Below are 72,089 nucleotides of genomic sequence, written 5' to 3' on the forward strand. Positions count from 1 at the left end.
TCGGGCCGGCGGCGATGGCATTTGTGGATGTCCTTCACCTCCTTGGAGATGTCGTCGAGGCATGTTTGTCATGTCCCTCGCTTGCTTGGAGTTGTGGCTGTCTTCGGGCGAAAGCCATGATTCAGTTGGATCAACACAATGGCGGTGTCCTCGACGTCATTCCTCTGTTGGAAGCATTGTGTTTGGAGACATGCTGGCTGCTCGTTGCTCCCCTCTGGTGTTCGTCGTTATCCTCCTTGATCCTCAATGACACTATGTACGCCCGTCGTCGGTGTGTCCAAGACGACGTCCTTCTCGGTCCGAATCGAGTCGTGCCACCCACTTGCCCCTTGCTCTTAGGAGCTGAGAATGGTTGGTGCGTTGACTAGTGAGAGGGGCTTTGCGAAAGTCCGGACAACAACCACATAGAACTCTAACACCCTCGGCCCACCCAAAATCTCGTCCACACCCACACCTCCATTCTCCCATCCTTCTCTTCATTCATTTTATATCTTGTCTCCGCTGCTCCTCCACCACCCCATACGCCCCACCACACCCTTGATAGAAGTTGAGGACTCCTTATCCTCCAATGCTACACCTAGACTCCACATCTATTATCCTCCACGGTCGGTCTTCACCTCTCCTTCGTCGGTCGCACATGTAACATCCGCTCCTACTGTACTCACCATGCCCAGCAAGAGTTCGGTGAAATGCGTCTGCTACTTTTTTGTTGTCCTTTCTTCTTTGAAACAATGGATTCACATATGCAGTACATATACAAGCACTATGTTGAGTCATTTGATGGCTCATCCGACAAGGAAGACTGCATAAATGACACTACGATGATGAGGGTGGTCCTTGTAGACACAAAGCATGCGGAAGGGCATGTTCTCGATTTCAAGGGGTCAATCAACATTCATAGAGTGCTTAAGTGCAACAGGGCGCACGGGCATTTGACGCGCATGGATGACTACTTTGCCCCTGATGCTCTATCCGATGACAATTTTTTGGCACTTTCAGATGCGAAAAAATGTGTTCGGTAGTCTGTACCATGGCGTCCGGTCCTTTGATGACTTCTTCATCTTGAACAATAATGCCATGGAAAGGATTGAGTTCTCCGATATCAGAAGTGCATGACTGCACTACAGATGCTTGCATATGTCACGACCGTTGATTCGTGGGACGTGTACTTACAAATGTCTAAGAGCACATGCAGAGATGCCATGGTAAGATCTCTCACCGTCGTGGTCTCGATGTTTGAACCTCGATACCTGAGGGAATAAACTCACGTAGACACCGAGAGTGTCTTGTAAATGTTTGAAACTAGAGTGGCTATGTTTGTTTGCATCTATTGATTGCATGTAGTGAAAATGGAAGAACTTCCAAAAGCTCTACAAGGACAATATCAGGATCATGTTAAGAAGCCCGTCAACATTCTTGAACTGTTGCATCACATCATATTTGGATTTGACACGGGTTTTGTTGCATGCCTGAGTTTCACATTGACATCAATGTGTTGTAGCGATCACCATTGTTTGCTAGGATGATGATACATCTCCAACGTATCTATAATTTTTGAATGTTCCATGCTATTATATTATCTGTTTTGGATGTTCTATATGCATTTATATGTTGTTTTATATTATTTTTGGGACTAACCTATTAATCTAGAGCCTAGTGCCAGTTTCTGTTTTCCCATGTTTTTGAGTATTGCAGATAAGGAATATTAAACGGAGTCCAAACGGAACAAAATATTTGGAAAGATTTTTCTTGGACCAGAAGACACCTAGCAGACTTGGAGTAGGGGGTAGGGCATCTGCCGAAAGGCCACAAGCCTGCAGGGCGCGCCCTAGGGGGGTGGTCGCGCCCCTGGCTTGTGCCCCCCCCTGCAGGTCTCCTAACCCTATTCTTTGGCCTATAAATTCCCAAATATTCCCGTATCGAGAGAGGGAGCCACGAAAATACTTTTACGTTGTCGGGAGCCTCTGTTCCCGATAGATCCAATCTGGGAGCCTTTTCTGGTAATCTACCGGAGAGGGAATTGATCATGGAGGACATCTACATCAACTCCATTGGCCCTCCGATGGTGTGTGAGTAGTTCACCACAGGCCTACGGGTCCATAACTAGTAGATAGATGGCTTCTTCTTTCTCTTTGATCTTCAATACCATGTTCTTCATGATCTTCATGGAGATCTATCCGATGTAATACTCTTTTGCGGTGTGTTTGTAGAGATCCGATGAATTGTGAGTTTATGTTCAGATTATCTATGAATATTATTTGAGTCTCTTCTGAATTCTTATATGCATGATTTCATATCTTTCCAAGTCTCTTCTAATTATTGGTTTGGTTTGGCCAACTAGATTGGTAATTCTTGCAATGGGAGAAGTGCTTAGTTTTGGGTTCAATCTTGCGGTGTCCTCACCCAGTGGCATAGTAGGGGCAGCAAGACACGTATTGTATTATTGCCATCGAGGATAAAAAGATGTGATTTTCATCATATTGCTTGAGTTTATCCCTCTACATCATGTCGTCCTACTTAATGTGTTACTCTGTTCTCCATGAACTTAATACTCTAGATGCACGCAGGAGTCGGTCGATGTGTGGAGTAATAGTAGTAGATGCAGAATCGTTTCGGTCTACTTGACACGGACGTGATGCCTACTTGTCTGAGATATCTTCATAATTATTCGCTTTTCTATCAATTGCTCGACAGTAATTTGTTCACCCACCGTATTATTTTCCTTTATGAGAGAAGCCTCCAATGAAACCTATGGCCCCTGGGTCTATTTTCCATATTATATTTTCAGATATATAAACTAAAAATACCAAAAATACTTTGCTACAATTTATTTACTTTTCTTTCCGCAATCTTTTATATCTATCTCTATCAGATCTCATCCTTGCAAATAACTCTGAAGGTATTGACAACCCATTTATAGTGTTGGGTGCAAGTGTTTGATTGTTTGTGTAGGTACTACTATCGGGTCCTTGCTTGTTCCTCCTACTGGATTGATACCTTGGTTCTCAACAAACCGAGGGAAATACTTATCTACTTTGTTGCATCACCCTTTCCTCTTCAAGGGAAAACCAACGCAAGCTCAAGAGGTAGCGAGAAGGATTTCTAGCGCCGTTATAGGGGAGGATACATAGCAAGATCACGCCTACCAAGTACCAATCACAAACTCATCTCTTGCATTTACTTTATTTGCTATTTGCCTCTCGTTTTCCTCTCCCCCACTTCTAAAACGATTTTCAGAAAATACAAAAAAGATTTGCCTTTTTATTCGCCCTTTTTCCGTTCGTCTTTTTATTTGCTTGCATGTGTACTAGATTGCTTGCTTTGTCACGATGGCTCAAGAGAGTATCAAGTCATGTGTTTTTCCACTACTAATAACAATGCTTTTATTAGTACTCCGATTGCTCCCGCCACTAGTGTGGAATATTGTGAAATTAATGCCGCTTTGCTCAATCTTGTTATGAAAGAACAATTTTCTCGCCTTCCTAGTGAAGATACCGCATCCCATCTAAATACTTTTCTTGAGTTGTGTTATATGCAAAATAAGAAAGATGTGGATAATGAAATTGTTAAATTAAATCTATTTCCTTTCTCACTACGAGATCGTGCCAAAAGTTGGTTTTCATCTTTACCTAAAAATAGTATTGATTCATGTAATAAGTGTAAAGATGCTTTTATTTCCAAATACTTTCCGCCCGATAAGATTATCTCCCTTAGGAACGATAATGAATTTTAAGCAACTTGATCATGAGCATATTGCACAATCTTGGGAGAGGATGAAACTAATGATTAGGAATTGCCCCACGCATGGTTTGAGTTTATGGATGATTATACAAAAAATATATGCGGGATTGAATTTTCCTTCTAGAAATCTTTTGGATTCTGACGCGGGTGGTACCTTTATGGAAAACAAAATAGGAGAATCTACTAAACACCTAGATAATATGGAAAATTACTCTCAATGGCATACCGAAAGATCTCCTACTAGTAAAAAAGTGCACACTATTGAAGAAATAAACACTTTGAGTGGAAAGATGGATGAATTAATGAAATTGTTTGCTAGTAAGAGTAATCCTATTGATCCCAATGATATGCCTTTTTATTCTTTGATTGGAAATAATAATGAATCTATGGATGTGAATTTTGTTGGTAGGAACAATTTTGGCAATAACGTTTATAGAGGTAATTTCAATCCAAGGTCGTTTCCTAGTAATTCCTACAATAATTATGGTAATTCCTACAACAATTCTTATGGAAATTATAATAATATTCCCTCTGATCTTGAGAATTATATTAAATAATTCATTAGCTCTCAAAAAGGTTTCAATGCTATAATTGAAAAAAATTTGCTCAAGATTGATGATTTGGCTAGGAACATTGATAGAATTTATCTTGAGATTGATTCCTCGAAAATTATACCTATTCCACCCAACCATGATATTAATGAGTCTTCAAAATATATGATAATTTCTATTGATGAGTGTAAGGAAGCAACCGCTAGAATACGTGCTAAGCGTGAATGGCTTGAAAAAGTGTTTTCTCGTGATAAAATTGATGAAGATCTTAAAGTGATTTGTGTGACACCTATTGAATCTTTATTTTCTAGTATAAATCTTGAAAAAGATGGTACTGGAGATGAGTCAACTTTAGTTAAGAGGCGTCCCAATGATTCGGAGTTCATAGATCTTAGTGATAAGATCGATAAAAGTGGGATGTAAGAGGTCAAAACTTTAAATAGCAATGAGCCCACTCTTTTGGGTTTCAAGGATTTTAATTATGATAGTTGCTATTTAATTGATTGTGTTTCCTTGTTGCAATCCATTTTGAATTCTTCGCATGCTTATAGTCAAAATAAAGCTTTTACTAAACATATTGTGGATGCCATGATGAAATCTTTTGAAGAAAAACTTGAGTTAGAAGTTTGTATACCTAGAAGGCTTTATGATGAGTGGGAACATACTATTAAGATTAAAATAAAAAAATTATGAGTGTCATGCTTTATGTGATTTGGGTGCTAGCGTTTCCACGATTCCAAAAACTTTATGTGATGTGTTAGGATTTTGTGAAATGTATGATTGTTCTTTAAATTTGCATCTAGCGGCTTCTACAATTAAGAAACCCACAGGAAGGATTAATGATGTTCTTATTGTTTCAAATAGGAATTATGTGCCCATAGATTTCATTGTTCTTGATATAGATTGCAATCCTACATGTCCTATTATTCTTGGTAGACCCTTCCTTAGAACGATTGGTGCAATTATTGATATGAAAGAAGGTAATATTAGGTTCCAATTTCCATTAAGGAAAGCCATGGAGCACTTTCCTAGAAAGAAAATAAGATTACCTTATGAATCTATTATGAGAGCTATCTATGGATTGCATACCAAAGATGATAATACCTGGATCTATCGCATTATGCCTAGCTAGGGGCGTTAAACAATATCGCTTGTTGGGAGGCAACCCAATTTTATTTGTTTTGATTTTGTTTTTGCTTCCGTTTTTGAGTGCTGAAAACATTATTACCTCTGTAATAATTGTGTTTTCCTATTTAATTAGTGTTTGATCCAAGTAAGGCCTTTGGGATGGTCTACGATGTTTGCAAGTTGATTTTGCTGAAAAACAGAAACTTTCGCTCTAAGTCCAGGAATTTTATAAATTCACTCGAACGTGATTTTGATATGAATTTTCTACACAAGATTTCTTTACAAATTTACGAGATTGTTCTAACTGTTCAGAAGTTTTGGAGTTATAGAAGTATTCGAAGTAAACAGATTGCTACAGGTTGTTCTGTTTTTGACAGGTTTTGTTTTCTTTGTGTTGTTTGCTTATTTTGATGAATCTATGGGTTGTATCGGGGGTATGAACCATGGATAAGTTGGAATACAGTAAATATTACATCAATATAAATAAATAATGAGTTCACAACAATATCCAAAGTGGTGATTTATTTTTCTTATACTAACGAATCTCATGAGTTTTGTGCTGAGTTTTGTGTTGTGAAGTTTTCAAGTTTTGGGTAAGATTTGATGGACTATGGAATAAGGAGTGGAAAGATCCTAAGATTGGGGATGCCCAAGGCACCCAAGTCATATTGAAGGACACCAAAGAGCCTAATCTTGGGGATGCCCTAGAGGGCATCCCCTCTTTCGTCTTCAATCCATCGGTAAATTTACTTGAGGCTATATTTTGATTCACCACATGATATGTGTTTTGCTTGGAGCGTCTTGTATGATATGAGTCTTTACTTTTAAGTTTGCCACAACCATCCTTGATGCACACATCTTTTGAGAGAAGACAAGCTAAATCATAAATTTATTAGAATACTCTTTCTGCTTCACTTATATCTTTTGAGCTAGGCAATGTTGCTCTAGTACTTCACTTATATCTTTTAGAGCACGGCGTTGTTGTGTTTTATAGAAATTATTAAACTCTCATACCTCACTTATATTATTTCGAGAGTTCTTTAAACAACATGGTAATTGGTTTAGGTTATGAATTTAGTCCTAAAATAATAGGCATCCAAGAGGGATATATAAAAACTTTCATATTAAGTGCAATGAATATGATGAGAAGTTTGATTCTCAGCATATAGTTTTGAGATATGAAGATGGTAATATAGGTCATGATAGTAAGTAATTGTGAATTATGAAAAACACTTGTGTTAAAGTTTGTGATTCCCGTAGCATGCATGTATGGTGAACCGTTATGTGATGAAGTCGGAGCATGATTTGCTTAATGATTGTCAATCTTTATGTGGAGGTCGGGATCGCGCAATGGTTAACTCCTACAAACCCTTCCCCTAGGAGCATGTGTCTAATACTTTGCTTCGGTAACTAATAGGCTTTTGCAATAAGTATGTGAGTTCTTTATGAGTAATGTTGAGTTCATGGATTATACGCACTCTCACGCTTCCACCTTTAATAGCCTCTCTAGTACCGCGCAACTTCCGCCGGTACATTAAACCCACCTTCCTCAAAAGAGCCACCATATATTTTCCTCAAAACTGCCACCATACCTACCTATTATGGCATTTTCATAGCCATTCAAGGGGGGAGGAGTGCCCTCCAAGCAAAGTGGAGGGCCCTCCCCCTTATGGTTTCCCTTCCCCTAGGTGTACGGGCCTTATAGGGCTGGTGTACCTAGCCCAATAAGGCCAGGGAACCCCCTACAACCCATGCACGTCCTAGGTGTTGGAAGGACCCTTTCGGACTCATACGGAACCCTCTAAAACCTTCCGGAACCTTCTTGAACCTTCTGGAAGCTTCACAGTACCATACCGGCAAAACCCCAAACTTTCCTGGTAGCTAAAATATGATTTCCATGTATAAATATTTACCTACAAACTATTTCAAAGCTCCTCATCGCATCTGGGATATCATCCGGGACTTCGAGCAACATTGAGTCTCCAATATACATATCTCAGTAATACTAGATCGTCTTGGAACGTTAAGCGTGCACACCCTACACATTCGAAGAATCATGTAGACATGACCGAGACACCTCTCCGATAAATAACCAATAGCGGGACCATGATTCTCATACTGGTTCATACATATTCCATGAAGATCTTTGTCGGTTGAATCACGATGTCAAGGATTTAGTCAATCCCGTATGCAATTCCCTTTGTCCATCGGTATGTTACTTGCCCGAGATTCGATCGTTGGTATTTCCATACCCAGTTCAATCTCGTTATTGGCAAGTCTTTTTACTCGTTCCGTTATACAAGATCATGTGACTAACTCCTTAGTCAAATTGTTTGCAAGCTTCTTGTGATGTTATATTACCGAGAGGGCCCAGAGATACATCTCCATCATACGAAGTGACAATTCCAGTCTCGATCCATGCCAACCCAACACACACGCTATAAGATACATGTAGGGTACCTTTATAATCACCCAGTTACGAAGTGGCATTTGATACACACAAGGCATTCGTCCGGTGTCAGCGGGTTGCATGATCTCCTCGCCTTTGGAACAGATACTTGACATGAAGAAAGCAGTAGCAATAAACTAAGTGATACTGTCAAATGCTATGCTTATGGTTGGGTCTTGTCCATCACATCATTCTCCTAGTGATGTCCCTGTTATCAAATGGCAACTCATGTCTATGGTTAAGAATCCTTAACCATCTTTGATCAACGAGCTAGTCTAGTAGATGCTCACTAGGGACGCGGTGTTGTTTATATATCCAAACATGTATTTAAGTTTTTGGTCAATACAATTCTAGCATGAATAATAAACGATTATGATGAACACGGAGATATGATAATAACCAATTTATTATTGCCTCTAGGGCATATTTCCAAAATATCCCTACAATCTTTGTGACAGTGGAGCGAATTGAGGTAGCCGAAGCAGAGGCCCTTGAAGCGGCTTAACAAGCAAACCCAGCCGGGGTCGGGCAGGGGGGGGAGCCATCGGTGTGAAGCAAGTCGCCGATGGTGATGGATAATATGTGGCGAATTGGAACGAGGTCGTTGGTTTTTCCATGAGGTGACCTCCGTCCAGCCATCGCCCATTCCAGGAGTGGAATGAGGGAGGGGGAGGGCCCACCAAAATGGATTTTTTACTTGGGCCTCCCAGAAGGGGGCTACTCCTTCAGATCGAGTGTCCCTTCCACATCTAGCCCACGCGAGCATTCACCATGGAGCATGATTCACGACAGGGGTAGCGGATCTGGCTTTGACGCGGGTGGAGGAGACAACTGAGTCTGTGGGACCTGCGATGGACCGCTGGATGGAAGAGTCATCGTCATCGCAGTTGGTGCCCCATGTCCCACTATCGCAGGAGCTACGCTTGGAGCTAGAGCGGGAGGAGTGGGATTCAGCGCGACCCATGGATGGGGGCCGAGGGAGGGCCCCCCTCATCCCTGCCTATGGGAAGCGAGGGGAGTGGCCGCTGTCGGGGATTGGTTTTCTGCCTACAGGGAAACCTCTCAGGAACCCGGTTTGAACACTCGTGAGCTAGGTGCACCTACGACCTCGCTCCTCTCCTACGATGAATACATGCATGCGTAGCATGATAATCCCCAAGTGCAAGGAATCATCGTAGCACTTTCTAAAGATGGAAGTGATAAGTATGGAGCGTCGAACCCGCAAGGAGCTAAAGGTAAGATCAATATTCTCACGAGTCCTATCTGCCACCGAGACAACTCTACATACATCGAACATTTGCTTCTATCTAGTAATGAGAAATAAAATTGTGTTGTGGGTATAAAAAGGATAGCTTTGCATGATATTAGAGAACAAAAATATGAAATATTCTTTGCCTAAATAAAGTTAGAGTATACTACAAATAGGGAGTGTGGAATAATTATGGTATGGTGTGCAGAATTGTCCTAGGCAATCGATAACAACATTGGTAATCATTATTGTAATTTTATGTGAGGAAGAGACATGAGCTAACATAATTTCCGTACTTGGATCATATGAACTTATGATTGGAACTCTAGCAAGGATCCACAACTACTAGAAATCATTCATGTAAACCCAACCATAGCATTAAACATCAAGTCCCCTTTACTCCCATACACAACAATCCCTTTACTCGGGTGTAAGCTTATGCTAGTCTATCCACCCACTATAAGCAAATCATGAACATATTGCAACACCCTACAACGAGAATCCCTCACGTGCGCGTGGCATGGAGGGCACCATACGACAACACCAAGATAAAACATACTACTCAAATCAATCAAGATCATCAATCAACCCAAAGGTTAACATAAATCTACTAAAAACATCATAGGATGGCAACACATCATCGAATAAAAATATGTGGCATGAAACATCATGTTCAAGTAGGGGATTACAGTGGGGTGTGGGGGAGTGGACAGCTGAAAAGACACGAGGAAGGCAATGAAGACGATCACTGCGGCAATGGTTCCCCCGACGACACTCGGACGCCACCCGGAGAGAGGGGGAGAGAGTCTCCCCTAGGCTTCCCCCTATGGTCCTTGGCCTCCATGGTTCCCGGAGGGGCGAGAGAACCTCCGAGATTGGATCTCTCTCTTTGTTTTCTTCTGTGTTTTCTCTCTAGTTTGGTTTTTCTTCGATATGTAGAGTTGCGGTAGCGAGTTGGAGAGTCTCTCCAAATTTATGATGGTTTCTCTATTTATAGGATGTTTTGGCATTGGAGTCATTCAAAATGGAGTTTTGAGGGACCCACAAGCTAACATGCCCCTTTGATAGCCCCTGGGCGCGCCCCTTTAGGTTGTGAGAGCCTGGTAGCCCCCCTCAGGTGGTTCTACGCTCCAATGTTGCTCATATATTACATAAAAAAACACCAAAAAGTTTTGGACGATTCAGAGAACTTTCATTTTCTCCACAAAAAACGACTCCACGGTAATTCTGCTCAAAACAATGTTAATTCGGGTTAGTTCTAATTAAATCATAAAAAGTGAATGAGATCCATATAAAAGTATTGTAAACATATGTGAATATTATATGAATACTTCATAAATTATTGATACGTTGGAAATGTATGAGCATCCCCAAGCTTAATTTCTTCTCGTCCTCGAGTAGGTAAATGATAAAAGAAATAATTTATGAAGTGTGAATGCTAGCATAGTATATATATTTGATCAACAAAAATTTCAGCTATTTTTCTAGCATCATAACCAACAAGTATTTCTCATAAAACTTCTCATGATCAAGTACCAAGCTATTCACGTGTTAAAGTATAGACCATAAACTTTCTTGGAAGCCTACAAACTATGTTTTCAGTCATCAAATAATTACAATTCATCTTATATTTAGGAAGGGTCTTTGTAAGAGATTAGATTTACCATATTCCACATACTCAACTATCATTTAGTCTTCCATGATTGGTGACACTCGAAGCGTATTTTAGAACAAGCAGTTTCAATCAAACACATAGTAAGATAGGGGCTTAATGCTTCACTTCCCGACTTATTTATCCCATGGACAATGTCAAAAATAATAAATAATGACTCATGATCACCTATATCCAACTGGACATATGTGCATGGATCTTTACCCGCCACATGATGCTTGCCAACTAAAGATTTAATAGATTGTAATAGGGATGAATATGATTGACTCATGCATAAAAGTAAATATAGAAAATTAAATACATAAAAGTAAAACATAGGCACTTCGCAGAGGGAAGCACACGTTGTTATTGTGCTTTTTATTTTTGGATGTGCAATCTCTTAATGAAAAGGAACACCACTATATATTGCTCCTTGTGATGGCAAACTTTATTATGCAGTCTGTCACTTTTATTTCTTCACCATCACAAGTTCATACAAAGCTTATTTTTCCTTCCAATAAAATATCATACATATTTAGGAACAATTTCTATTGCTTTTTTGCACCGATGACAACTTACTTGAAGGATCTTATTCAATCCATATGTAGATAAGGTGGACTCTCATGGCAAGAAATTGGGTTTATGATTTTTTGGATGCACATGTAGTACCTCTACTTAGTTTGAATTTTTGACTAGCAAAAGATCCTAAGAAAGCCCCACATGTTAGAGGATCCATGATAATATAACTTCTATGTGAATATAAGCAAACATAACAATTACGTTGTCTCCCTTGTCCAACGTCAACTACTTGATCAAGTTTGAAAATAATTATGGGGTCTCGCAATCATAGAAGATGTCCAAGATAGTATATTTATATGTGAAATCTCTCTTCCTTCAATATTATTTCATGAATTTTTCAAGTGACCAATGCTATGTTTGCTAACCTCGAACAATTTTTATTGCTTATACTCTTAGTATGTGAAGTCGCTATTCCCCATGGGACAAGCATATGAATCATATATAATTTCACATTTTATGATATTCAATTCATTCAACATTTTCTCTTAGGATATAAATGAAGCACAAGATTTATCATCAAAATACTCTCATCGAGATATGAGTGAAGTTCATAGAGAATTATACAATGAATATAGGGAGACCAATTTCCAAGCTCAAAATATATAAGTGAAGCACACAAAGCATTCTATAAAGTCATACTCAAAATATTTAAGTGAAGCGCACGAGGCATTCTATAAATAAGCCAATGATTATCTCATACCATCATGGTGCATAAAATAAAATGTAATAATAAACACAAAAAAAATCCAAGAATGGCACATGTGAACGAATGAAAACTTAGGATTAACATTAGCTAACCCATGGTTGTTGACGAAGAGAGCTGGGATGCGTAACATCCACATGCTTAGATGCTTTTTATTAAAGAACAAGATTATAAAGGCAATTCTTGGAACTTTTTATTAAAGAAAAAAAAATCAAGCAAAGTTTAACAAAATAAAATGACGCTCCTCATATCGGTATCTCACCCAAAACTTGAAAACTTTAATCACATAAAACTTAACATAAACCTCGTGAGATCCGTTAGTATAATAGGCAAATCATAAAGTTTAGGTACTATTATAAATTGATTTATATTTAATTATTGCATAAGGTACTGTATTCTAACTTTTCTGTGACTTATACCCCGTGTTACAATCTATAGCATCATCAAAACAAGCAGCCTATGCAAGAAAAAATAGAATCTGTCTAAAACAAAACAGTTTATAATGATGAGCACAAACACCATACTTCTGTAACTCCAAGAATTCCAAAAAATTAGAAAAACATGAGTAACTTTTATACCAATACTGTGTAAAACATTCAGATCAAAAAGGCATTCCACTAAAATCAGAGAAATTCTGCACTTGACGCAAAAGTTTCTGTTTTTGCACGGGATCAAATCTACTATCATCCAAATCATCCCAAAGGCTTTACTTGGCACATTATTGAAATAAAAGACACAAAAATTTATTAATATAGTAGATTAATCATGCGAACAAACAAAAACAAAAATGATAAGTATTGGGTTGCCTCCCAACTAGCACTTTTCTTTAAAGACATTTAGCTAGGCATGATGATTACAATGATGCTCACATAAGAATAGTGGATGAAACATGCAAAAGAGCATCATGAATATTATCACAAGCACATTATTTTTATGGAACAATGGTATATGTAACGGAATAAATATTTTTATGAGAAACTTCCATGAAAAATTCTACATTGTTTCCGTGAGCATGAACACAAGTGTTTAAGGTCTACCCTTACTTCTTCAATGCATAACTTTCCAATCGCTTCTCTTTTAAAAGGAAAGTGAATTTTTTGTGTTTTTAGTTTTCCAATTTTTTTGTTTGGTTCACCCACAACTGAATAAAGAAATAAAAAACAGAAACAAAAGGAAAACAAAATCTACTTAGTTATAGAAAGCAAACAAGCATACATGAAAATATTAACCCCACGCTATTGCTCCCCAGCAACGGCGCTAGAAAAGAGCTTGATAATCCCCAAGTGCAAGGAATCATCATAGCACTTTACAAAGATTAAAGTGATTAGTATGGAGTGTCGAACCCACCAGGAGCTAAATGTAAGATCACTATTCTCTCAAGTCCTATCTGCCATTGGTACGACTCTACATACACTGAACGTTTGCTTCTATCTAGTAACGAGAAAAATGTGTTGTGGGTGTAAATAGGTTAGCTTTGCATGATATCGGAGAACAAAAATATGAAAATAGTTGTTGTCTAAATAAAGTTAGAATATGTTACAATATATTACAAATAACGAGTGTGGAATAATGATGGTATGGTGAGCGGAATTGTCCTAGGCAATTGATAACAAGATCGATAATCGTTATTGTTATTTTATATGAGGTAGAGGCATGAGCTAACATCCTTTCCGTACTTGAATCATATGAACTTATGATTGGACCTCTATCAAGCATTCACAACTACTAGAAATCCTTAAGGTAAACCAACCATAGCATTAAACATCAAGTCCCCTTTACTCCCATACTCAACAAACCCCTTACTCGGGGGTAAGATTATGTCACTCTAGCCACCCACTATAAGCGAATCATGAACGTATAGCAACACCCTACAATGAAAATCCCTCACGTGTGTGTGGCACAGGGGGCACATAGGATAGCACCAAAATAAAACAAACATCTTAAACCAATCAAGATCATCAATTAACCGAAAGGGTAACATAAATCTACTCAAACATCATAGGATGGTAACACATCATCGAATAATAATATGTGTCATGAAATACCATGTTCAAGTAGGGGAATACAACGGGGTGCGGGAGAGTGGACCGTTGAAGAGACATTAGGAAGACGATCACCGCGACGATGGTTCCCCCGACGGCACTCCGGCGCCACCTGGAGAGAGGGGAGATAGTCTCCCCCCTTAGGCTTCCTCCAGGGCCTCCCCCTAGATGGGGAGAGGTTCTCCCCTGTGGTCCTTGGCCTCCATGGCTCCTGGAGGGGCGAGAGCCCCTCTGAGATTAGATCTCTCTCTCTCTGTTTTCCTCTCTATTTTCTCTCCAGATTGGTTTTTATTCGACGGAGAGAGTTGTGGTGGCGAGGCGAAGAGTCTCTCCAAATTTCTGATGGATTATCAATTGATACGATTTTTTTGGTGTTGGAATCATGCGAAAAGGAGTTGTGAGGGGCCCACAAGCTACATGGCCCTTTGACCCCCCTGGGCGCGCCCCTTTGGATCATGAGAGCCTGGTGGCCCCCTCCGACGGTTCTTCATTACAACGTTGCTCATTTGTTCCAGAAAAAATCACCAAAAAGTTTCGGGCGATTCCGAGAACTTTCATTTTCTGCACAAAAAAGAACACCACGGTAATTCTGGTGAAAATACCGTCAGTTTGGGTTAGTTCTAATTAAATAATAACAAGTGCATCAAAGCCATATAAAAGTATTATAAACATAGGTGAATATGGCATGAATACTTCATAAATTATCGATATGTTGAAGAAGTATCACAACACAAGAAGAACACCCAAGTTTACCCAGGTTCGGACCACCTTGCGGTGTAAAACCCTACTCATGTCTTATGTGTTTTCTCTTTGTTGGGTTGCACGAGCGTTACATGCTCCGAGGAAGAAGTCTTCTTGTGAGGACAAATGAGGACTCAATTACCCGTCCCCTCCTACGGTGGCCGTGTGCCCCTCTTATCCTTGCCATGGGCCTCTCTTCTCAAAACATTGACGGGAAAAGGGCGACCACTGGCCGACAATTCAAAGGGGGACAAACGTACAGTCTTTCCTGACAAAGGTGGTCTTCATCCTGCCAAAGGCGCTGTACATGATGCACTCGTGGGCTCACCGGTGACGTCCGTCTTGGCGACGAGTCTCACCTTAGTCTCCTTGTACAAATATGGTAAGTCTTGGGACTCGTCTTCCGGATGGACATCTATGTGCTCTCCTTTTATCACAAACGGGAAAGCTTCTTCTACAACGCCCGCTGACGTCGTCCATGCCTCCTTTGCTGGCTCTGCACGTCACCCACGTGGCGGGTGGACCATTATGTGGCCATCATTGAACGACTCCTCCAAAGCGGAGGGCCTCACAGGAGGCAGCCTCACGGGGGAGACCTTGTGAGGCCTCCTGTTGCTCGGGGACGAGCGTCCGATGGGTCCTTCTTAGAGAGAAGTGGATCCTCACGAAGCCGGAGGCTCACAGGATGGTCTCGAGAGTCTTTAAACGGGCTAAGTGCCGCACTCGGCCTTCTTCACATGGGCAACTCAGCCGGGAGTAGATGGGTTGATGTATCCTGGTTTCACATGACCGACAGCCGCCGCAGCCGAAGTGGCGCACAACGCCGGGAGAGGAAGCCTAGGAGCGCATTGTCTATGTGAAAGAGAAAGATACTAAAAGGTTATGAAGGTGAGCTCTCATGCAAAAATCTAACTATATGTGTGTGCTCCTCGCTGAGCTTTATGATTTTCATTGTCATTCTTCCCTCTCCTCTCTGATTGCTTTTCATCGTCTCTTTGCGTTTACCCTATTTTTGTGACTCTCCTCTCTTTCTTCTCCCCGTATCATTATTTTGATCGAGCCACGCACCACTCCGTTCGACCTATCAGCTCCCAAAGATTGTGAAGCGGGCTGGTTACGGCTCAACTCCGTGCTTCTAGGTAGATACAAGAAATATGAATGAAAATATGAGAAAAAAATACTATTTTTATGATCAACTTTATAGTTAAACTTATTATATGAGGAATAGAAGTGATGTCTACATATGACATGATATGATAATATCATACAGTGAGCAATTGGCTTACTATTAACCATGGTCTAACTACATGCCATCATGAGAGTGATATCTTGTGTGTCATTAACCAAGATGTGCACTACCTTTCGTGTGCGATTAAACTGAATTTTACGGTGCCAAGGATGCGTCCGAGAAACCAGTACGGGAAATCCGCATTACGTTCAGATCGTCCCCAAGGTTTATTAGCGTGCACGTGTTGTCCGATCCTATCCTATCCTATCCTATCTAATCCAGAATTCCAGACGTACGCAAGTATCGAACGCAAGCGCCGTGGGCAAGCATACGCGCGCGAGCAGGAAGGGTGGCGCACTGGAACGCCGGTGCACATGCCGTCCACCATACGTCCATACGGCGACCGGCAAGCGGGCGGGGCGACATCCATGGCCGCGAGCGCGACCCGTCTCTCTCATCCGATCCGCGCGGCGCAGAGCGGCGGCACCGAGCACGAGAGCCCCGCACTGTACGTAGTGGTGGGGAACGGGAAACCGGAACGGGTGGGGGTGCGGTGCGGTCCGGTGGGAGAGAGCGACGTCTCCGCGGCGCTGTCGGAGGGCGAGGCTCCCCGGCAGCTCTCGTGTCTGCAGCCACGCTACGCGCGCTGCGCCCCGGCACCACAACCGCTCTCTCTGCCTTGCGCACTAAATTCCCCCCGTCCACACGTGAAGCCAGATTAAGCTGAACTTGCGGGTGAATTCTGGCCCAACAAGTCAGAAGATAACAAACTTACCATGAGCATAGAAGGCTTCAAATAATGCGATCTATAAAAACTTACAAAAAATTACTTAACCTTTCAAACTAATTCTCTCTCCCCCTCTTGATTTTTAATGGGGGTGGGGCCCTTATCCCCCTATTATCAATTACAATCATACAGATCAGGTTGTATATAAAATCTTTAAGTAAGCCTTTATGGATGTAGCATTACTCGAGGTTTTGAACGTGTCAACGGGATCATACGCACGTCTCAACATGTCTTAGCAATTTTTCCAATTAAAAGAACTTAAAACATCTATAACCGGATTTAACAAATTTAATTCCTTAAACGATCGTAGAGGGTCGTGTCCACGGACACGGACAGTGACGGATCGTACCATAAATAATTCATCCTACAATCGTATAACTTAAATTAAAAGCCTTAAATCCATACTACTCCCTCCGTTCCTAAATATAATACCTTCTAGAGATTACACTATAGACTACATACGAAGCAAAACGAGTGAATCTATACTCTAAAATATGTCTATATACATCCGTATATAGTCTATAGCGTAATCTCTAAAAGGTCTTATATTTAGGAACGGAGGGAGTATTACATAGTACTCCCTCCGTCCCAAAATAACTGTCTTAAGCTTAATACAATTTTATACTAGAGCTGGTATAAAGTTGAGACAGTTATTTTGGGACGGAGGGAGTACAATGTAAACATAATATAAAGCGAAGCTCTCGTTCAACTCCGACATGTCCATGTGTGACATCCAGCTGTGTTTTTTAGAGTGCTGGTCCGATTGCCGGTGAGGTAGAGTGGGACATGTGACACGAGTTGGCTCACGGGAGTCGAGTCCCCGTCGTCTCATGTACCATACTCTTTCTCATCGGAGCCCGCAACCTTGACAGTGCCGGTGAATGTTAGATTGATGATAGATCTGTTCTAGGACGCGCCGACGACATCCACCACAACGCCCTTGCGGCGTCCGGACTGATGCACCAAACGGGGCGCGGGTGAATGTAACTCCGCCTCACCGACGTCCACCGTCACGAGGGCTGCCGCCGCATCCCGCGCCCGCTACCTCACACAACGGACATGGCGCGCCATGTTTGTGTCGGACGATGCCCACGATGCATCCTTCAGCTCGACGTGCCTAGTGGGTTTGCGCGTCCGCCGCGGCGTTCATGAACGCCAGACGAACCCATCGCCTCCGACGAGGCAAAGATGGCACCACCACCGACGGATCCATGCGCCATTTATGCGAACACAATGGATTCACGAGAGGAGTGTGAGCGCTGCAGTCAGTCAGCCTCTTCCCAGTGGTGATGAAGCGCAAAACGGACGATCATGTCCTCCTTGAGGCCGCATGAGATGAGCTCATGGTTGATGGATGTGCTGCCTGTCATGTCGAAGAAGTTTGGAAATCACTAAACGGGAGCCTGGGTGGTTAAGTGCAATGAAGGGAAGGAGAGTGGAGTTGGCTAGAGTTTGGTCCGAGAAGGACATCGAGACGAATATATGTGGGATTGGTGGGTTAGGGGTCCGATGTGACAGACATGTTCTGACCTTTTCATATCTGCCTTATATTTGAGCTAGATATGAGGAACGACGGTCAGCCGAGACGTTTGAGGATGGTTTGAGACATTTGTATGGATCAGACATTTTAGACGGTTTTAGGATGTGATGCTCTTATGCGAGAACTTAACATCGGCTGGTTGTCACCTGCAAGCATCTGCCGTAGATAGTTTCATTTGCTTTGGCTTGAGCCTCGTGAGTCAAATTCTGAACCCCATGATGATTTAGCTAAAGATTCTTCGACGTGTGTGACCGGGCGTCATTTGGGCTAGGGGTACAGCCTGATACTATTTGTATACCAGACATTTTGATCATTGAATAAAATCCCTAATTACCCTAAAAAAGAACACTTATGGCGAGCATAGAAGGCTTCGAGAGTGTTAAAAAGATCAAACGCATGTCTCAACACGTCTCAGGAGAGAAGAACGTAACATCACGTTTATGTTTTCCTGGCTGGTTGCCACCTGCAAGCATTTGCTATACAGTTTCCTCTGCCGGGGAAGCTGTCACCTCACCTCCAAGCTGGAGCATTAGGAGACAAGTCTCTTGTACTAACACCTAGCCGAATGGAGCTATCTCCTCCTTGCATGTGATTAGTCGATGCTGATGCAGTTAACAAGCAGCGCCATCCAATGCCAGCCCTTTACAATAACCAAGAGCATTACTATACTTAAATCACAGCAGCCCTCGCTTTGACTTGTTGTTCTCAATTCTCATCGAGTGTCAACAATGGTGGAACTGTGCTCGTCGCAGCAGAGAACAGTTGTGGTAGCGCCAGCCCAGCAGACAAGAGGACAAGCGGACAACGGCCACGAATAAAGAAGCCCCCGAGCAAAATAAATCCTCCCGGTCGGCCACTTTTATTAGCAAGTCGTCTCCCACTACCCCCACTCGCCTCCAAACCATAGAGAAGAGAAGAGAACCTCACCTCCCCTTCCTCCTCCTGCGCTCCACCACCCCACGTCCCCACCCCACCCTCTCCAATGTCGCCGCCCCTCGAGCCGCACGACTACATCGGCCTCTCAGCCGCCGCGCCGGCCCCAACCTCATCCTCCTCCTCCTCCTCGACGGAGGGGCCCCGCCTCACGCTCCGTCTCGGCCTCCCGGGATCGGAGTCCCCCGACCGCGACCGCGACCGCGACGGCTCCGCGGAGGACGTCGCCCCGGCGCTCACCCTCGGCCCCGTCCCCATCCCCCACAAGGCCGCCTCCAAGCGCGCGTTCCCCGACGCCTCCCCCCGCCGCGGGTGCTCCGCTGCCGCCAAGGCCGAGGAGAAGCCGCCCTCCGCGGCTCCGCCGGCCGCCAAGTAAGATTCGATTCGCCTCGCCTCGCCTCGCCTCTGAAACTGGATGCGTCGTTGGCCGCCGCTGATCGACGGGGCCTTCTTCTCTTGCCAGGGCGCAGGTTGTGGGATGGCCGCCCGTGCGCAACTACCGGAAGAACACGCTGGCGGCGAGCGCCTCCAAGACCAAGGGGGGAGACGACGCTGCGCCTCACTATGTCAAGGTGAGCATGGATGGCGCCCCCTACCTCAGGAAGGTCGACCTCAAGACGTATTCCAGCTACGAGGATCTCTCCATGGCACTTCAGAAGATGTTCAGCTGCTTCATCACTGGTTAGTGCTAAAGCCTTTTGAACGGATCCAGTGTAGCATTACCTAGCATTTGTTTCTAGATTTACAGTTACTTGCTAAAGCCTGGACCTTGGAAGGGTAAAATTATTGGCGAGTAATAGCATCCATCTCTGATTTTAAAGGTCAAAGCGCGCTGCGCAAACCATCAACCAAGGACAGGCTTACTAGTCGTTCCAATGCTGATTCCCTCCAAGATCAAGAGTACGTCCTCACATACGAAGATAAGGACGCTGACTGGATGCTTGTCGGTGATCTTCCATGGGAGTAAGTTCTTTTAATTGTTATACGAGTATTTGGTGATGTGGGCGCCAGTTCAAGCAGTAATCCCAGAATATCTTTTGAGTGTCTTAAATATAAATCTCGTGGAGCTTTAATCTGTAATCGCAGATGGAACTACTTAGGTTCATCTGTTGTTAGGTTGGTCTGAGTCTCAGTATGGAACTACATTGGTTCATTTGTTGTTAGGTTGGTCTGAGGCTCATTATGGGACTACATAGGTTCATTTGTTGTTAGTTGGTCTGAGGCTCATTATGGAAATACTATGATCACGATTGATTTACTATCTGGCAGATATACGACATATGTTGCCTCATAATCGTTGGTTCCACTAGTAGTCACATTCAAGAAGGGATTCATTTTATGGGTTTTGCACCAGTGCTCCCTGTAATGAAAATTGTATCCATCCTTTATGGAAAGACGTGTATAATCGTACTTATACCTATTTGTTAGAGTAGATCCTCAATCGAGTACAGGGCTCATGGTTTGCCAAATAGCAATCTGGATTATGTAGCCATTTGCAACCATTTGAGGCAATCTCACATGGATCTTCACTTGCCTACAAGCACTGGATATCAAGCTTAGATTTACTAATATGCTGCTAATATTTTCTTTGATTGATTTAGGATTAATAAACTTTTATTCTCATCTTTGAAAAGATAGCTTCGAGATACAAATTTATATGCGCAGACCCCTTTACCTTCTTTTTATTGTAAAATCATGCATCTGGCCTTGATGTTAAATTGGCTACCGGAATCTAGTCTTAAGTGTTGTTGGTGAGGTTGGTCTGAGGCTCATTATGGGACTACATAGGTTCATTTGTTGTTAGGTTGGTCTGAGGCTCATTATGGGACTACATAGGTTCATTTGTTGTTAGGTTGGTCTGAGGCTCATTATGGAAATACTATGATCACGATTGATTTACTATCTGGCAGATATACGACATATGTTGCCTCATAATCGTTGGTTCCACTAGTAGTCACATTCAAGAAGGGATTCATTTTATGGGTTTTGCACCATTTTATGGGTAGTCTTAAGTGTTGTTGGTGAATTTTCGAAATTGATCACCATATCATATTGCTTTAACTTTCATACATGTATAGGCTGTGACAGTCAAAGTTCTAAAAGGTCCAATAATCCCTGACCTTAAATTCTTCCTTGCAGTTTGTTTACCACAATATGCAGGAAACTGAAAATCATGAGAGGATCTGATGCAGCTGGAATAGGTCAGTTTTTACCATATAGAACAGTACTTGCATTAGCTATAAATCATATGTCCCGTGCACATAGAAATTCAAATGTTTAGTGATGGATGAAAGTGGAACATAAATTAAAATATTATAGCTTGTAAAACACTTGTATGCAAAAATAGTTTCTCTTGGCTACCATAACTCCATAAGTGACAGAAACCTTGGCTGATATAATAATAAACTGTTGGCTGACAGAAACCTATAGCTGGGATCTGTTGGGACCTGAAACTTCATCAACTTATAATGTACTTTCACCATCAGCTACCAACACATTGACTGTTTAACCTGTATACCTGAACATTAGGTTTGTGTAGGTCATATCATTAGGTGTAACTTTGGATTACAAACATGCTCTGAACTAGATGTGTCCATCTGCCTGCAGCTCCAAGATCCCTAGAGCAGACAGGTCAGAACAAATAAGATTGACCTTGTTCCAGAGTAAAGAGAATGAACCGAGCTAAGTTGCGATGATGTTGATGGCCGAAATTATTCATGCCAAGTACCTCAAATATCCCAAATGTTAGTGTAGTTACACGTGTTTCTTAGACCTGTGTGTCAAATGTCTGTAATGTGATCTGTTGAGATATCACAATTATGAGGAAGCTCTGCACTTCCTGAATGCGAGCTCTCCACCAGTATTATTTCGTATGTATATTCAGGTGTTGCACTAAGTGTTATGCTCTCTTGCAATTATCCAAATGCCAAGAACTTTATGTTGGGTACTGTCAATGCTCTGCTCCGATCATTCAGCTTAATGAGAAAACTGCTACATTGCTGTACAATTTATTTGCCAAGCTATTGCGAATTTTTTATGAAGTTAGTGTACAATTTCTTTGTACACCAAGAAGTACAACAATTTGACAAACCGAAGATGGCTATATCTATTTAATCCGATGTGCATAACTAGAACGAATAGTAAATTGCTGGTGGTGGATACAAAGCAGAATCATGGATTTTTTTTTTCCTCCTTGACCTATCCCCCTCCTCCTGGCGGTGGACACAAAATTCGCTGGGAAGGCATGTTTCAGGGGAAAACTGGGGATCATCTTAGCTAGTGTCAAGCCTTGAACTGGTGTGACCCAACCAAGAGCGCCGGGCTAGACGAATTGGTAGAACGTTCTGGCACCGCCTGAAGATTCACCTGCTTCGTTTCCATGGATGGCGGCGGACTCGCCGGTCATAGAGTCGTCCTCGACAAGATCCGTCTCCGATCCGTCTTCCTCCTCGGCCGTTCCGCTGTGCGACTCCGCTGGCTCCACCCCACAGCGAACGCATAGATCCTTCTTCTTGCGCCCAGGCGTCGCCGGCCTCGTCAACTTCAGAACACCGCGCGCGGGCCTCAGCACGGGGCCGGGGTTCCTGCTGTCGGTCTTCCTCTTCTTGCGCCCAGAGGAAGATGTCGCCGTCGCCGTCGCCGTCGCCGTCGCCGTAGAATTCCTGGTCCCGAGCGCGTGCCCCAGGGTCAGCACGGGCGTCCCTGCGCCAGAAGTGTCCAGCCGCCGCTTTGAGTTCCGCTTGCGTCCAGCCGCCGCTTTGGGTTCCACCACCGGGCCGGCGCGCGGGCTGCGGTACACCTTGCACAGGACGGGCTCGTCCGAGGGGCCCTCTTGTTGGCCATGGTCGAGGCCGATCTCAACCATGATCCATCCCGTCCGGATGCTCCGGACCCGCTGGCCTTCCTCCTTGCTCATGAAGGAGAAGAACTGCCGCCATCCTATCGGGTGGTCGCCGTCGAGAACAGGCTTGACGCCGGCCTCCGAGTGCCAACACCCCTCCCCGGTGCCCACCGTGCGCGGCCGCCTCTGGCCGTGGGCGCTCTTGGCCGGCAGGACGGTGAAGAAGTACCAGGCCTTCTCGCCGTCGCTTGCCATCGCCGGGGAGTACGTCCTGGTGAGGGCGCCGGGGCTGGCGGTGTAGACGTCGGCGTCGTGGGTGAAGTGGCAAGGGTGCTCGCCGGAGGCGACGCGCGGAGTGAGGTACGACTTGATGAGCACTTGGTCGGAAGGGTGAGCAGAGAAGTCCGGGCGCTGCGCCGACTCGTCCGAGGGAACCGTCGGGATTCGGGGAATCCGGGGCGGGGTGGCGGACGGAGACGTGCCGCCTAGGCTGGTGGAATCCTGCTCTGAGTCGGAGTCGGACTCCACCATGGACAGCGTGCCGGAAGTGGAAGCCGAGGCTCGAGCGGGCTGGGCCGAATAGCGGCCGGGCCCAGCCCTCGGCGTCCCCTCTTCAGACGACGTAGAGTCCTCGCTCGCCTTTCCCCTTGCAATCCTCTGGGGTCCGACTCCGGTAGCCGCCGCCGCCGCCGCCGCCGCCGTAGATCTCTGGTCGGTCTTGACGCGCGGGCTCCGATAGACCTTGCAGAGGACGACCTCGTCCGGGGAGGAGGCGTCGGGGTTGAGGCCGATCTCGGCCATGAGCCAGCCCGAGCGGACCAGGCGGCCGTCCTCCTTGGTGGCGAAGGAGAAGGCCTGGCGGTACCCGATCTGGCGGCTGTGGCCGATGCCGGCGAAGAGGGGCTTGGCGGCGCGCTCCGAGTGCCAGCAGCCGTGGTCCCCGGATCCGACGGTGCGGGACTTGCGCTGGCCGCGGCGGCTCTTGGTCCGCAGGATCGTGAAGAAGTACCAGCTCTCTTGGCCGTCGCTGGCCGTGGCTGGGGCGTAGGCGCGGGCGAGGTCCTGCGGCCTGGCGGCGTAGACATCGGCCTCGTGGATGAACTTCCAAGGGCGCTCGCGGTTGCGGGACCAGGGGGTGAGGTACGTGGTGATGAGCTCGAGGTCAGAGGGGTGGGAGGCGAAGTCCGGTCGCTGCGCGGCGCGTCGGATTGGAGCCATGGCGATTTGTTTTTGTTGTGGGGGGGAGAGAATTATAGAGGGAGGGAGGAAAGAATGGTTGTGGATTTCGGAGGAAAATCAAGCCTATATATTAGCAGCAGCGGCGATGACGCGTTTAAGCCTGAGTCCGAACCGCGCTCGGCATCCAGGACGTACGAACTACGCCAACCCCGCCTGGATTACTACTGTTGATTGATCTCCTCGAATCCGACTTCGACCTGGAGACGTACGAGTTTGGCAACCGGAGCCGCAGGGGTTGGTGGACGCGAATTCGACCCGGAGTCGGTTTCGTTCACTCCCATGGGCTGGGCCTAGAAAGGTGTCCAGGCCCAGTCAAACGGTCCGCATTAATAACCCGCATTACGACCGCGCCACGGATAAAGGGATGATCACTTCTCATCAGCAAATTAAAAATAAATTTAAAGGGATGAGCAAGTCTTTTTCAAAAGAGAAGAGATAAGGATGATCAAGATTTAAAATAATTAAATAAATAGGGATCAATTAAAAAAGGGTGATCATGGTGCGGAACTTACTCGCAGATCCGCAAAAGATGAAAACTGAGAGAAGGCATAGAAACCGAAAAGATTTTTGCGGAACGGAAACGGAAATAGAACGTATGGTCCCCTCCCTGCATGGAACATGTGCAGAAATGGAAATTTTTTGATTACACTTTACCTATAATGCAGCCAATTTTGAAACGCCAAAACCCATATACTTCTAGCCTGGCCCAAGCCCAACCCAAATCTTTACACACCTAACCCTAATCTTTCAATCACTCTTCCCTATTCATTGCCTCAGGTCATGCACTGCCACTACTGTTCAAATACTCATACACCCAAGCAAGTAGTGATATGTCTCGGCTTACAACCACCACAATGTCAAGTGCTTTATCAGAATTTGCATGGAGATAGGGAAGTGTTGAACCTCCCCAAAGAGGCCCATTGAGTCTATTGATATAGATGGGAAAAACCCTCATCGTGGAATTCCAAGGAAGGTTAAGTACGATGCATTAACCAAAGAAGGATCATTTACAAACTCCTCTACTTGCGCTAGTTTGCATGCATGTGTTGGATGTTACAGGAGACCTCTAGAGTCTAGGAGAGATTCTATAAGAATCTAACAACCCCCTTAATCACAACTTTATGAAGTTGAAAATAAATCTGGATGATTCCAACTCCCTTGTTGGTAGAACCTATGTGAAACCATCTGCAACTTGACTTGAAGTGGACAAATTGAATTTATTTTTTTGCTCTCTTTTTCTCTAAAATAATGATATCTATATTTATGGGTTTTGTTCGGCCATGGAAGACATGATTTGCTTACAAATATGTGACACCCAAATTACCACACCAAGACATGGAGTTTGATTTTGTGTTACTGCAAGTTCCTTGAGCATAGATTGAACCCAAATAGTTTTTACGGTTGCATTTGCAAGATCTTTTTTTCTGCTTTAGTATGCAAACAATCTTTTGGCTAAAAATTGAACGATCTTGGGTCATAACTGGCCCTTCTTTAATTTTCTGCTTTAGTTTGCATTAATAACCCGCATTATGACCGCACCGCGGATAGAGGGATGAACACTTCTCATCAACAAATAAAAAAATGAGGGATGTGTAAGTGTTTGACAAAAGGGAAGAGATATGGATGATCATGATTTAAAATAAATAAATAAATAAATAAATAGGGATCAATTAAAAAAGGGTGATCATGGTGCGAAACTTACTCGTAGATCCGTAAAAGATGGAAATCGAGAGAAGGCATAAAAACCAATAGGATTTTTGCGGAACGGAAACAAAAATAGAACGTATGGTCCTCTCCCCACGTGGAACATGTGCAGAAATGGGAATTTTTTTATTACACTTTACCTATAACGCAGCCAATTTAAAAACGCCGAAACCCATATACCTCTAGCTTGTCCCAAGCCCAACCCAAATCTTTACACACCTAACCCTAATCTTTCAATTACTTCCCTAGCCATTGCCTCAGTAGTTTGTGCATTGCCAGTGTTCAAAAACTCATACACCCAAGCAAGTAGCGATATGCCTCGGCTTACAATCACCACAATGTCAAGTGCTTATCAGAATTTGCATGGAGATAGGGAAGTGTTGAACTTCCCGAAGGAGGCCGCATGAGTCTATTAATATTGATGGGAAAAGCCCTCATCATGGAATTACAAGGAAGGTGAAGCAGGATGCATTAATCAAAGAAGGATCATTTACAAACTCTCTACTTACGCCAGTTTGCATGCTTGTGTTGGATGTTAGAGGAGACCACTAGAGTCTAGGAGAGATTCTATAAGAATCTAACAACCCCCTTAATCACAATTTTATTAAGTTGAAAATAAATCTCGATAATTCCAACTCCCTTGTTGGTAGAACCGTTGTGAAACCATCTGCAACTTGACTTGGAGTGGACAAACTGAATATCTTCTTTTGCTCCTTTTTCTCTCACAAAATGATATCTATATTTATGGGTTTTGTTTTGGATGGAAGACATGATTTCCTTACAAATATGTGACACCCAAATTATCACACCGAAGACATGGAGTTTGATTTTGTGTTAGTGCAAGTCCCTTGAGCATAGACTGAACCCAAATAGTTTTTACAGTTGCACTTGCAAGATCGTTTTTTCCTACTTTAGTATTTGACCTTGATAGAGTTGCTTCTTTTAGCACACCAAGAAATTGAGTTTAGTCCAAAGGAAATAGCAAACCGACCAGTTTACCTTCTATCATCAACAAATCCGGACCAATCTCCATGTGGAAAAGCACTCACCAAGGTGGATGATGATTTATTCAATGTCAATCAAGATTCAAAGTGTTCTCGATGTACCTTAAGATGCGTTTTAAAATTTAGTATAGTCGATGCGTACAAATACTGACACACTTTGTTAACTAAAAAAGAAATTCCAGGTCTCATAAGTATAAAGTATAGAAGATCATCAACTATGCTTCCATGTTTTATAATTTCTTCTTGTTCCAAAAGTTCAACATGAAAAGATGATAATTTCTCAGTGCTGGAAAAAGGTGTAGTTGAAGGCTTGCAACCTTGAATTACACTTTTAGCCAAAAGATCGTTTGCATGTTTTTCTTTGGTCATAACTAGCCCTTCTTTAATTTTTCTAACTTGAGTTCCTAAGATAAAGTGCAAATCTCCTAGGTTTTTAGAGAAAACACTAACCTTGATCCTTTAGCTTTGCTCTCATGCTCTCCTAAGAACTTGTGCCAATAATGTTTTCTGCCTCGAAGTGTTGCCTAATGCTCGCATATCTTGAATAGTGTGCAACAGCAACGCATGTAGACGGCAAAACTCCTTTCCGTAGGCATCATACCAGTTCACACGAGGCTTCCACAATGTCAACAATTCTTCTACCAGTAGTTGAAAGTAAATGTCGATATCATTTCCAGGTTGCTTCGGGCCTTGGATAATCATCGACATCATGATGTATTTTTTCTTCATACACAACCAAGGACGAAGGTTATATATGCATAGAAGCACCGGCCAAGTGCTGTGTTGGGTGCTCATATCGCCAAATGGATTAAATCTGTTAGTACACTTCCCTAGCTTAGGATCCTGTGCAAAATCTTTAAACCTCTCCGTGATATGTTCTCACCGAGCCCCATCTTTCGGGTGCCTCATATATTTATCCCAAGTTCGCTCATCATGATGCCACCGCAACCTCTTCGCCTCTCTAGGATTTGCAAACAAATGCTTCAACCTTGGAATTATAGGCAAGTGCCAAACAACCTTGAACAAGATTCATGTCTTGATCTCTCCATCAATTTTGTACTTGTCGTTCGCTCTCGTGTGCTTGTATCGTGCATGCTTGCATAGGGACATGAACGCAAATCGTTGTAGGCACCACGGTACAATATACAATCATTCACGCAAGTGTGTATCTTCTGGACCTCAAGTTCCAATGGACAAACAACTTTCTTCGCATCATTCGTGCTTTTGGGAAGGACATTATCTTCAAGAAGAGTGTCTTTGAAAAGACTCAACAACTATCTGAATACCTTATTTGATAGACCACTTTCTGCTTTAAATGTGAGAAGCGCCAGTGTGACACTCAACTTGGATTTTTTTGCAACCTGTATACAAATCTTTCTTGGAGGCCGCATCAATGGTTGGTAGCTTCTTGTACTCGGCTATATATGCTTCTAAGCCCTCAAAATCTGCAATCATAGCAGCAGAATCTGACATATCATCAAGGTTGGTATCGTGTTCTTCAAACTCTTGGTTTTTCTTTGGGGTTTTTGACATTCCACTCTTCTGTCTATAGCTTGACGTCTGAGCCCCGAGGTTAAATTCAACACCCATGCGACTCTGATTGGGGTTTGGCACCTCCCCGACATGCATGTTATTACCTTCATCCATAACTGGCTCTTCACCATGTCTAGTCCATCGTGTGCATCCACCCTTGAATCCCCTCTTATATAAGTGTAACTTGACCACATCAATTGGAAGTGACACCGTATTGGTACAATCCTTGCATGGACAGAGGACGTAATCTTCTTTGTCAATTCTCTTCTTTGTTTGTTCAGCGAAAGCCATGAACTCCTACATGCGATCCACATACCTTGAGCTTGTCCGACCCCCTTCCATTCAAATTGTTCTATCTGCACACGTGATGGGTAGTTCAAAAAAACATTAATATATGGATTATGGATGCACAAAGATGCGTGAATAAATCATAAGATTTTATTTTCAAAATTTATAGATGGCGCTAGATAATGTTATCCAATCGTGCGATGACACTAATCATCAGCCAATTTACATGTATCATCGGTAGTACCCTTATATGCATTTAATACCTTAATTATGCCACTCAACAAAAAGAATACCTTAATTAACACCAACATGACGAGACAACATGGTCAAGGAGTAGAGCTTAGCGGGGCACATGCGTGAAGTTCAGGCTCCACTATCCTGCCTACGACCGCGATGGACGTGCTCGAGCAACGCTGATGCCGACCACGAGGATTGAGCTCTTGCTGTATCTCCCATCGCCGACCGAGGATTGACCTCCTATAATGCCACCACTGCCGACCGACCGAGGATGGACTTCCTGTAACGACGACACCGCCGATCGATCGGGGATTGACCTCCTATCCGGTAGCCGCTACCTCGGTCTCCATCAACATAATGTTTTTTGGTTTTCGGAGAGCGGATGTTTACTGCCCTATATATATCGGGTAGCACATCACAAACGGTCATGTTCCATCTCACACGATTTGGTTTAGGAAACCGTGTGCCTTATACAACAAAGTGCGATAAATAGTTCCCTCGACCGTTATGAGTTCCCCATAGTTTCCCCGTCTTCCCCAAATTGCTAAATAGCCTCCAAATATGTAGCCCCTAAATACCCTAGTGTGGCGATGATATTGGGGGAATGCGAACGAGTGGTGCTGATGGTTTTAGTGCAGCTGCTCCGGCTCGTACATTCGCTCTTGGCAGCGCCATTGGCGTCGCTACCACGACGGCGGTCACCGATGAGCACTTGCCAAAGGTCATCCGGAGGCTGGTGTACTACGGATCCGAATCATCTTGTCAAGTCCCAATCATTCGTCATCTTTTTAGCATGTCCAAATGCAAGTAGCTCACTCAATCCGTCCTAAATTGGACCCTCATATCTCTTAGGAAAGTGATCAATTGCCGGATCCACATGATGACTCCAGCAGATTCCTGCGACATGAGTTTGATTCCGAGTTTTGCGCCATCGAGAAGTACCAAAAGATGAGCTGAGTACATGGACACATTCCCGCTCGACGTGAATGCATGGAGGTATTCAACATTGACAGCCGATTTCTCAATTGTCCCTTAGAGGTTAGTGATAAGTTCACCCCTTAAGTTTAGTTAATGCCCCCACTCATCCTAATTATTTGACATTCACACGGATATGAGGCTTGTGCCTTTGTTAACTGGTTGGATGATGAATGACATGGTAGGGCTCGGAGTGTTACCACCGAGCTTGCAGAAGATAATGTAAAGCTGAAGAAGAAACTGATTGACCTGGAGTGTACAATAACTACGATGAAGCAAGAAAGAATCAATCACACGCAACAGATGAAAGCAAGAGACATGAAGGAAATAGCGTGTGTGGTTGTAGTTGCCGCATTAGCCATCTTCTATGTGTTGTTTGCAATGATCATTAGGGGTTCTGTTTGATTATTAATAGCTACATCAATAAGCAGAGCTTATCTATTGCTTACCAATGTCCTATGTTAAATGCTTGTTTCACACCCGTTATATTTCATATAAGCGAGCGGGTAATTAAACAATGCATCTAGCAAACTATGTGAACTGCTAAAATGTACACATGTGAAACAATTGGCATATTGCACAAATTTGTACGCTCCAGCCCTTGTGCGTAATTATCACATTAAGAACTGCACAACAGTGGGAATTTAGAGTGACACGTTGGGTACACACAATTGCGGTTGATTATATCGGAATTCTAACCGCCTGCCAAGGCGCTAATATAATCCGTGAATCCCCCGCTTCAATTGACATTCCTCTTGTCTTCACACCGCGCTTCAGTTGCCACCATCTTCATCGTCTCGGCCGACCACTCTCCACTTCCACACACTCTGCAATCTCGATTTCGCGCTAGTTGTTTAATTACGTAGCACAACAATGTTGAGTGGCAAGGACGACCGTTCTGCCTGTCTCGCTCCCAATCTAGGGTCAGCCTCAGAATCATCACACTCGTCTTCCATGAGTCCAGCGTTGAGCCGTGACCTTCATTTCATCCGGTTCGTGGAAGGGCTGCCACCGCCGCCGGAGTCATCGGACAACGACCAAACAGAGAAGGATCCGCCCAAGGACGAAGATTACGACAACGACAAGAATGATGAGGAATGGTCGAACAAGGAGGATGACGACGAGGAGCCGTCGAAGGACGAAAAATACGATGACGATGATGATGAGGAGGAATGGTCAAACAAGGATGACGACAGTGAGGATGCGTCGAAGGACGAAGAAGATGACGACGACGAGAAGGAGGAGGAATGGTCGAACAAGGAGGACGATGATGAGGACATCAACAACGATGGTGATGATGATGGCGATGAAAAGCCAACGGTCAGTGGCAAGAAGCGTCCACGTCAAGATGATGGAGCGGGGCCATCCAACAACAGCAACAACAAGAAGTAAAACAAAATTTACTCCTTAACTCTATTGTCGTTTGCTCATATTTATACCTTAACTCTATTTACCGTCTCGATCTCATCACAAATGGTTAAGAATATAGATTCATCAGTGATCACTCACAATATCGCACACAGTTGGTTTCTTGAATTGTGTGCCCTATTGAGCACACATTTCAGAACAACAAATCGTATGTGTTGTTAATCTCACCACAAAGAGTTCATCAGAGGGAACTGTATGCCTTCTACAACAAACAAATCTAGATCAGCGTAACTGTTTGCGTTATATTGTGTCTTCGCAAACAGTTCTACTCTTTGAACTGTATGTCGTACGTCGCACACATCTATGTTTGATGAACCGCTTGTGCATCTCACCTCATCACAAATAGTTCGTAAAAGTCAACTGTCTACCGTATATCGCACACACAACTATTTTCTGAATCATATTTGATGGGTCCACCATCGCAAATAGTTTGTGTCATTGGCGATGGAACTTTAACTATACCATTTTTGATTCATGCATCACACACGGTTTCATCGAAGGGTCTCTGATTGATGTGTCATCTTTGAACCATCCTATAGTAGTGATAGCTTCCATCGGGATGATGTAATGGACAACGAAGATGATTTCCCCCTCTCGTAGGGTACTGGAAATGCTCAAGATGGGTTTTTCTTTGATACAGTGAGTTGGGGCAGCGGAGCGGAAGTTCTCTCCTAATTTCTCAGGGTTTTGGGATTTATAGGATTTTTCAGTGTTGGAACCACGCCAGCCGGAGCCATGTGGGCTGCACCACACATGAGGGCGCACCCTGTTGGCTTGTGGCCCATAGGTGCCCCCCTCCGATGGTTCTTCGCTCCGCTATTTCTTTTTATCCAGAAAAAATCATAAAAAAGTTTTGGGTGATTCCGAGCACTTCTATTTTGTGCACAAAAACAACATCACGGTAATTCTACTGAAAATAGAGTCGGTCCGGGTGAGTTCTACATAAATCATAGAAAGTGCATCAAAACCATATAAAAGTATTGTAAACATAGGCAAATATGGCATGAATACTTCATAAATTATCGATATGTTGGAGATGTATCACACATATTTGTATTGTTGCCATTAAGGATAAAACAACAGGATCTGCACATATTGCTTGTCTTACTTTGTCTATATCATGCCATCTTGCTCCAAGCATTACTCTGTTTCATACTTAATACTCTAGATGCATGTTGGATAGCGGTCGATGAGTGGAGTAATAGTAGTAGATGTAAACAGGAGTTGAACTACTTGTTTATGGACTTGATGCCTATATACATGATCATTCCCGTGAACAAGATGTCAGAACGATGCGTTATTCTGTCAATTTCCCACAAATAATTTGTTTACCCACTGTATGCTATGTTCAAGAGAGAAGCCTCTGGCGAAAACTATGGCTCCCCGAGTCTACTTAAATATATTTAGTAAAACCTGATTTACTTTGTGTAATTGATTTACTTTTTATTTCCTTTTATATTTGTATTATCTATGTGTCAGTATTAAATCCTTGCAGATAACCAGTTCAAGGGACTTGACAACCCTCTTGCCCGCGTTGGATGCAAGTGTTTGGTTCCGTGTGCGTAGGTGGTGTTGAAGGAGGTTTGCGTGATTCTCCTATTGGTTCTATAACCTTGGTTCTCATTGAGGGTGAAAGTGCATGCTATGCCCCTAATCGACTTTTGGTGTTAATGACAACACATACATAGGAAACTAATCCTATTTGTTGAGTGTATCTCAGGATGACAAGTACTTTAGTAGATTGAGAATTATGTGCCAAAGGTGGTCTGAGAAGATCGGGATTTATATTTCAAGAAGGCTCGGGATTGAGAAAAGATGATGTAGACTATCCTTTTGAGTTTACTATTATTGAGTATAGGGATCCCGCACTATTAAGAGGGGATCACAGGTTTTGCGATGAACTTGCTCATACCACATCTTCACTATCCTACCCAATACCACATATTCTCTACTCTGTTCCTATCTCAAAACAGGTCTATTGCCTCGGTCTTCCGGCTCCCTCCGGACGTCCGAGGGCCGGACGACCGGTAGGCTTCGGAAATCCAGAGCCCTCCACCAGAAGAAATTGAGTCATATAACTCGGATTTCCAGCTCCCTCAGGACATCCGAGGGCCGGACGTCCGACCAGCTTCGGAAATTCGGAGCCCTGCACCAGCAGAACATGAGCTCTATAACTCGGATTTCCGGCTCCCTCCGGACGTCCGAGGCCCGGACGTCCGTCCCCTTTCGGAAATCCGGAACCTCCCACCAGTTGAAGTTGAGTCGAATAACTCGGATTTCCGGTCTTCTCCGGACGTCTGGTCGCTGTTCAATTCAGAGGGGTTCCAGTCATGCTACAACCCTCGAACGACCGACCCCTGTCGGACGTCCGACCCCTTGCGGACGCCCGGACTTCCAGAAACTGTCGGACGTCCGGACCCTGTGTGACTTAAAGTGTCCCCAACGGCTGTTTTACACTCCCCACTATATATACCCCTCTCCCACTTCGTGAGAGGGTGTCCAACACAGCTAGAACACATCCAAGAACACCCTTCTTCTCACTCACTCTTGACTACACCAAATCTTAGATCCCAAGAGCATTTGTGAGTCCCTTTGAGTGTTGTTCCAATCAAAAGATAGATCGTCTCCCTCTCCTCCTTCCCACCAAAGTGATTTGTGATTTGAGCAAGTTTTGAGAAATCCCCGTGATCTTGTTACTCTTGGAGGTTGGAGACTCCTAGGCGGTAGGAGTCTTCGGAGAGGAATCAAACCATTGTGATTTCCCCCGGAAAGTTTGTGAAGGTTTGGAAGCCACCTCAAGGCTTACCACTAGTGGTTGAGAAACGGCTTCGTGGAGTTATCTCAATCGGAGAATAGGGTGAGCCTTCGTGGCGTTGGTGTGCCTTCGTGGTAACATCCGCCCCTCTAACGGTGACGTAGCTTCCCTCCAAGGAAGTGAACATCGGGATACATCCTTGTCTCTCTTGGAGTTTCGGTTATTCCTAACCCTAACTCTCTACTTGTGTTAATCCTTATTACATACTTGTATTTGATTATTGTTTACCGCTTGCCTTACTTCACTCTAAATAGCTTACTCCTTGTCATAGCAATTATTAGGCATACACTCATCTTCCGCACTTTTTCCTAAAATTGCTAAGTAATTATTAAAATTTGGAACTGTACCTATTCACCCCCCTCTAGGTCCATCTCGATCCTTTTCAATTGGTATCAGAGCCTCGTGCTCTATTCTTGTGGCTTAACCGCCCTAGAGCGAGATGGACGGGGTTCCAGCTATGGTAGCTCCAGTGCAGAGGGACGGGACTTCCATGGAAGTCAAGTCTTTCACCTCTGAGGACCTGGAACGGGCCCTTGCCAAGCAAAAAGAGGAGCATGATGCTTCTCTTGAGGCCATGGTCCAAATGAGACTGGCATCACTAACCACGGGGACAACCACGTCCCCGAGGACCTCAGGGCCACATGTGCACGGTTCTTCAATTGGCCAACAACCTCCGGAAAGGAACCAAACCAGTGTTCCATGGCTTTATGCTAGATCTCAAATTGAGAAACCTAAGTACAATCCTGGAGGAAAACCTCCCTTGCTTGATGACAATTCCGATTTTGCTTTGTGGAGAGTTGGTATGCAGGATCATCTTAGGTACGCCAATGATGAGATGTTGGACATCCTTGAGCATGGGTACAATCCTGTAGATCCAAGGTGCCTCACTCCCAGAGAAACTTATGACAAGCATCTCAATGACACTGCGATCATGTGCATAAGAAAAGGAATGAATGACAAGCAACGAAGACCTTACATTCACATCACAAGTGCCAAGGAACTGTGGGATAGCATTATAAGGACCAAGACCGGTACCTCCACTCTTCGGCTTGCTCAATATGAAATTGCCAAGGGGCAATTATAGAATTTCTGTATGGAAAAGGGTGAATCTCCCAAGCAACTACTAGAACGGCTCATGACTCTCGCCGCAAACATTGAGTCACGTGACTGTGACAAGACGCAAGATGGTTTCAATCTGACCAAGAGATTTCTCGTGGACAAGTTACTTCATGCTCTTGCTCCGTATCACCATCAAATGGTATGGGACATGAGGCAGCACCATGGGTTCAAAGAAATGACTCCAGATGACATCATATCCACTTTCCTATTATTTGAAGAGTCAAAGGCAAATTCAACAAAGCACCTTGCCATGCATGTCACTTCAACATCAAAGATCAATCTTGCTTTGAAAGCGAAGCATGAATGTGACGAAGAAGAAAGTGAAGAAGAAGAGGGTGATGATGACTGCGAAGATGGTGATGATGTTGACTCTGATGAAAGCCCATCTTATGACATTGCTCTCTTTGTAAAGAAGTTCAGTGCAGGAAAATTCAAGGGAAGATTCCCAAAGAAGAAGGTAAGGAAATGCTACAACTGTGAGGAAACCAACCACTTCTCCAATGACTGCCCTTATGAGAAGAGAGAAGACAAACCAAGGTTTCCAAAGACCTTTGTAAAGAAGAAGTTGCCAAACCATATGAACTCCAAGCTCAAGAGGACAGATGGAAGAGCAATGGTTGCACAAGAAGAATCAGATCCAGAAGATGTTGGTGGGGTTGCCGGAGTATCTCAGGATACACAAAACACCTTGAGGCTAGTCAACAAAAGTGGTGATGTTGTTCACTAAAACTATATGAAGGACTACAAGGGCAATGCTCACAAGTGTTTGATGGCAAAGACTGCCATGGGAGATGAGGAAGACCAAAGCTCTCATGATAAGGTTAAGGTAACTCCACGGATAAACTCCTTCAGTCTAGCTTCTACCCCATCTGATGAGTATCTTGATGCGGAAGATCACTATGAGGATAATGACTTAGATCATCCCATGTTTGCTAAAATAAACAAATTTATGTGCTCCCTTAAAGGAAAGAAGCTCACTATGTTTCGCATACTTATGGAAATGGTGAGTAAGCACACCAATACTATCAAGGAACTCGAAACCCTCGTCACTGAGGAGAAGGAAAGAAATGAAATCCTTGAGCAGAAAGTCATGTATGAGGAAGCACAAAATGATGCATTATGCTCAAAAGTAGGTGAAAACCTTGATAAACATGCTAATGATCTTGCCTCCTTGAAAAAGGCTGAATCTGTGTGCAAAGAGTTACTAAATGATAAAAACCGACTAGTGAACTCTCATGCTTCCCTTTCTAAGGACTGTGAGCGTCTATCCTTGTCTCTCAAAGACAAGGAAGAGAAACTCATTGTTCTTACAAAGAGCTTTGAGGCACTCAAGGTTACTTATCTTGACACTTTAGCTAAGGCCTACTCCTCACCTATTATTAATGTTGATACCTGCACTACTAACTCTAGTAGTGAACTGACATCTATCCTTGAGGAAAACTGTTCGCTAAAGGCACATCTAGACAGAGGTCTCATGACATGTGCACAAGGACAAAAGACTCTCAATGAGATCTTAAGTCGACACAATGGAGGCCTTGCCAAGGAAGGGCTTGGGTTCAACCCAAGCACCACCAAGAAAAGTGCATCTCCTCTCAAGTGTACCACTCCGCTTAAAGAAATATTTGTACGAGAGGGACACAAGGAGAAAGGTAAGGTTGTGAGTGGGTCGGCCACTAGGGGTTCGCCTACTCACAACAAGACAACCGAATTCATGCCTCCATCCTATGTACTACGCAAATCAAAGGAAGGAGAGGTTTATGCTAAATTCGTTGGTCCCCGTAATGCATTTCGATTCTATGCTATTTGGGTCCCTAAGACTCTTGTAACTAATGTGAAAGGCCCCATGATGAAAGGGTACCTCAAACCAAGTCTTAATTCGTTACAGGCTGTTTTCTCTGGAGGAGCCAAATGGGTGATCGACAGTGGATGCACCAATCATATGACCGGAGATAGTAACTTGCTCTATGACTTCATGCAAGCCATTCGACCATACATGAGCATTGTATTTGGTGGAGGGTCGAAAGGACATGTAATTGGGTTGGGCAAGGTGGCAATCACTAATGACATGTCTATTGCAAATGTCATGCTTGTCCAATCTCCTCAATATCATTTAGTTTCAGTTCGCCAATTGGCTTCCGTCGGTTATGACACATTATTTGGACTAACGGATGTGAAAGTATTTAAGAGAGACACTCTCGAAGTGGCCTTTGTTGGAGAGTTGGATGGCAACCTTTACACGGTTGATTTCTCGAAAGAGAGCACCTTCCATACAACTTGTCTAATGGCCAAGGCCGACATGGGATGGTTGTAGCATCGCCGGCTCGCCCATGTCGGCATGAGAAATCTTCAAAATATATTAAACGACAATCACATCCTTGGACTAACAAATGTATCTTTTAAGAAAGATCGTGTGTGCAGTGCATGCATAGCTGGGAGACAACATCAATCAAAACATCCACCCAAGAACATTGTATCCACTTCGAGGCCGTTAGAGCTCCTTCATGTGGATCTGTTTGGGCCTCCTTCATGGGCAAGTCTTGGAGGGAAAAAGTATGGCCTAGTCATTGTTGATGATTACTCAAGATATACATGGGTGTTCTTTCTCAAGTCCAAGGACGAGATGAAGATCACCTTCATTGATTTCGCCAAACAAGCCCAGCGGAAGTTTGACAAGGACACCAAGGCAGTAAGAAGTGATAATGGCTGTGAGTTCAAGAACTACACCCTAGAAGAATTTCTTAGTGATGAGGGAATTGAACATCAGTACTCCGCACTTTACACCCCTCAGCAAAATGGTTTGGCAGAGAGGAAGAACCAGACACTTGTGGAAATGGCAAGGTCCATGTTAGACGAATACAAGTCACCACATAGTTTTTGGGCTGAGGCCGTCAACACAACATGTCATGCATCAAATCGGCTCTTCCTTCGATCAATATTGGAGAAGACTCCATATGAGCTCCTAACTGGGAACAAGCCCAATGTTAAGTACTTTCGTGTGTTTGGATGCAAGTGTTTCATCCTCAACAAACGGGAACGGTTAGGAAAATTTCAATCCAAAACAACTGAAGGGATTTTTGTTGGCTATGGATCTAACTCTCACGCCTACAGGGTCTACAACAAATCCACTGGATGTGTTATAGAAACCTGTGACGTGACGTTTGATGAATTTAACCGCTCCCATGGGGAGCAAGTTGATCTAAATGATGCAGGTGAAGAAGACTCCTCACAAGATATCTTGAACATGGGTGTAGGTGCACTTCTTCCCATGGAACAAAGACCCCATGATGATGATGAAGATGATGAGAGTACTTCTCATCCTCAAGATAGTTCACTGCCCGTACCTCCACAGGATACTAGCACACACATCATGCCAGTTGTTGAGGATCAAGTGGGAGAACATGTCTCTCACTCTGATCACACTCAAGAACAAGTTGATCTTCAAGAGCTAGACCAAAGTATGGGTATGTTTGATGATGAACCTCAACAGGTGCAACGCGAAGAGGAATATCTTCCTCCGCACATAAATGATCCATATGTTGAAGACGTTGATGATGGAAACGAAGTCGAACCTCGTGAAACCCTGATCTCCATCATGCCACGTGTGGCCGGTCGTGTTGATATTGATCAAATCCTCACCAGTGTGTCGGAAGGTAGAGTGACTCGTAAACAATTAACAAACTTTTGTGCTCACTTTTCGTTTGTCTCTAGTACCGTGCCACACAGGGTTCAGGATGCATTGTGTGACAATGACTGGCTCCTTGCTATGCAAGAGGAGTTAAACAGTTTTACACACAACGAAGTATGGTCATTGGTAGAATGACCAACTGAGGAACATAATGTCATTGGAACTAAATGGATTTTCAAGAACAAGGAAGATGAGAATGGGACTGTCCTACGCAACAAGGCAAGGTTAGTAGCACAGGGGTACTTCCAAGTTGAAGGTTTGGACTTTGGTGAAACTTTCGCCCCTGTTGCTCGTCTTGAGTCCATTCGCATTTTATTGGCCTATGCTGCTTTCAATGGTTTTACTTTGCATCAAATGGATGTGAAAAGTGCTTTTCTTAACGGTCCTCTACAAGAAGAGGTATATGTATCACAACCACCTGGGTTTGTTGACCCTCACCACAAAGACCATGTATACAAACTTCACAAGGCTCTGTATGGCCTCAAACAAGCACCCCGTGCTTGGTACGATCATCTTAAGAAGTTCTTACTCGATGATGGCTTTGTGGTGGGGGTGATCGATCCCACTCTTTTTACTAAGAGGGAAAATGGTGATTTGATCTTATGCCAAATCTTTGTAGATGACATCATTTTTGGTTCTCCTTGTTGGAAATATGCCCTAGAGGCAATAATAAATTAGTTATTATTATATTTCTTAGTTCATGATAATCGTTTATTATCCATGCTATAATTGTATTGATTGGAAACACAATACTTGTGTGGATACATAGACAAAACACTGTCCCTAGTAAGCCTCTAGTTGACTAGCTCGTTGATCAAAGATGGTCAAGGTTTCCTGGCCATAGGCAAGTGTTTTCACTTGATAACGGGATCACATCATTAGGAGAATCATGTGATGGACTAGACCCAAACTAATAGACGTAGCATGTTGATCGTGTCATTTTGTTGCTACTGTTTTCTGCGTGTCAAGTATTTGTTCCTATGACCATGAGATCATATAACTCACTAACACCGGAGGAATGCTTTGTGTGTATCAAACGTCGCAACGTAACTGGGTGACTATAAAGATGCTCTACAGGTATCTCCGAAGGTGTTCGTTGAGTTAGTATGGATCGAGACTGGGATTTGTCACTCCGTGTGACGGAGAGGTATCTCGGGGCCCACTCGGTAATACAACATCACACACAAGCCTTGCAAGCAATGTGACTTAGTGTAAGTTGCGGGATCTTGTATTACGGAACGAGTAAAGAGACTTGTCGGTGAACGAGATTGAAATCGGTATGCGGATACTGACGATCGAATCTCGGGCAAGTAACATACCAAAGGACAAAGGGAATGACATACGGGATTATATGAATCCTTGGCACTGAGGTTCAAATCTTCATAGAATATGTAGGATCCAATATGGGCATCCAGGTCCCGCTATTGGATATTGACCGAGGAGTCTCTCGGGTCATGTCTACATAGTTCTCGAACCCGCAGGGTCTGCACACTTAAGGTTCGACGTTGTTTTATGCGTATTTGAGTTATATGGTTGGTTACCGAATGTTGTTCGGAGTCCCGGATGAGATCACGGACGTCACAAGGGTTTCCGGAATGGTCCGGAAACGAAGATTGATATATAGGATGACCTCATTTGATTACCGGAAGGTTTTCGGAGTTACCGGGAATGTACCGGGAATGACGAATGGGTTCCGGGAGTTCACCGGGGGGGGGGGGGGGGGCACCCACCCCGGGGAAGCCCATAGGTGTTTAGGGTGCCGCACCAGCCCTTAGTGGGCTGGTGGGACAGCCCAAGAGAGGCCTATGCGCATTGGGAAGAAAATCAAAGAGGAAAGAAAAAAAAAGAAGGAGGTGGGAAAGGGAAGAAGGACTCCACCTTCCAAACCAAGTGGATTTCGGTTTGGGAGGGGGAGACCTTCCCCCTTGGCGCGGCCGACTCCCTTGGGAGTCCTTGGACCCCAAGGCAAGTCTCCCCCTCCTCCTCCTATATATAGTGGGGTTTTAGGGCTGATTTGAGACAACTTTGCCACGGCAGCCCGACCACATATCTCCACGGTTTTACCTCTAGATCGCGTTTCTGCGGAGCTCGGGCGGAGCCCTGCTGAGACAAGATCATCACCAACCTCCGGAGCACCGTCACGCTGCCGGAGAACTCTTCTACCTCTCCGTCTCTCTTGCTGGATCAAGAAGGCCGAGATCATCGTCGAGCTGTACGTGTGCTGAACGCGGAGGTGCCGTCCGTTCGGCACTAGATCATGGGACTGTTCGCGGGATAGTTCGCGGGGCGGATCGAGGGACGTGAGGACGTTCCACTACATCAACCGCGTTCACTAACGCTTCTGCTGTACGGTCTACAAGGGTACGTAGATCACACATCCCCTCTCTTAGATGGACATCACCATGATAGGTCTTCGTGCGCGTAGGAATTTTTTTTTTCCCATGCGACGTTCCCCAACAGTGGCATCATGAGCTAGGTTCATGCGTAGATGTCTTCTCGAGTAGAACACAAAAGTTTTTGTGGGCGGTGATGTGCGTTTTGCTGCCCTCCTTAGTCTTTTCTTGATTCCGCGGTATTGTTGGATCGAAGCGGCTCGGACCGACATTACTCATACGCTTACGAGAGACTGGTTTCATCGCTACGAGTAACTCCGTTGCTCAAAGATGACTGGCGGGTGTCAGTTTCTCCAACTTTAGTTGAATCGGATTTGACCGAGGAGGTCCTTGGATGAGGTTAAATAGCAACTCATATATCTCCGTTGTGGTGTTTGCGTAAGTAAGATGCGATCCTACTAGATACCCATGGTCACCACGTAAAACATGCAACAACAAAATTAGAGGACGTCTAACTTGTTTTTGCAGGGTATGCTTGTGATGTGATATGACCAACGATGTGATGTGATATATTGGATGTATGAGATGATCATGTTGTAATAGTTAATATCGACTTGGACGTCGATGGTACGGCAACCGGCAGGAGCCATAGGGTTGTCTTTAAACTAACATTTGTGCTTGCAGATGCGTTTACTATTTTGCTAGGACGTAGCTTTAGTAGTAATAGCATGAGTAGCACGACAACCCCGATGGCGACACGTTGATGGAGATCATGATGATGGAGATCATGGTGTGACGCCGGTGACAAGAAGATCGTGCCGGTGCTTTGGTGATGGAGATCAAGGAGCACATGATGATGGCCATATCATGTCACTTATGAATTGCATGTGATGTTAATCCTTTTTGCACCTTATCTTGATTAGAACGACGGTAGCATTATGAGGTGATCTCTCACTAAAATTTCAAGACGAAATTGTGTTCTCCCCGACTGTGCACCGTTGCGACAGTTCGTCATCTCGAGACACCACGTGATGATCGGGTGTGATAGACTCAACGTTCACATACAACGGGTGCAAAACAGTTGCGCACGCGGAACACTCGGGTTAAGCTTGACGAGCCTAGCATGTGCAGACATGGCCTCGGAACACATGAGACCGAAAGGTCGAGCATGAATCGTATAGTTGATATGATTAGCATAGAGATGCTTACCACTGAAACTATTCTCGACTCACGTGATGATCGGACTTGAGATAGTGGGTTTGGATCATGTACCACTCAAATGACTAGAGAGATGTACTTTTTGAGTGGGAGTTCTTAAGTAATATGATTAATTGAACTAATTGTCATGAACATAGTCTAATGGTCTTTGCGAATTACGATGTAGCTTGCGCTATAGCTCTACTGTTTTTATATGTTCCTAGAGAAAATTTAGTTGAAAGTTGATAGTAGCAAACTTTGCAGACTAAGTCTGTAAAACCGAGGATTGTCCTCGTTGCTGCGCAGAAGGCTTATGTCCTTAATGCACCACTCGGTGTGCTGCACCTCGAGCGTCGTCTGTGGATGCTGTGAACATCCGACATACACGTTTCCGATGACTACACGATAGTTCAGTGCAAAATACTTAATGGCTTAGAAGCAAGGCGCCGAAGACGTTTTGAAACGTCACGGAACATTAGTGATATTCTAAAGAGATGAAATTGTGATTTCATGCTTGTGCCCTTGTTAAGAGGTACGAGACCTCCGACAAGATTCTTTGTCCACAAAGTAAAGGAGAAAGGCTCAATCGTTGAGCGTGTGCTCAGATTGTCTGAGTACGACAATCGCTTGAATCAAGTGGGAGTTAATCTTCCAGATGAGATAGTGATAGTTCTCCAAAGTCACTGCCACCAAGCTGTGAGAGCTTCGTGATGAACTATAACATATCAAGGATACATACAATGATCCTTGAGCGATTAGCGATGTTTGACACTGTGCAAGTAGAAATCAAGAAGGAGCATCAATAGTTGATGGTTTGTAAAACCACTAGGTTTCAAAGGGCTAGAAGGGACACTTCGTGAAACGGCAAAACAGTTGCTGCACTAATGAAGAGACCCAAGATTAAACCCAAACCCGAGAATAAGTGCTTCTGTAATGAGGGGAACAGTCACTGAGGCGGAGCTACTCTAGATACTTGGTAGATAAGAAGGCTGGCAAAAATCGAAAGAAGTATATTTGATATACATGATGTTGATGTGTACTTTACTAGTACTCCTAGTAGCATGAGGGTATTGGATACCGGTTCGGTTGCTAAGTGATTAGTAACACGAAATGAAAGCTACGGCATAAATGGAGACTAGTTAAAGGCGAGGTGACGATACGTGTTGGAAGTGTTTCCAAGGTTGATATGATCAAACGTCGCACGCTCCCTCTACCATCGGGATTGGTGTTAAACCTAAATAATCGTTATTTGGTGCTTGCGTTAAGCATGAACATGATTGGATCGTGTTTATTGCAATACGATTATTCATTCAAAGAGAATAATGGTTACTCTATTTTCTTGAATAATCACCTTCAATGGTTTATTGAATCTCGATCGTAGTGTTACACATGTTCATAATATTGGTGCCAAAAGATACGAGTTAATAATGATAGTACCACTTACTTGTGGCACTGCCGCTTGAGTCATGTTAGTATAAATTGCATGAAGAGGCTCCATGCTGATGGATCTTTGTACTCACCTGATTTCGAATCACTAGTGACATGCAAATCATACCACATGAGCAAGGCCTTGTTTTCATTGAGATGAAATAAGATAGTAACTTGTTGGAAATGATACATTTTGATGTATGCAGTCCAATGGGTGCTGAGGCACGCAGTGGATATCATTATGTTCTTACTTCACTGACGATTTGAGTAGATACAGGAGTATTTACTTAATGAATCACAAATCTGAAATGTTGAAAAGTTCAAATCCGTTTCAGAGTGAAGTTCGTCGTAACAAGAGGATAAACTGTCTACGATATGATCATAGAAATGAATATCTGAGTTACGAGTTTTGGTACGCAGTCAAGACAATGTGGAAATTGTTTCGCAGTTCATGCCACCTAGAACATCATAGTGTGATGATGTGTCTGAACGTCATAGCCACACACTATTTGGTATGGTGCTTGCTATGATGTCTCTTATCGAAATACCACAATCGTTTATGGGTTAAGCATTAGAGACAACCGCATTCACTTTAAATAGGGCACCGCGTATTTCCGTTGAGATGACACAGTATAGACTGAGGTTTAGAGAAATCTAAACTGTCGTTTGGGGCTTCGACACTTATGTGAAAAAGTTTCAGTCTGATAAGCTCGAACCCAAAGCGGATAAATGCATCTTCATAGGATATCCAAAACAGTTGGGTACATCTCCTATCTCAGGTCCGAAAGCAAAGTGTTTGTTTCTATAAACGGATCCTTTCTCGAGGAAAGGTTTCTCTCGAAAGAATTGAGTGGGAGGGTAGTAGAACTTGATGAGGTTATTGAACCATCACTTCAACCAGTGTGTAGCAAGGCGCAGGAAATTGTTCCTGTGGCGCCTACACCAATTGAAGTGAAAGCTGATGATGGTGATCATCAAGCATCAGATCAAGTTACTACAAGCCTCGTAGGTTGACAAGGTCGCGTACTACTACAGAGTGGTATGGTAACCCTGTCTTGGAGGTCATGTTGTTGAGCAACAGTGAACCTACGAGTTATGGAGAAAGCGATGGTGGGCCTAGATTCTGACAAATGGCTGGAAGCCATGAAATCCGAGAGAGGATCCATGTATGAAAACAAAGTGTAGACTTTGGAAGAATTACTTGATGGTCATAGGACTATTGAGTAAAATTGGATCTTTAAAAGAAGACAGACGATGATGGTGATAAGTCACTATTAAGAAAAGCTCGACTTGTCGCAAAGATGTTTTCGACAAGATCAAAATAGTTGACTATGATGAGACTTTCTCACTCGTAGCGATGCTAAAGGTATGTTAGAATTATGTTAGTTGTTGATGCATTATTTATGAAATATTGCACGTAGGATGTCAAAACATTGTTTTCTCGACGGTTTCCTTGAGCAAACATTGTATGTGATACAACCAGAAGGTTTTGTCGACCCTAAAGATACTAGCAAGTATGCAAGCTCCAGTGATCCTTCAATGGACTGGTGCAAGCATCTCGGAGTTGGAATATACACTTTGATGAGATGATCAAAGATTTTGGGTTTGTACAAGGTTTATGAGAAACTTGTATTTCCAAAGAAGTGAGTGGGAGCACTATAGAATTTTTGATAAGTGTATGTGGTAGACATATTGATGATCAGAAGTAATGTAGAATTTCTGTAAAGCATATAAGGTTGTTTGAAAGGAGTTTTCAAAGGAATACCTGGATTGCGCTGCTTGAACGTTGAGCATCAAAGATCTATGGAGATAGATGAAAAGCGCTTAATGAAAGTTTCAATAAGATGCATGCCTTGACAAGTTTTTGAAGGAGTTCAAAATAGATCAGCAAAGAAGGAGTTCTTGGTTGCGTTGTAAGGTGTAAATTTGAGTAAGACTCAAAACCCGACCCCGGCAGAATAAAGAGAATAGACGAAGGTCGTCTTCTATGCCTTAGCCGTAGAATCTGAAGTATGCCATGCTGAGTACCGCACTTGATGTGTGCCTTGCAGCAAGTCCGTACACAGAGTGATCCAGGATTGAATTACTGATCAGCGGTCAAAGTTATCCTTAGTAACTAAATAGACTAAGGAATTTTTCTCGATTATGGAGGTGATTAAAGAGTTCGTCGTAAAGGGTTACGTCGATGCAAGCTTTGACACTAATCCGAATAACTATGAGTAGTGAAACGGATTCGTATAGTAGAGTAGATATTTGGAGCATTTCCGAATAGCGCGTAGTAGCAGCATCTATAAGATGACATAAAGATTTGTAAAGAACGCACGGATCTGAAAGTTTCAGAACCGTTGACTAAAACCTCTCTCACGAGCAAGACGTGATCAGACCCCATAACTATATGGGTGTTGGATTCGTTGGAATCACATGGTGATGTGAACTAGATTATTGACTCTAGTGCAAGTGGGAGACTATTGGAAATATGCCCTAGAGGCAATAATAAATTAGTTATTATTATATTTCTTAGTTCATGATAATCGTTTATTATCCATGCTATAATTGTATTGATTGGAAACACAATACTTGTGTGGATACATAGACAAAACACTGTCCCTAGTAAGCCTCTAGTTGACTAGCTCGTTGATCAAAGATGGTCAAGGTTTCCTGGCCATAGGCAAGTGTTGTCACTTGATAACGGGATCACATCATTAGGAGAATCATGTGATGGACTAGACCCAAACTAATAGACGTAGCATGTTGATCGTGTCATTTTGTTGCTACTGTTTTCTGCGTGTCAAGTATTTGTTCCTATGACCATGAGATCATATAACTCACTAACACCGGAGGAATGCTTTGTGTGTATCAAACGTCGCAACGTAACTAGGTGACTATAAAGATGCTCTACAGGTATCTCCGAAGGTGTTCGTTGAGTTAGTATGGATCGAGACTAGGATTTGTCACTCCGTGTGACGGAGAGGTATCTCGGGGCCCACTCGGTAATACAACATCACACACAAGCCTTGCAAGCAATGTGACTTAGTGTAAGTTGCGGGATCTTGTATTACGGAACGAGTAAAGAGACTTGCCGGTGAACGAGATTGAAATCGGTATGCGGATACTGACGATCGAATCTCGGGCAAGTAACATACCAAAGGACAAAGGGAATGACATACGGGATTATATGAATCCTTGGCACTGAGGTTCAAATCTTCGTAGAATATGTAGGATCCAATATGGGCATCCAGGTCCCGCTATTGGATATTGACCGAGGAGTCTCTCGGGTCATGTCTACATAGTTCTCGAACCCGCAGGGTCTGCACACTTAAGGTTCGACGTTGTTTTATGCGTATTTGAGTTATATGGTTGGTTACCGAATGTTGTTCGGAGTCCCGGATGAGATCACGGACGTCACGAGGGTTTCCGGAATGGTCCGGAAATGAAGATTGATATATAGGATGACCTCATTTGATTACCGGAAGGTTTTCGGAGTTACCGGGAATGACGAATGGGTTCCGGGAGTTCACCGGGGGGGGGGGCACCCACCCCGGGGAAGCCCATAGGTGTTTAGGGTGCCGCACCAGCCCTTAGTGGGCTGGTGGGACAGCCCAAGAGAGGCCTATGCGCATTGGGAAGAAAATCAAAGAGGAAAGAAAAAAAAAGAAGGAGGTGGGAAAGGGAAGAAGGACTCCACCTTCCAAACCAAGTGGATTTCGGTTTGGGAGGGGGAGACCTTCCCCCTTGGCGCGGCCGACTCCCTTGGGAGTCCTTGGACCCCAAGGCAAGTCTCCCTCTCCTCCTCCTATATATAGTGGGGTTTTAGGGCTGATTTGAGACAACTTTGCCACGGCAGCCCGACCACATATCTCCACGGTTTTACCTCTAGATCGCGTTTCTGCGGAGCTCGGGCGGAGCCCTGCTCAGACAAGATCATCACCAACTTCCGGAGCGCCGTCACGCTGCCGGAGAACTCTTCTACCTCTTCGTCTCTCTTGCTGGATCAAGAAGGCCGAGATCATCGTCGAGCTGTACGTGTGCTGAACGCGGAGGTGCCGTCCGTTCGGCACTAGATCATGGGACTGTTCGCGGGATAGTTCGCGGGGCGGATCGAGGGACGTGAGGACGTTCCACTACATCAACCGCGTTCACTAAGCTTCTGCTGTACGGTCTACAAGGGTACGTAGATCACACATCCCCTCTCGTAGATGGACATCACCATGATAGGTCTTCGTGCGCGTAGGAAATTTTTTGTTTCCCATGCGACGTTCCACAACACTCCTAACATCCATTTATGCAAGAAGTTTGCGGCTTCCATGACCAAGACCTTTGAGATGTCACTCAACACGGACTTGAAGTTCTTTCTTGGGTTTCAAATACAACAATTTCAAGAAGGGATTTTCTTGTCTCAAACTAAGTACGTCAAGGACATTCTTGAAAAATTTGATATGACAAATGCTAAACCAATGAAGACACCCATGGCGAGAGATGTAGTTCTAAATGAAGACACAAACGGTATTCCTTTTGACCCATCTACTTACCGCTCCATGATTGGTTCGCTACTTTATCTTTGCGCATCTAGACCGGACATCATGTTAAGTGTAGGCATATGTGCTAGATTTCAAGCTTCCCCTAGGGAAAGCCATCATACGACAGTTAAGCATATTCTCAGATACCTTGTTCACACCCAAAGTTAGGCTTATGGTACCCTAAGGATGCAAAGTTTGATCTTATTGGGTACTCCGATGCGGATTGGGCCGGTGACAAAGTGGGACGGAATTCCACTTCCGGTGCATGTCAGTTTCTTGGACGCTCCTTGGTAAGTTGGTCCTCGAAAAAGCAGAACCGTGTTTCTCTCTCCACGGTCGAGGCCGAATATATTGTAGCCGCAAGCTGTGCAACCCAACTACTATGGATGAGGCAAACACTAAAGGATTATGGTATCACATATCGACACGTTCCTATTCTCTGTGATAATGAAAGTGCCATAAAGATCTCCAAGAACCCCATTGATCACACTCGCACAAAACATATTGATATTAGGTATCATTTCTTGAGAGACCATGTGCAAAAGGGTGACATTGATATTACCCATGTGGGTACCGACATGCAGCTAGTCGACATTTTCACCAAGCCACTTAGCGTAGCTAGGTTCTGTCAACTTTGGCGTGAACTTGGTATCTTGGAGCTTGACAACATAACTTGAAACCTTGCACACATACACACACTCACATTATGTTTGTGTCTTGATGTGGGCATGCATTTAGGGGGAGCGAGTCTTAATTTTCTGTTTTTGAGCTTACAAAGTTCGCATCAATCAATCTCTGTCCACAAGTAGTATATGTAATTCTTGTAGGCAACTATGTTCGTACTTTTTGTGAGAAACCATGATCATCATCTCATCATCAAAAATTCTAGAATCAGCCTCTGCCTCCTCCTCTCTCTCGGACGTCCGACGTGTCTCGGACGTCCGACGGCAAATCTCATTCCGGTCGTCCGACCAGTGTCGGTCGTCCGACGGCACAATTCTCTCCGGACGTCCGATGCCTGTCGGACGTCCGACGCTTCGGGGCCTATAAATAGCTGGGCGCGGGGCTGTGCTTTGCCCTAGCCCTCACGCGCCCCCTTTTTCCCCTGTCGCCGCCGCCGCCAGCTCTAGGAGCACTCGCCAGCGCCGCCACTCCCGAGATCTGCCCGATCTCCTCCGCGGATCCTTCTCTTCTTCCTCTTCTTCCTCCGCGGGATCCGTCTATAGGTATCTCCTCCGGTTCCCCTCGCGTTTGGTTCCCTCTCTCCCAAGTCTCCATGTTCGTTCCTATGGTTCGACCATGTTCGTTCCTCATTTGGGGTTTCCATCCGTATAGGTTGTTGTGCACCATGCCCAAGACCAAGCACGCCGCATGGAAGAACGTTGCTGGGTCATCCTCTCGCGCCCCTACTAGCACGGGGTCGGACTTGGAAGGGCCACATCGTCCCTTCAAACGGACTGCCCGGCGTTCTCTGTCTCCACAACTCCCCTCGTCGTCTGATGGTGATGACTCCGACTTCGAGGATGAGCTTGTCGCCGAGGACCTTGCTGACCAGCCCGCCGATCGGAGGTCCAAGCCAAAGCCCGGGACTCGCAGGGCGTCCTACATGCCACCACCTCCTCCTGCTCAGCCCGTAGGTGAAGCTCGTCTTATCTCACTAGAACCCCCTGCTACCTTAGGACGTGCAATCACGAACTTCACCACACTTGCCAAGTCTTCATACCTCACTTTCCGCCGCGACATTGATCAATTCGCTGTCGTACGTGACTCTACGGACTCACGTTTCCGCACACACGTCCAGGCGGACATTTTTACTACAGTCATAGTTCCTAAGGGTCTGTCTGTTCATCTCTACATAGATCTTGAGCATATTCGCATGCACCCGGTGAAATACCCGGGTGCCATTGAGCTTATTGAGGCATCGGGGCTTGCCGCCCCGTTTGCTTTTCATCGCGATTTTTATGCTGCTGCCATTCACCAGTTCTATGCCACATGCTACTTTGCTCCAAACCACACTGTCAGCTGGATCACCTGTGACGTTCGCTTCACAGCTTCTTATGATACATTTGTTGCCGCACTTGGTTTCCCCAACTCCGGCTTCAAAATACATAGGAATGATCCTAACCATGCACCTAAGTCCATTGAGGCGTGTGGGTATCTTCTCAAACCACTCAGTGAGCTTGATGCGGATGAACGCATGAAGGATCTTAACCAGGTATCCATCTGGCGCTCATCTTACTTCATCATCTTTCAGTGTCTCATCCGCACCATCTATCCCAAGATGGGTGATAAGGGCTCTTGCAGTGGCTATTGTATTGACATCATGTCTCACTTGTACGAGCACCCCAAGAGCAAAATTGACGTGCCACACTTTCTATGGCATGAGATTCGGCTTGCTAGCTTTCAGTACAAGCGAGCCTTTCCTCATGCCCCCTTCATCCACGCTCTTATTAATCATGTTGCTGATTTCTCTATTGCTGTCACTCACACACATCGCAAGTGGGTCATTCCCGCTCACATGGCGGGTAACTATGCTCCCAAGAAAGCCCCATCCTCCACATCCACTCGCCGCACTGCTGCCCGGTCAGCCACCCCCTCATCTAGCTTCGCTCCGCTTAGTCGCATTGCCAAATTCCTTGGCAAGGCACATTCTGCTATGATGAAGGCCGTCTCTTTCCAGTGTGGTCAAGACCATGATGTGGTTTCTCACCTAGTCTCCTCCAAGAATGCCCTCAAGGCTCGTCTGAGAGCCACAGGCGCTCTTGATGTGAGTGATGATGAGGCCCCTCCTGCTGCTCCAACTTATGACTTCGGCTTCCCATCTGGTCCGGAGTGGGCTGATTTCCTTGACAAGGCTGGTGGCAGTGGCTTGCCTGACGATGGTGATGATGCTGATGATGATGCTGATTAGATCTGAGCATGGTTGGTGCTGTTGGTGCCTCCCTTTTTGGTACTTGGTGCCAAAGGGGGAGTAATGTATCGTAGTTTTTAGTCTTTGGAGATTTAATGTAATGGATAAACTCATGTATGGCTACTTATGAATGATTGTGATTGCTATGGATTGCTATGATATCATCATAGACTATTATGTTTTGCTCCACTACTTCTATGATGATCTATTGTCTTTCTATGATGATCTATTATCTTTACATGATGATCCATTATATGTTCGATAAACACATTAAAAGGGAGCTCCGATATTTTATCATGCACATACTAAGAGGGAGCTCCATACTAAATATCTCCTAGGCTTTAATGTATGTTAAATCTTTTTGAGACCTATGTATATGTTGTCATCAACTACCAAAAAGGGGGAGATTGAAAGTGCATGCTATGCCCCTAATCGACTTTTGGTGTTAATGACAACACATACATAGGAAACTAATCCTATTTGTTGAGTGTATCTCAGGATGGCAAGTACTTTAGTAGATTGAGAATTATGTGCCAAAGGTGGTCTGAGAAGATCGGGATTTATATTTCAAGAAGGCTCGGGATTGAGAAAAGATGATGTAGACTATCCTTTTGAGTTTACTATTATTGAGTATAGGGTTCCCGCACTATTAAGAGGGGATCACAGGTTTTGCGATGAACTTGCTCATACCACATCTTCACTATCCTACCCAATACCACATATTCTCTACTCTGTTCCTATCTCAAAACAGGTCTATTGCCTCGGTCTTCCGGCTCCCTCCGGACGTTCGACGGCCGGACGATCGGCAAGCTTCGGAAATCCGGAGCCCTCCACCAGAAGAAATTGAGTCATATAACTCGGATTTCCGGCTCCCTCCAGACATCCAAGGGCCGGACGTCCGACCAACTTCGAAAATCCGGAGCCCTGCACCAGAAGAACATGAGCTCTATAACTCGGATTTCCGGCTCCCTCCGGACGTCCGAGGCCCGGACGTCCGTCCCCTTTCGGAAATCCGGAACCTCCCACCAGTAGAAGTTGAGTCGAATAACTCGGATTTCTGGTCTTCTTCGGACGTCCGGTCGCTGTTCAATTCACAGGGGTTCCAGTCATATCTACAACCCTCGGACGACCGACCCCTTGCGGACGCCCGGACTTCCGGAAACTGCCGGAAGTCCGGACCCTGTGTGACTTAAAGTGTCCCCAACGGCTGTTTTACACTCCCCACTATATATACCCCTCTCCCACTTCGTGAGAGGGTGTCCAACACAGCTAGAACACATCCAAGAACACCCTTCTTCTCACTCACTCTTGACTACACCAAATCTTAGATCCCAAGAGCATTTGTGAGTCCCTTTGAGTGTTGTTCCAATCAAAAGATAGATCGTCTCCCTCTCCTCCTTCCCACGAAAGTGATTTGTGATTTGAGCAAGTTTTGAGAAATCCCCATGATCTTGTTACTCTTGGAGGTTGGAGACTCCTAGGCGGTAGGAGTCTTCGAAGAGGAATCAAACCATTGTGATTTCCCCCGGAAAGTTTGTGAAGGTTTGGAAGCCACCTCAAGGCTTACCACTAGTGGTTGAGAAATGCCTTCGTGGAGTTATCTCAAAGGGAGAATAGGGTGAGCCTTCGTGGCGTTGGTGTGCCTTCGTGGAAACATCCGCCCCTCTAACGGTGACGTAGCTTCCCTCCAAGGAAGTGAACATCGGGATACATCCGTGTCTCTCTTGGAGTTCCGATTATTCCTAACCCTAACTCTCTACTTGTGTTAATCCTTATTACGTACTTGTATTTGATTATTGTTTACTGCTTGCCTTACTTCACTCTAAATAGCTTACTCCTTGTCATAGCAATTATTAGGCCTACACTCATATTACGCACTTTTGCCTAAAATTGCTAAGTAATTATTAAATTTGGAACTGTACCTATTCACCCCCCTCTAGGTCCATCTCGATCCTTTTCAGAGGGAAATATTTATCTTCGTTGTGCTGCATCTCCCCTTCTCTTCGGAGAAAAACCCAAAGCAATTTACAAGTAGGACTAGGGTCCAAGTGCCATGATTTCAGATCTGAGTCTATTACATTTTAACGAATATGAGAGTGTTTTGGGTCCTATCATGCAAGTTATATGCACCTATTATGTGTTATGATCCTTAGACCCCAAATCACAATAGTTGGGATCATCTTCGTTGATGACCGTAGTAGGAGGAGTTCATGTATTCACCATGCATTAATGCTTTGTTTCAGTTTCGTATTAAAATGAGGCCTTAATATCCCTTAGATTTCCTTATGGACCCTGCTGCCATGGGAGGGTAGAAGAAAAGATGTCATGCAAATTCTTATTATAAGTACACATGACTATATACAAAATACATGCCTACATTAGATTGATGAGTTGGAGCTAGTTCTGTGTCGCTCTAGTATTTAACTGTTACATGATGAATGTCATCCAAAACAATTATCAATCACCGATCCAATGTCTACGCTTTTCGCATATTGGTTTTTGCTAAGTTACTATTACTACTACTACTACTACTACTGTTACTACCATTATAATCACTACTGTTACTGTTTCTATTGCTCTCGTTACTTTGCTACCAAAACTTTGTTGCACAAAGAATCCTAGCTGTGGTTGAATTGACAACTCAACCTCTAAGACCAATATATATTATTTGGTTCCCCTTGTGCCGAATCAATAAATTAGGGTCTAATATTACCCGTGAAGACTGTTGTGATCCCCTATACTTGTGGGTTATCAGTATGCTCTGTGATCTATCTATCTTCCTTGGCCAAGTTCGATGGGCTTTTATTCACAGGGAGTGGTGCTTTGTGGTGGGTTCAATCTTGTGTTGCTCTAACCTAGTGACAATAAGGTCCCAGAGACATATTTCATTGTTACCACTAAAGATAAACTATGATGTCTCTTCATATTCATTGATGTTGTACTGTCTACATTATGTCATCATGCTTGCAATGCTCTCTTTCTTATAAACTTAATACTTTGGAATGCAAGCAAGATAGTGTTATTTGATTGGATAATTAGTAGTAGATGCAGTTGGATTAATGGTCTACTTATCACAGATGTAATGCTTATAAGAGATTATACCATGAATGAACATTGTCATAAATATAAATATTGCAATTAAACCACTTCGCAACTATAATTTGTTCACCACACCACTAGCTTGGTTTGAGAATATGTCACTAGGGAACATATGCCCCTAGGTCTATTCCACATTACTAAAATCTTCATTATAATTGCTACTTTTACTTTATCGTTACACTTTGCTACCAACTATCTCAATCACTTGTAGTTCCATATTGTAACTAGGACAACCCTCTTGCCGTGTTGGGGACAAGTGTGTTTTGTCTCTTGTGTCCAGATACTGCTCACTTTGTTTTGCTAGGTAACACCTTCTGGTTTGATTAACCTTGGTTCTCAAAATGCAGGAAATATTTATGCTAGGTTACATCACCAATACACTCGGGGGATCCCAACCACTTTTACGGGAGAGCAAGCAATCATAAAGTGATAATTCATGATATCCCAACAAACACATCCACAAATTACATCAGATTGACCCTGATCATGTAAGGCAGCTCACAGAAACATGGTATTGAAGATGACATGAAGAGGGAGGGAGGGAGGGAGGGAGGGAGAGAGAGAGAGATCGAGAGAGAGAGAGCAAGAGAGAGAGAGAGAGAGAAAGAGAGAGAGAGAGGGAGGGAGGGAGGGGGAGAGAGGGAGGGAGGGATATAGAGAGGGAGGGAGGGAGAGATGGAGAGAGGGAGAGAGAGGGAGAGAGAGAGAGCGAGAGAGAGAGGGAGGGAGAGATAGATAGATAGATAGATAGATAGAGAGGGATGGATGGAGGGAGGGGAGGGAGGGAGATAGATAGATAGATAGATAGATAGAGAGATCGAGAGAGAGACACAAAGAGAGCCATCTAGCTAGTGCTATGAACACTAAGGTCCTAAGGGAACTACTCACACATGGTCATGATGGCACCAACGTTGATGAAGAAGCCACCGACAAAGGGCCCCCTCTTCCGGTAGAGCTCTAGAATAGGCCTCTATATTCCTCTCTTTGGAAAAGAAGCTTGCGACAGTGAAAACAATCTAGATAAAAATATCTTAGGGTTTTTTGGTATTTACAGAAATTTATGGCGATATAATGGATGAAAGGCGGTCAGTGTGGGGCCCACACGACTAGGGGCACAACCTAGGCCCTAGCCGCACGAGGTGGCCATGTGGCCCCCCTTTCCTCTTATCATTGCCCTCTCATGCTTTGTGCAACCTTCATGCCCCAAAAAATCATATTAAATCGACAATGTAGTTTGACCTCCGTAGATATGGATTTTCTATAAAACCACAAATGTGCACAAAATAACAACTGTGAGTGGGAACTAGATTAATAGATTAGTTCAATTTTTTTGTTAAATGCTATAAAGTTATAAAAAAGTGATAATATATTATCACGGAACAATAAAAAATTGCAAATACATTTGTGACTGTCAATACCTCTAGAATTTTCCTTTGTGACACCATTAAGGGTCTGTTCGGCAACAACATAGCTCCTAGCTTCGCTGAATCCGTGAGTGAGCTGTCCCGAACAACATAGCTCCAGGAATGGAGCTTGTGGATCTTAGATGGGTCGAAATACAAAAACTGGGAGCTGGTGTTTCATTGAACCTACATATCGTAGAACTTGGAGTTCAAGTTATTTACTCGTGAGCTATGAGCGCAAAGTGAAAGAAAATTGTATTATCTGGGTAAAAAAAACCAACGCAATTTTGACCTTCCCTACCAGGCGAGGAACGAGCTTAATGGGCCATCGAGCTACGAGCCCATGACTAGCAATTGGATCTAGCAGTTCGATTGCACAATGATAGGACTCTAACGTATCTATAATTATTGTTTGTTCCATGCTGTTAAATTATCATTCTTGGATGTTTTGTAATCATTTTGTAGAAACTTTATATCGTTTTTGGGACTAAACTATTGACATAGCGCCTAGTGCCAGTTGTTGTTTTTTGATTGTTTTTTACTTCTCAGAAAATTAATATCAAACGGAGTCCAAATGTCATGAAACTTTCTGGAGATTTTTTCTGCCCAGAAGACATCCAGAGGACCAAGGAGGCCAACTAGAGGAGGCCCACACTATCCACTAGGAACCAGGGCACGCGTGCCCCCTAGCACGGCCTCGTACCTAGTGAGCACCTCGTGGCCCTTCTTGACTTGATTCCAACGCCAAAAATTCCTATAAATACAGAAACCCCCAGAAATAACCCTAGATGAGAAGTTCCGCCTCCGAAAGCGTATGTAGCCATGAAAAACCAATCGGGAGCCCGTTCCGGTACCCTGCCGGAGAGGGAGATCATCTCTGGTGGCCATCTTCATCATCCCGACGGAGGCCATGACAAGGAGGGAGTAGTCCACCCTCGGGGGTGATGGTTTGTACCAGTAGCTATGTGTTTAATCTCTCTCTCTCTCGTGTTCTTGAGATGTCATGACCTTGACATACCACTGGCCTTGTGAATATAGTTGGATCATATGGTATTTATCCCATGCTATTGTTGTGATGAATTGAATCTTTCAGTTTAAGATCTCGTTATGTTGGATTGAATATTCAGGTTTGAGATCACATGATGTATGTCTTGCATGCGGATACCAATAGTGACATTGGGGTATTCAAGTGATTCAGTTGATATATGTTGTAGCATCAACTTGAGAATTCTCGTGACCTTGGGGGTCTAGGCATAGTGGTTGGTTGCACGTTTTCATACTATGTTCTCCGATAGAAATCTTGGGGTGCTCCTTAAAGTTCTTTGTGTTGGATTGAATATGAAGAATATGAAATTGTTTGATGCGTGCCGTATAATTAGCCCACTGATACTTTAGATAATATAGGAGTATCTAGGTGACATTAGGGTTGATTGATATGTATCAATGGTGTTATTTTAGTACGAACTCTTGAATAGATCGATAAGAAAGGATAACTTGTTATTTTAGTACGAACTCTTGGAAAAATTGATCGGAAAGAATAACTTTGAGGTGGTTTCATACCCTACAAACAATTTCTTCTTATGTTCTTTGTTAGATAGGAATTTTGGAGTGATTCTTTATCACACGTTGATGGATTTTTATGTGATCCAATTCTATTAGCATTGTTGATACATTACACTAGCGAAAGTATGGACCCTAGGCCTCATTTTCAAGTATTGCAATACCGTGTATGCTGACTTTTGGTACTTGCTACCTTGCTGTTTTTTTGTTGTTCCTATTACAAAAATCAATATCTACTATCATTACTACACTTTTAGCACCATCTCTTCGCCGAACTAGTGCACCTATACAATTTACCATTGTGTTAGGTGTATTGGGGACACAAGAGACTTTTTATTATTTGGTTGCAGGGTTGTTTGAGAGAAACCATCTTCATCCTACGTATCCCATGGATTAATAAACCTTAGGTCATCCACTTGAGGAAAATTTTCTACTGTCCTACAAAACTCTACGCTTGGAGGCCCAACACGAGTCTACAAGAACAAATTGTGTAGTAGAGGTCAAGCTCTTTTCTGGCGCCGTTGCCAGGGAGGTGAGTGCTTGAGGGTATATCCTTAGATCTTGCAATTAAATCTTTTTGTTTCTTGTTTTATCACTAGTTTGGTTTATAAAAAGAAAATTACAAAAAAATGGAATTGAGGTGGTCTAATATTGTTCATCGTTATCATGTCTTTCTTGAAAATGATGGAAAGGAAAGTTGTGCTCAATTTATAGAAGAAAAATTCAATACAATGTTTTCCATAAATTCCTTGAATGGTGAGCATTATAGCAATATTGTTGGTATGGATTATCTGAATATCGTTGATGCTAATGATATGTAGAGCCACAAGCTTTGGGATGCTATGTTTGATGAAGATTCCATTTTTAGTCCTCCAAGTTTGATGGGAAAATTTATTAGGATGATAGAATGCCTCCTAGTTATGATAATTATATTGATGGAAGTGAGTTTGGAAGAGTGTGAACTCTAGGTACTAGTGATCCCACGAATTTGGAGGGTGTTAACTCTTAATGTCATAATAATAAAGGTGAATATGGAGATCATGAGTTTATTTAGTGATGAGTCCACTATTTTGGAAGAGGCTTCAATTGACTATGACAACAAAGTTGCTACCTATGATGATTATGGTGATGAAATGTATGTTATAAAGAGTAATAAAAACCATGAAACTTGTCATGAGGATTTTAATTTTCACATGGATTATATCAATCAAGTATCTCATGATAGTTATTTTGTTGAGTTTGATTCCACTTTTATGAATGAGAAGAAATTTGCTTATGTGGAGAGTAATAAAAATTATATGCTTGTGGATCATTAAAGGAATTTTGTATGTGATAGTTATATTGTTGATTTCCTTCATGATGCTACTAAAAATTATTATGATGGAGGAACATATGCTTGTAGGAATTGTAATAATATCAAGTTTCCTTCGTATGTGTTCAAAGTTTCAACGTCATGCTTGTTTTTCCTTCCTATGCTAGTTGATTCTTGCTCCCATAAATTATTTTCTCACAAAATTCCTACGCATAGGAAGTCGGTTAGACTTAAATGTGCTTTTCATATGCTTCATGATTCTCCCATTGTGTTTCAATTCATTACTTTTATGCGAGCATCATTGAAATCATCATGCTTAGCTAAAAGGCATTAAAGAAAAGCGCTTGTTGGGAGACAAATCAACCCTTTTACTTTATGTTTTTGTGTGTTAACATGATTAAGCTACTGTGTTAATCATGTTTTATATCTTTTGTTTCAATAAAGTGCCAAGTAAAGCCTTTCGGATAGTGTGAATACTTATTTGTTTGATTATGTGCAAAAACAAAAACTTTTACATCTAGTGAAGAATTTCTCTGATTTTACTGTAGCATCAATAAATTCTGAAATGTTTACACAATTTTGATATGAAAATTATCTGCATTTTCCTAATGTTTCATAATTTTTAGAGGTAGGGAAGCATGGATTGCATGCTCATCTTCACAGCGTGTTCTGTTTTTGACAAATTCTGTTTTTCATGCATAGTTTGCTTGTTTTAGTGTTTACATAGCATGTATTTAGTGATATAAATTATGGGAATAATAGAATACAGTAGGTATTATGTGATAAGAATTAAGAGTGTGGAACCCAACGAGGTGCAGAAGGAAATGACAAGTAGTTTTTAGCAAGGTTGTTTCTGCAAGCACTGAAACAAACGGTGATAGATAGTTTGGTAGCAAGATAATTTGAAACGAGTAACTAGGGACAAAAGTAAATAAAGTGCAGCAAGATAGCACAATCCTTTTGAGTGCAAAGGACATGCCAGAACAAGTACTTACAGCGATGCAAACGTTCTTGAGGATACACAAGAATTTCATCTAGTCACTTTCACCATGTTCATTTGATTTGCATTCGCTACTTTGATGATTTGATATGTGGGTGGACTGGTGGTTGGGTGTTGTTCTTACTTGAACAAGCCTCCCACTTATGATTACCCTCTCTCGCAAGTATTCGCATCTAGAGAAGAGAATTAAGACAAAGTCTAACCATAGCAATAAACCGTTGGATCCAAATGAGCCCCTTACGAAATAGCACATAAACTAGGGTTCAAGCTTCTGTCACTCTAGCAACTCATAATATAACTACTACTCCAAAATGAGTTCCCTTAGGCCCGTGAATGGTGAAGTGTCATGTAGTCGACGTTCACATGACACCACTAAGTGAATCACAACATACATATCATCAAAATATCGACTGAATACCAAATTCACATGATTACTTATGACAAGACTTCTCGCATGTCCTCAAGAACAAAAGTAACTATTCACCCATCATTATGGTGTTCAAGATCAGAGGGGTATTGAATAACATAAAGGATCTTAACATTTAATATCTCAAGAGGCAAACCAACTAGTATCAACTACGATAAGTAATCAACACTACAAGCCAATCACACTACCAATCTGAAGTTCCGACACAAAGATTGAATACAAGAGATGAAAAAGGGTTTGAGATGAGATGGTGTTGTTGATGGTGATGATGAAGATTGGTACTCCCGTGATGAGAGGGTTGTTGGTGATGATGAAGGCTTCGATTTCCCCCTCCCGGAGGGAAGTGTCCCCGGCGGAATCTGCCCACCGGAAAGCAAAAGTGCTCCTGCTCTAGTTTCGCCTCATGGCGGTGGCGCCTCGTCCCGAACGTCTCCCCATAAAAGTTTTAGGGTAAAATGAATTATATACCAGAAGGAGGAGTCCAGACGTGGGCCAGGGGCTCCACACAACATCAGGGCGCGCCCAGGGTGGGGGGCCCTGGTGCTATGTGGGCACGTGGCTTGCCTCATCTAGTGGATCTTTGGCCGAGTATCTTTTTACATATTCCAAAATAATTCTCCGTAAAATTTCAGCCCATTTGGAGATGTGCAGAATAGGTATTTGTGATGTAGCCATTTCAAGCCCTGAAATCCAGCTGCCGGCATTCTCCCTGCTTGTTTAAATCTTGCATATGAAGAGAGAAAAGGCATTAGAAATACTCCATGAAGTGTTATATTGATCAAAAAATTTATAAATAGCACAAATAAAACATGATGGAAAATGGACATATCAACTGGCAAAGCGGAATACATTGCCACCGGATCATGGTGTGCACAGGTACTATGGATGACTCAAACTCTTAAGGATTCTGGCATCCATGTGAGACGAGTTCCATTATTGTGTGACAATGAAAGTGCTATTAAAATTGCCTATAATCCTGTGCAACATTCTCGAACCAAACATATTCAAGTGCGACATCGTTTCTTTCCTGATCATGTTGGTAAAGGAGATAAAGATCTCAAGCATGTTCGTACCGACAAACAATTAGCTGATATCTTTACCAAACCATTTGATGAGAAATTGTTTTGTCATTTGAGGAGTGAGTTGAACATCATTGATGCTTCAAACTTGAGCTCGACTCACTCGGATGCATGCAAGGGTGTGACTGCCCGAGACCGACACTCCAGAAGATTCCCCTTTTATTCGGTTATCGCCTGGTTAATTATTAATTGTTGCATTCATCGTCGCATCATGCGCATCATCCACATTGCATCAGCACTCCGTTGCCGACAGTTTTCGAAACTTGCATCCGTTATTTGTTGCCGGTTCTCTCCGTGTTCGTCGTTGACCGTTTTGATCCTGACCACACACGCACGCGCCCGTGACATCGATAAAATATTGTTTTTAAAAGTGTCCGCAAAAGATTCTTTGATTGGGTTGAAACTTGGTGTGCGGTCTTAATATAGTGTAGGTAGACCGCGTGCCAAATTTCGTCGCAATCGGAGTCTGTCTGATACCCGAACGGTCGGCCATAGCGGCACCGTTGTCGGTTTATTGTTGGGCATGTTTCGGTATTTAAAATCTCGTGCCGGGCCGCAAATTTCCCTCTCATCTCTGCCCAACACCCCCTCTAGACAACCACTAAGCCCACCTAGCCCCCGCTCGCGACTCGAGCATCCGATCGCGATCGCGTGGTTGAAATCGGAGCTAAAAACCGCTACCCTAACCATTTTCTATATATAGAGAGCCAGCCCCTACCTCGGTTCCCGTGCCACCCCAAACCCTAGAAGCCACTCAATTCCTTCTCTCCCACCTCCAGCCACCCCGGCCCGCCCGGGCCCGATCCGGGCCAGGTAACCGCTGCCGCTAGCTTCAGCCTGAGCTCCTCTCGAGCTGCTCATCTCCTCCCGATCTGCTGCTGCTGCCGTAGGCTAGTCGCGGTGCCCCAGCCACCGAGAATCGCCACTCGGCCCAGCCCCTCGCCGGATCATCGTCCGAGCTCGCCGGAGTGCGCCGCCCCGACCGTGCCCGCTGCCTCCAGCGCGAGGAGCAGCTCGTGTGCTCCCGCCCTAGGCCCTGAGCCGCGCTCGAGGGGAGGAGCCCCCGAGCAGGCCCGTGTTGCGTCATGCCCAACCTCGGCCGCCTGCTGCCACCGTCGGCCGGTGCACAACGACGGGCGCCGCCAGTACCCACCGCCAGAGCACAGCACGCCGCCCCGCCGCCCAATCTCCCCGGCCGAGCGCCCCCATCACCTCGCCTTTGGATCGGGATCCAGATCTGCCCCGCGAGCAGCCTCCCTCGCCAATGGGCCTCCAGGCCCAGCCGAAGCCAAAGTGGCCCACCCATCGGCACCCGTCTGCCTCACCCTCCAGTCAGCTTGAGCCGGCCCGTCTCGAGCGCGGCCAGTCGGCCCATCTCCCGAGGTGAGCCAACCCAGCCTAACCATTGCCTCGTGCACATGCCCAAGTGCCTTGTTGGGCCAGATTAGTTTCTGCCCGAATAATCTTTTTTACGTCTGCAATTTTTCCAATTACCAGGGATTTCAGAAAGAAGCATGATTTTAAAACGCGCGTAGTTGTATATGTAGAATGTGTAGAATTTTGCGTAGATTAATATTTTTCAACTCGCATGGATGTTTAAAGCTGTTAGCCGTGCTGTTTGCATTGGTTTGTGTGACAATGTGTTAGAAATGGTTTGGATCATAGTTATTTAACTGTAGCTCTGTTGGAGATGAGCCATATATGTAAATAGACGAGAACGACGTGTAGTTTCATGTGAACCACTTTGTTTTTCTGTTTAACAAACATAAAATGTGGTTAGGACAAATCTGGGCAGCTTACAAAGTTAACACGTTGGGTCAGTTCGAAGATGCTATATGTCGTTTCCGGCCGCATTTAAAATGTCTAGATAGGTAGATTATTTGTGCTTCACCTCGTGCCATGTTTAACAACATTTAATATTTTTGTGGAAATAAATAGGAGTGAACTAAATAATTAAAAGTGGAGTTTTGTCAATATGCAACTCGTTGCATTGAGCTTCACTTAATGTGTAGTGTTTGATTGTGTGAATTGCCATGCCATGCGTTGCATATTTGAAACTGGACATGTATCATATTTGGGAGTGCATCATGTTGTGCATGTGCCGTGGTGTTATCACGTGTTGATTCGTGTTTCCGGTTTGCTTCGTCTCGATAGAGTTTCGCAAGCGTGTCGGAATGTGAGGATCCGTTCGACTACGTCGGTTTGTGTGCTTCACGGAGTCATTCTTCTTCCAAGCGGGATCACAGGCAAGATGATCATTTCCCTAGATATCATTAATATCATTGCCATGCCAGTTGTTTCGTTTCTATCGTTATGTATCGCTGCCTACCACGTGTTAAATATCAGCCTCCCAACATTGCCATGAAAACCTTCAACCTTACTACAACATAGCAAACCACTGATTGGATATGTTACCGCTTGCTTAACCATTGGATAGTGTTGCTAGTTGCAGGTGTTGTTGCTTCCATGTGATAACATGGGTTCCTTGTTATATCACCATATTGTTGCTAATTAATTTAATACACCTATATACTTGGTAAAAGGTGGAAGGCTTGGCTTTCTAGCTTGGTGTTTTGTTCCACCTTTGTCACCTTAGTTTTGGCCACGAGTGTTATGTTCCATAAATGAGCGCTTGTAACATGCTTGGGGTTGTTATGGGGGCCCCCTAGATTCTTATTTTGGGTTAAAACTTGTCTGGCAAGGCCAAACATTGGTACCATATTTGCCCAACATAATAATACTGATATTAATGTGACGCATAGGGAGTTAGCGCTACCCGAGGAGTAATTCAATATAATACAGGGGGGCCAGTGCTGATGGTGTTGGTCCCAAACAGAGCAGCTTATTAACGCTACCGGGGAAACTCAGCTTCTGGCATGGTAACCATAGCTCATCCGGTGTGCCCTGAGAACGAGATACGCGGCTCCTATCAGGATTGTCGGCACGTCGGGTGGCCTTGCTAGACTTTTTTTACCTTTCTTAAGCGTCTCGTGCGTGGGATTCCGAGGATACTTTGGTCTATCTTGAGGTTAAGGTTTTCCAATAGGAACCCGAGGAGATCACACGTTATCCCTGATCGAGGTCATTCCGGTGCAACGTGTGGTAGTTTGTGATGGACTAGTTGGAGCACCCTTGCAGGGTTAATTTTTTTAGAAAGCCGTGCCCGCGGTTATGTGGGAACGTGGAAACTTTGTTTAACATCCAGTTCTAGATAATTTGAAGTTAACTTAATTAAAACTTTCCAACTGAGTGCGTAACCGTGACTGTCTCTTTCATGAGCTCCTTATCCGGTCAAAGACACGGTGGGGTTATGTCTGACATAAGTAGGTGTTCAGGATCATTTAGTTGATCATGATTAGTTCACGTCCAATATGCGTAGATCATCCGCCCTCTTTTATTCTTGTACTCGTAAGTTAGCCACCAAATAAATGCTTAGTGCCTTGCTGCAGCCTCACCACTTAACCATACCTCACCCATTAAGCTTTGCTAGTCTTGATACCTTTGGAAATGAGATTGTTGAGTCCCCTATGGCTCACAGATTACTACAACACCAGTTGCAGGTACAGGTAATGTGACACTTTGACGTGAGCGCGCTGATTGAGCTATTTGGAGTCCTTATTCTACTTCTTTGATCTAGGATGTGTTCCAGGCCGACAGCCTGGGATAGCAAGGATGGACGTCGTTCTTTTATCGTTTGTTTTCGTCCATAGTCGTACCCTGCTCTTCTTCATGATGACTGTATATGGTTGTATTGATGTGAATCTGTTGTAGCTTGTGGCGAGTGTAAGCCATCTCCTAATACTCATCTTTTCACTACTTGTACTTGTAACGATATCCATTCTTGCGAAACGACGAGATGCGTTTCTATCCCTATCGAGGCCCTCGCGCCAAAATAAGGATAGGACCGCATCTTGGGCGTGACAAAGGGCATGAGCTTACTCGATTATTCCACGATGCTATTGATATGATACTATCTTATATCTTGGAAAACTATGCTCACTTGTATTGCATCTAACCTCATTGCCATAAACTCACATCAAAAGCAATCTTGACATAGACAAGTATCAACATCCCCTTCTCCGGAGATGGAGGAAGAAGAAAACAAAATCATATCCTTGACAATTATATGATGATGAAATTCACTCATGCCATTTGGATATATTATGTTCTTCCTTGCATGAGTAGGATTCAAATGATTGGATTAGAATATCTTGGTCTCAACACATGAGTAGGTGGTTGATGACGAGTTGATGGATATACTTCTCACCCCTCGTTGGTTACCCCAAGTGGACGGTGGAGATGTAGTCAGCAGCAGATTTCCCTTACACGGAGGCTCTAAGTTTATCAAACCAGAAGGACTCCTAGGCTCAACAAGTAGGTCTCTTCCACCCTGGCGCTAGCAGAAGACGTGGATCTGCACACACAACAAATAACTTTGCTCCCAACGAGTACAGAGAGGTTGTCAATCTCTCCGGCCTTGTAGTTTGCAAAGGATCAAAACACAAGCGGGAAAGTAATAGTGATTGCAATGGAAAAGTAAATGAAAGCGGTAAATGATGGAGGTGTAAACAATGATGGTGATATGGTCCGGAGTCACATGATGTTCACTAGTGATGTCTCTCTCCCAAAAGATGATAAACAACTATGCTAGGGTAAACAAATCACAGTTGGGCAATTGACAAAATTATGATCTCACCACAATGCTAATTATGCTACTTGATAGTTAGAGGTTCAATAGTAATTGGAAGTACGACAAGACAAGTAGACCGTTTATTCATCAACATCTACTTACTAATCATCCACCTTGAGATATCTATCCAGAACATCTCTCCGGTATTAAGTTGCGAGCCCCACCCCAAGTGTATACTCAAAGCAATGGACAACTGCATTAACGAACTATGCATAAGGTAAACAATCCTTGCAACCGTGGTCACAAGCACTGTTGTTTTCTCCGTGGTGGCAACAAGCACATCCCCTAGTCTCATGTTTCTATCAGTCAAGCTAGACATCGAGGGGCATGAACCCACAATCATGCATAACGCTCCCTCTTGGAGTTAGAATCTACTACTTGGCCAAAGTAATAAATAGCAACAGAGAACATGCATGAATCACTAAGGAACATAATATAAAAGGATAAACAAATATATAACTCATAACAATCTGAACATAATCTCATAATCCATCGGATCCCAACAAACCGAGCATATCAATAGCAAGAGAATTACATAGATGCCTTGATCATGTAGGGCAGCTCACAAGGACTAACCATTGAAGCACAAGATTGGAGAGAACACATCACATAGCTACTGGTCATGGACTCATGGTCCAAGGAGGACTACTCACGGCGCGTCCGGGAAGCATCTATGGCGGTGGAGAAGCTCCTGGAGGTCAATCCTCCCTCCGGCAGGGTGCCGGGAAGAGGTCTCGTGACGCTCCCGATCTCGGAAGTGATGCGACGGCGGAACGATGGAGAAATTCACAATTCCAGAAAGTCTGCAAGGGTTTCCTCTCGGGGCTCTAAATATAGGCCAAAGGAGGGCACCGGAGGAGGTGGGACCCACCCAGGCGGCCTCCTGGCACGGCCTAGGGCCTGGCCGCGCCAACAGGTCGCCTGGGAGGCCCCTGGCCGCCCTCTGGCCCATCTTCGGTGATCTAGAAGCTTCTGTTTCGCTGATTTTTTTTATTTTTTTTGTGGAATTTTTCGGGCTTCGGAAAATTGGGTAAAAGCCCCTACAAAATAGACATCAGCAGAGAGAAACTGGCACTGGGTGCATTGAGTTATTAGGTTAGTCCAAATATGTGTACAATGATATAAAAGTGTAGCAAACCATATAACAAATTCACCCAAAAGATCATGGAACAAGCATAAATTATAGACACGTTTGGGACGTATCAACATCCCCAAGCTTAATTTCTGCTCGTCCTCGAGTAGATAAATGATAACACAATAATTTCTGTGGTGACATGATAACACACATATAAGAACTTCAAAGTAAAGAAAGTGAGATATGCAATTCAAGTCAAGATAATAACAAGCAAGAGTCTATGTCTAGTATTGAGTTTAGCAAAGTAAGAACATAAAGGTGCAAGAACTCTCGCTGTCCGTGACTCGAATGTCTCCAAATGGTGTTTTCATGCAAGAAGTGGGAGATGGTTTGAGATCATAAAATATCTTTTTAATTGAGAACTCAATCTACTAAAATTTCACACTTGGTCTCCTTCAGAATCTTATTTTGACTCATCCCCAGACCACTAGTCAGGCACAAGTCAAAATGATCCTCTCCCTTTCGACTTTGAGCACTGATGCAATGGATGAGAGTAAGCAAGATATGTTGGCACTTAGGATGGCAAAAAGAATAATGATGGGGAAGGAAGACAGAAAGGTGTGAAAGGCTCACATCAATGAGGACAACCATAGGCGAGAGAAAGCCAAATGATAGATATGATGTGAGGAGTAGGGATTGCCATGTAACGAATGCACACATGAGCTAAGGTAAGCTCTCTAATGGAACCAGTGGGGGTGCATCCAACATGTTTTCTCATGAAGACCTAGAGCTCATTTGAGGAGGCGCATCATTGGAATATGCAAACCAACTTCTATAGTGTAAGGGTCCCCACATAGTTATGCATGAATGATAATCTCTATGTAGTACCAATATAGCAATGGAGTACGAGTGTGGATTTTTCAAAAGGAATAGTAGTGTTGCCCCCTTCTCTTTTTTTTTTCTTTTTTTTCCCTTTTCTTATTTTTTCGTGTACTCCTTGGCTCTTTCTTTTTTATCTCTCATTTCTCCTCCTTGGGATCTTTTGTTTGTCCTCTTTGGGATATTTTCCTCTCTTATGGGCAACACTCTATGTTTTACATGAATAAAAGAAAAATAATCACACTTTATAAGAAGTACTCAACATAAAGACAAGTGAAAACTATCATAATGTATGCAAATGTATGCCTCTGCCAGTGTAGCAGGATATGCAATGATACTAGCACGTCATGTAGCAGTAATAAGGGCAAGGCCCAACTAGCATGCGGCTCTACAATCAAGCAAAAGCATGTATGACATGAAGATCAAGTCATGAGATGGTGGATGTTGCATGGCAACGTATCTCGGAAAGGCTATGGAAATGCCTTAGTAGGTAGGTATGGTGGCTGTTTTGAGGAAAGATATAATGAGGCTTATGTATGACAGAGCGTATCATGTCATGGATTTGGCTGCACCGGTGGAGGTTGCACCAACTCTCAATGTGAGAAAGGGCAATGCACGGTACCGAAGAGGCTAGCAAAATATGGATGGTGGAAGTGCCAACAATCGAATACTCACATTAGTCCGAAGAACTCATACACTTATTATCGGTAACTCTCTATCTAGTTAGGAAGTTCACAAAGAGACAAGTACCCCGAGGAGGAGTGTTTGGGGGTTTGGTTATCCTTGCGCATCCTCAACCCATGGTAACATGAGGGTACTCTATATATTCCAACCCTTCAAGAGGTTAGCGATCTATTTAGTAGCTAGAGTTCTCAACTAATTTTTAGTTTTTGAAAAAACATGGATTTCCCAAAATACGACACCTATCACTAATAGGCTCAAGCTCTTGTCACCAATAGTCCAAACATTACTCAAATCAATACCTCAAAACTATTGCAAGTTACTACTATACTTAAATAGCAACCTCAATTACCTACTCATGCAAGACACACAACTCAGTGCAACGAGCCAACTCTCTAAACAAGATAAGCATGATAACTCACGAGAATTCTTGAAGAAACTTAAATAAAAGCTCTTAAAAAGATACTTCTTCTCATGATTGCCAAAAGGTTTTTTCAAATAAAAAGTAGCTTAGGATTTGGAAAACAATGAAAACGCAAAACATGGCAGAATCTGTGAAAAACAGAACAACATGTAGTAAATAATTTATTCGGGTCACGTCTACAACTCAAATCAAAAAACTCAGAACAGATGCCAGAAAGGCAATTATATATAGCATGCTGTCACAAAAATTAAGATCAACAAGATCATATGGTGATTTTTGACGAATTTTTCTGTCAAGCACACGGAATCTCTTTCTAGACAACATGTCACAACTTTTGAACTTTCTTGCAATAGTAGGCTATAACTTGGCACAAAGCTTAAAAATAAAGATACAATGATGTTGCTACAGTACTAACAATCATCAAGACCACTAAAATAGAAAGTAAAAACCAATTGGGTTGCCCCCCAACAAGCGTTTTCTTTTATGCCTTTGAGCTAGGCATAATGCAAGAAGATCAAGTGTTATCAACTCCAAAAGGATAACTTGCCCGAGTAACGGACTCATAAGGTAACTTAATCATCTTTATAGGAAGTGTTCCATTCCCTTTTTAAGAGGAAATTGGAATTTAATAATTCCCTCTTTCATGTCAATGATAGCACCAATGGTGCGGAGAAAAGGACGTCCCAATAATTGGACATGAAGGATCACATTCAATGTCCATAATAAGAAAATCAACGGGCAAATAATTATCATTGACAATAATAAGCACATCATCAATTCTCCCTAAAGGTTTCTTTATGGAAGAATCAACAAGACAAACACCAAACAAACATGGATCATAAGGTTTCCAATCAAGCATATCATACATTTTTTTGGGCATAACGGAGGCACTAGCTCCAACATCACACAATGCAAAGCAAGAGATATTTTTCAATTTAGTTTTGACCATAGGATACCAACCATATTCTAGTTTTCTAGGGATAGAAGTCTCTAGCTTGAGCTTCTCCTCCCTAGCTTTGATAAGATCATTGGTAATATGCTCGGTGAAGGCAATATTGAGTGTACTAGTGTGTGGGTCTTTAGCCATTCTTTGCAAAAAGGTGATAACTTCGCAGAGACTACAATTGTTAAAATCAAGGTTACTACCATTAATTTAAGTTGTAGTAATGTCATCTAAGCTCATTCTTTTGGTAGTCTCTAAATTCAAAGGACCTTCTTGTCCTATAGTTGAGGTATTAGCATCACCATTAATAGATCCATTTGGACTAGGAGTGCGATGGGTGCTGAAAGTTTTGAGATCCTCAACATCTTGTATAGTAGCAATGGTAGTGTGTGTAGGAAGGCTCTTAATTATCTCTTCCTCTTACTTTTCTCTAGCCCATCTATCTTTAAGTTTGGCTAGCATTCTTATGTTCTCATTAATTTGTACTTGGATAGCATTCATGGGTGTGGTGTTCCTTTCCTCAAGTGCGGAAGTTCTTATTTTAAGCATCTCTACATCATGAGCTATGTTGTCCACCTTCAAAGAGAGACTCTCAAATTTTTCTAGTTTCTCTTCTACACTCTTGTTGAAGGCTTTTTGAGAGGTGATAAAAATCCTTAAGCATGCTCTCTAATTCAGAAGTGGAGTTTTTGGTGCTAGGATAATTGTTATTGTTCCCATAGTTGTTGGATGGGAACGGTCTAGGATTGCTACCAAAATTACTCCTATAAGCATTGTTATTAAAGTTGTTCCTAGAAATAAAATTAACATCCACTTGCTCTCTTTCTTGAGCAACCAAAGAATTTAAAGGAACATCATGAGGATCAATAGGAGCTTGCTTAGTAAGTAGAGTCATGATCATATCAACCTTATCATTAAGGGAGGAGATCTCGTCAACAGAGTTTACCTTCCTACCTGTTGGAGCTCTCTTGGTGTGCCATTGAGAATAATTTGTCATCATCTCATCCAATAGCTTTGTGGTAGCACCAAGTGTAGTTGACATAAAGGTTGCTCCCGCGGCCGAGTCGAACAGATTTCGTGAGGTGTTCTTAGTGGAACCCATAGCAATGACAACAAGCAAGAACAAAGCAACTATTTTTTTGTGGTTTTTGGTATAAGACTCTAAAGCAAAAACTAAAAAGGAAACTAACAAGACTATAAAACATAGGTAAAAGATAGCGTGCAACTCCCCTATCTTGAAGACTGGAGTTCCCGGCAACGGTGCCAGAAATTTGCTTGATGACGAGTTAATGGATATACTTCTCGCCCCTTGTTGTTTATCCCAAGTGGAAGGTGGAGATGTAGTCAGCACTAGATTTCCCTTACACGAAGACTGTAAGGTTTATCGAACTAGAAGGACTCCTAGGCTCAACAAGTAGGTGTCTTCCACCTTGGCGCTAGGAGAAGACGTGGACCTACACACACAACAAATAACTTTGCTCCCAACGAGTACAGAGAGGTTGTCAATCTCTCCGGCCTTGTAGTTTGCAAAGGATCAAAACATAAGCGGGAAAGTAATAGTGATTGAAATGGAAAAGTAAATGAAAGCGGTAAATGATGGAGGTGTAAACAATCATGGTGATATGGATCGGAGTCACATGGTGTTCACTAGTGATGTCTCTCTCCCAAAAGACTATAAACAACTATGTTAGGGTAAAGAAATCACAGTTAGGCAATTGACAGACTTATGATCGCACCGCAATGCTAATTATGCTACTTGATAGTTAGAGGTTCAATAGTAATGTGCAGTACGCCAAGACAAGTAGACCGTTTAATCATCAGCATCTACGTACTAATCATCCACCTTGAGATATCTATCCAGAACATCTCTCCGGTATTAAGTCGCAAACCCCACCCAAAGTGTAAACTCAAAGCAACGGACAACTGCATTCACAAACTATG

General features: G+C 43.5%; 2 protein-coding genes across 2 annotated transcripts; one reads left to right on the plus strand and one right to left on the minus strand.

Annotated features, from left to right (window-relative positions):
* Window positions 1–19,264: 19,264 nt before the first annotated feature.
* LOC123444098 (auxin-responsive protein IAA5-like) lies at window positions 19,265–22,326 on the plus strand. The gene is made up of 5 exons (XM_045120714.1): window positions 19,265–19,694; window positions 19,786–20,003; window positions 20,144–20,285; window positions 21,462–21,523; window positions 21,930–22,326. The coding sequence occupies exons 1-5, from the start codon at window positions 19,372–19,374 to the stop codon at window positions 21,965–21,967; spliced, it is 783 nt and encodes a 260-aa protein (XP_044976649.1). The 5' UTR covers window positions 19,265–19,371; the 3' UTR covers window positions 21,968–22,326.
* Window positions 22,327–22,403: 77 nt separating this feature from the next.
* On the minus strand, window positions 22,404–24,536 carry LOC123444097. Its single transcript, XM_045120713.1, has one exon. It carries the CDS (start codon window positions 24,379–24,381, stop codon window positions 22,645–22,647), a length of 1,737 nt encoding a protein of 578 aa, XP_044976648.1. The 5' UTR covers window positions 24,382–24,536; the 3' UTR covers window positions 22,404–22,644.
* Between the last annotated feature and the right edge of the window lie 47,553 nt (window positions 24,537–72,089).

Source organism: Hordeum vulgare, chromosome 3H, assembly GCF_904849725.1.
Source record: "Hordeum vulgare subsp. vulgare chromosome 3H, MorexV3_pseudomolecules_assembly, whole genome shotgun sequence".
In the NCBI taxonomy this organism is placed as follows: domain Eukaryota; kingdom Viridiplantae; phylum Streptophyta; class Magnoliopsida; order Poales; family Poaceae; genus Hordeum; species Hordeum vulgare.

Coding starts and splice junctions, on each gene's coding strand:
- LOC123444098 (XM_045120714.1), top strand. CDS start 19,372: ATGTCGCCGCCCCTCGAGCCGCACGACTACATCGGCCTCTCAGCCGCC. Junction 20,004..20,143: donor GTTCAGCTGCTTCATCACTG/GTTAGTGCTAAA, acceptor CTGATTTTAAAG/GTCAAAGCGCGCTGCGCAAA. Junction 21,524..21,929: donor ATCTGATGCAGCTGGAATAG/GTCAGTTTTTAC, acceptor ATCTGCCTGCAG/CTCCAAGATCCCTAGAGCAG.
- LOC123444097 (XM_045120713.1), bottom strand. CDS start 24,381: ATGGCTCCAATCCGACGCGCCGCGCAGCGACCGGACTTCGCCTCCCAC.